The following is a 72,089-nucleotide window of genomic DNA, read 5'->3' as shown; positions in this document are numbered from 1 at the left end:
CACATTCCACAGAATCTTTTATCCTCCATCTCCTATCCATAATCTATCTAAATCCATCCTCATTTCCTATCTTTGATCTTGACTATCCTATCCATATCCTCCACCTCATATCCCTCATCTTATCCAAATAATGTTCGCTTGATGATGATTGTAATGAATGAATTCATGCATTGTCATTGATGGAACATGTACACACACATATGATCACATTGTCATTAGACAAACCGGTATTACTTCTAAAGTTACTTGTATTACAACCAGTATTGGAAGTTTAGTTTATGATGGTTTAGAGAGTGTCAATTGGTACATGTTGACAACCAATATGTTGGAATGGCTGGACACCTACTTGGAGATTCAGCAGAGACCATCAAAGACCATCGGTTTACATGTTGATAGTGGTTAACTCTAACCAGTACTAGTGTTCCAACTAATATTCATTGATTGTGTGATGAGTTATCACCAGTTGTGATAAGTTACCCCCTAACCGACAAATTTTGATGGTCATTTGTGATGAGTTATATTAGATTGTCTAGATACACTACACCTAGGAAATTGTGATATGATTTCTAAACCGACATGAAATCTAAATGTGTATATAATGACATTATGATGAACTATTTTGGAGGATATGATATATGCAAAGATAGAAGTGTTAAGTTGTTGAAGACATTGCAGAATATGTTGGTGATGCAGTTTTGATTGTGCAGAAGAGGATCTATTCAAGAAAGTTGTGCTACTTCTAGATCACACCACCTATTGTTTTCTAATCACTACAACAGTCAAATCCCCTAACCGAGTATGCTCTAACAAGATTCATTGTACAAATCCTTTAACAAGGTGATCCATTAGTTTGGATTCTAAAATCCTCTACTGAGGTTACTCCTAATAGGGTACTACCTTTAATAGGGTATAGCTCCTAACAAAGAATTGGGATCTTTAACAGGATTTGCTCCTAGCATAGCACTTTTGTAGACCTTAACTGGTCAGTTACCTATTACTGCAGATAGTTAACTTGTGAGTCCCATCTCATCGTGGTTTTTCCCATTTGGGTTTTCCACGTATAAATACTTGTGTTATGGTGGATGTTTTACTTATTGTGGATGCTTTAATATCATTTTGGATTGCATGCATAGTGTTTAGTAAACTTGTTAAGTATCTCAACCGGTCAATGTTTAAAGTGGTATTATTTTTGTTGTCACTGATTCACCCCCCCTCTCAGTTATTTATAAGTCTATCAATTGGTATTAGAGCCTAACTTCCTTAAGGCTTAATTGTTGGGAAGGAAACCCTAAAGCCACCATGGGGGATATGAGCTACTTTGAGATGGCTAGAGTGCTTGAAGCTACCAAGGAATAGCTTGAAACCCTAAGGGTCAGATTTAAAGCTTCACAAGTCAAAAGGAGAGAGCTAATTGAACAAATACTGGAAAAATCTAATAATAGTTCTTCAGATGAAGCTAGCATTGATGCATTAGCTGAAGAAGTTGAAAAAATGAACTGTCAAAAGCTAAATCTGAGAAGAGATTTAGAAGCCCTAACTATCTGCATGAGTCAATAGCTGGAAGCTAGGAGGGCAGTTGAACACCTTGTCAAAGAAAGAGATCATGAGATTTCTAAGATCAAACAAGAGAATGCAACCTTTAATGAGCATTAACATGCAAAAAAAGAAAAAAAGAGGCTTTGCAGCTAGATATTGAAATGGCATCATCCCTAAGAGAGACTCTTAAAAAACAGAATGAAGATCTTACTAGAGAACTCACTAAGGCTAATGGAAAGCTAGAAAAGTTAAATAAAAGTTCTTCTATGTTGGATGAGCATATCCAATCTCAGAGGATGAAAGGAGATACATCTATACTAGGCTTTAATACATCTGAGAAAGGAGAATCTTTTGGTACAAAGAGCAACATTCACAAGGACAAAACTGCTCCTGAGGCTAACAAGCCTACCGGTAAGAGAGTTTTTAAACCTCTTTACTTTGTCTATCATAAACTTGGACATACTACAAATGTGTGTAGAAACAGACCTGATGAGAATATAGGCTACAATGCTAGGTATGTATCTAAGAGATTTGAAGGTCATTGTTTTACATGCAAAATGAATGGACATAGATTAGTTGAATGCAAATATGGAGCAAATAATCTAGTACCTCACATGAATCCAAGACCTAATGGTAACTGGAGGAGAACCTATGACAACCGAGGTAACTTGAACTGGCATAAACCCTATGTCAACCGGTTTAGTCCATTTGAGATGGAAAAGGTAACTAATGTCACTTGCACCATTTGTAACAATTATGGTCATGTGGCTATGAATTGCAAAAGGAAAACTAGAAGAGGCAATGCAGTACCTTGGAGATCATCTAGAATGGCCTGCTATCATTGTCACAAACCACGACACATGGTGAAGTTTTGTAGAACCAAAAAGAACAAACCAGTTAATCATTTTGTAGATCAGAAAGGTAAGAAGGCAAATACAGAGAAAACTAGAGAAGAAATGAACCAAATCTAGAAAAAGAAGAGTGATGATATGCCTGCAGAAGAACCTAATCTTTCACCCAGTGTGGAGAATCCTACACCAGCAAATTGAGCCTTTCTATAGGGCTAAGGGGAGCATAGTGGTAAATCTACTTCTGGACCCCTTGAAAGATGAGTGATAAGAAAGTTTGCATTTTTGAGTTATTCTGTGAGAAATCTTGATATCTTTGTTTATCGGTTTTTCGAAAGTCTGGCAACTGGTTTTACACCTATTAATATTGAAAGTATCGTCAAGCAGTGTATTAGGGTTTGTAACCCTAGCAGACGAGCAATTAATGCAGTAGGTAAAAAGGATAAAAGCAAGTTTTACTATGTTATTTTTACCCTAAATGCATTCAAAAGAGAATTCTTGAGCACTTGTAGAGCAAAAAGAGAATTTCTAGCTAGTTGTGGACAAATTTGTGTTGTGAATTGTGTGATTGAAGTTGATTCGAAGATCAGAGAAGGTGGAACTGGTGTGCATTTGTGTAATCAATTGGAAATCAAGGCAGCGCGGGAGAATTAAGGTATTTCTTTGTAAAATCCCTTTCAAATCGAGTTTATCAAAATGGCGTCATCATCTAAGCAAGTAGAGAGACTTATGATCACATCTAAACCTATGGAGGTTATGGAATCTGAACAAATTGTGTCATACAATTCTTTATCTCAAGTACTTGACAGTGTTATCGTAAAAGGTGATTTGTCTAGTTATATTGATTGCAAAATCAAAGATTTAGGATCATTGTCAATATATTCTCAATTGAAATCCCTTTGTGATAAGAGCAGAAAGATTCAACTCGAGTATATCAGGGTTTATGAGAAGGGTTTTCATAATGTAGCTTATTTTCTTGAAGATTTTGAAGAGGAACACATAAGAATCATTCTTAGTCAAGTTCATGGTGAAAATATGTATCTGGAAAGATCACATGCTATAACTAAGGAAGCCATCCATGTTGTGACTGGTTTTTGGTCAACTGGTGAAGTTCCCAAGTTGAGGAAAATTTCTAAAGAGACTGTAATGACATTAACTCAATCTACCTCTGATGGGCATGCATTTTCTATTAATAACATTAAGGACCCAGCGGTTAGATTGGCTATCATGGTTATAGGTGACATGATATTCTATTCCAGTAGAATGAACAGTGTGCCATCTACAGCAGTGCATACAACCTATAAAATGATTGTTGAGAACGCATATTATGACCCATGTGAGGCCATAAGAAGTCAATTGATGTTGAATCTATAGTCAATTAAGAAGGACAATAGTCAGAAGTTAAAATTTGGTCAGTTATTGATTGGTTTATTCTTTTATTTTCAGAATTTCCTACCAGGAATTGGTGACATTGAATGGTCAAAAGACCTACTGGTAACTACCCAGATCAAGAACAACATCAAGGTTGTTATGAACACTTTCTCTGTTGCAATGAACAGGTACTTCAATGAACTTCAAAAGAAAATGAGTATGAGGGTAAGGCTACCTGAAGATGTGGTGAAAAAAATTTGCTAAGGACATCATTTTCATAGTGACCACTAATTTTTGTCTCATGGAAGCTATTGAACCAAGAGAGGATGAAAAGGAAGACAAAAGCTATGAAGTCAATTATGACATTGATCGGTTATGCTAATAACCTGTTGGCATCTTCAGTGGACAAGAAGAAAAACATATTGGGTACTTTTGAGGAGCAAACTGCAGAAGCTGAAACCAGTAGTGTTCAACCCAGTAGTGGCAAAGGAAAGAAGAAGAAGGTTGAGCAAACACCCTCAGTGTCAACAAGAAAAAGAGTGACACAAAGTGTCCAAGTTAAGAAGGAAACGGCACCAAAGGTATACATAAAGAAGCAAAATCTGATGATATCGACAGTGAGGAGGAGCCAAAGAAAATAAAGGCAACTGGTAAGAAAGCCAAACCAGTTGAAGCCACCTCTTAGCAGGGTATTCCCATTAGTGCTTTGTCTTACAAACGTATGTCTGATTTTGAGAGAATTGTGAAAATATTAGGGAGGAATATATTTCATAATGTTAAAGAATGTTTTGATTCATTTAATGAAGATCAAATGGAACAAATTGTTCAACAAGTAATCAGCTATTTATGTCAATACAATCAATTACCTCAGGATCTTAAAAAAGATATTTTGGATTATTTATATTCTATTCTTTCGAATAAGTGGGAGAAGGTTGTGGAGAAAGATCAAGAAATAATTGACAATACTTTTATTCAGTATTTTCCTAATTTGTCTAAAGATGAATTAGGAGCATTGCTTGAAAATTATAAAGGACAATTTTATTTTAAGATAAGAAGATTGATGCTAATGAATGGAAACGTGCAATCTATTGAAGTAGGAACTCATCATATAGTCAAAAATGTTCAACGGATGCATAAGAAGTCAAAGTCTCATAGTGATGACCAAACAGAGACTAGAGCTCAACCGGAGTTAGGTGGAGAAGAAATTGTTTCACCAGATAGTGATAAGCATAACGGTGACACTACTTCTCAACCGGTGATCTCTGTTGATGACATATAGGATACCATTGATCTATCTAGGAATATTATTGAACCAGATAAGCAACCACCAGCTAGTACTGTTTCACAGATTAATGCAGTAGATATACCGGCAACTCAACTAAGTGTGGATATTCTACCCCCACTGGTAAAAGATCAACAAGTGAAATCACAACTACCACCAATTTCACAGGCTTCTTAGGAGGAACCTACAGAAAAATTTGAAGAGAAACCCTTTGAGCAAGAAAAGGAACAAGAACAAGAGAACATTGAGGAGATGAAATTTGTTGAACTTGAAAAGGCATTAGTCAAGCATCAAAATGATGATGATGATGATGACTCATTAGGCATCAAAGGGCCTATAGATGTAGAGAATATGAGTGCATTGGAACTTATGGATATTGCAATTGTGATGCAATCCAAGGCTCAGAAGATGAGACTTAAGGAACAGAGGAAGGAAGCAGAAACTATCCAAACTGCTATGGAGATTTTGTCCAATCTTCTACCTGAAACTACTATAGGGAACTTGTCAGCTCCTATTGGCAAGCTTGGCTAGTTGGTTGTTGATGCTTCTGACCAACTCAAGTCCCTTGAGGAAGCAGCTTAGACTTTGGCTGAGAAAAATTACAGGAAGAAAAGAGGTGAGCATATAATGAAAGATATTGATATAGGGAAGATTACTTTATCCATGAATAAATATCTTTTGAGAAAATCTATTGAGACAGAAGGTAGAATACTAGCCTACACATCCAATGTTTCATTTTTCTATACTGATTTAGTTAAGAGGCGATAAGAGACAGAACTAGAACTGGAAAAGATATGTAATGCCTACATACCTTTACAAGATTTTGTCTTAGCTTTTGGCAAATTTGTGGATGATTTATAAAATCGGTTAGATCTGTATGATTTTGAATAGGCAAAGAGACTTTGATCCCTAAAGGAGTTAAAGAACTTAATAAGACCTAAAGTGGACATCTTGCAATGAGCTTATAAGAATGCAGAAGTGGTTTTAGCTACTCTAGAGATGAGTACAGTTGATGCAATGGAAAAAAATTCTGCAAAGGTCATGACAACCATAGAGACTACTGAAACCTTACTGGAAACATGGGAAAATGATTTTTCTCAAATGAAGCCTACTTTCAGTAATATTTTCTTGAAAATTGAAGTGAACACTCCTTAATACAGACTTTTAAGTTTTTGTATATATAAACTTTTGATGCAAATTTTTCTATATATATATATATATATATATATATATATATATATATATATATATATATATATATATATATATATATATATATATATATATATATATATATATATATATATATATATATATATATATATATATATATATATTGTTAGGATTCCCAAAGATACTGAGAGGGGGGGGTGAATCAGTATCTAACCGGTTAATGGATTTTCTTAACTTATTAAATGAATTGCATGCCAAAACAGTGCATCGGTAAACAAGAAATAATGCAGTAAATAAGATTAATAACCAGAACATAGAGAGCACACCATAACACAATATAATCATACAAAAGGGAAGTCTCACTGACTTACAAAAATGGATTATGTAAATCCAATATCATGTACTTCTTCGGTTCAGCATCTGCTATGCTAGGTTCAGTACTGGTTTAAGCTCATACAACTTCCATAAACCTATTCCACAATCTGCCTTAATATTCGCATCTGCCTATTACATACATCCATTGCATTCTTAAATGATCTACAAGATCTCATACTTATATGAGTCCTTTTACAATTTGCCTTGTCGGCTTTACAAAAAAGATTTTACAATTAAATACAAAATAAAATCTTGTCGGCTGGGGTGCCAGTAAACATCTTTGTCGCTACTGGTGCCTATCGGTGCCATAGGATTGCAAGGTTGCCATCAATGACAATACCTTCAATCACCTACAATTTCTCATTGGAGTGTGCATTTTATATATATATATTACTTTTCAATTTGGCATTGTTGTCAAAGGGGGAGTAGAAATATGTATGTGTGTTGTGAAAATTTTGTATAGATTGTTAAGGGGGAGTTGAAATATGTTTCTGTACAATTTTGGTAATTGCACACTTAGTTGTAAAGTTGTAAAAAAATTTAAGTGTTGCAAACAATGCCAAAGGGGGAGATTGTTGGCTTGATGATGATTGTAATGAATGACTTCATGTATTGTCATTGATAGAACATGTACACACACACATATGATCACATTGTCATTAGACAAACCGGTATTACTTTGAAAGTTACTTGTATTGCAACCAGTATTGGAAGTTTAGTTTATGATGGTTTAGAGAGTGTCGGTACATGTTGACAACCAGTATATGCTGGAATGACTTGACACCTATTTGGAGATTCAATGGAGATCATCAAAGAAGCAAACAGAGGACAATTGGTTTACATGTTGATAGTGGTTAACTCTAACTGGTACTGGTGTTCCAACCAGTATTCATTGATTGTGTGATGAGTTATCACCGATCGTGATGAGTTTGATAACTCAATAATTAGCAAATAGTACCAAACTGGTACTGAGAGGGGGGGGTGAATCAGTACAGGCAAAATACAGTTTCTAAACCGGTTCTCCAGCAATTACTCCAAATGACTGACAAACAGTGACACCGGTTTGTAGTAGAGTGAAACCGGTAAAACTCAGAACAACTAAAACAATCATAAACCGGTTCCTCACTTATCTTCCTTCTCAACTCAAAACTACACTACCATTTCACCCTTAAGTATGAACAGGTAATCTATCATCATATCTTCACAACAGCTAGTTCAACATGTTTTATTGACAGGCATAAAACACAGAACCATCATATGCTTAACAGGTAACATCAAAGCATCACAAGATAAAAGCATCACACATGACACACATATTTTTCACATGGAAACCCAACTGGGAAAAACCACGGTGGGGATAAATACCCACAATCTTGTTGTTGAACTCTTTTGAAGTTCGCTCTGTTAGGAGCCTTGTCCGGTTAAAGACATTACAATAGGTTCTGCTAGGAACCGATCCTATTAGGGATCACCCAGTTAAGGGATGGCTACAATACCCGATTAAGGGTTAAACCCGGTTAGGGTTACCTTGTTAGAGGATTTCAAGAACTCAATAGCTAAAGGATCTCCAAAGCTCTATAGCTTCCCAGAACTCAATAACTTCAAGTTACCCTATTAAAGGATTTGTATCAAGTCGATTAAGGCTACCCTATTAAGGGATTTCACAACTATTGAAGTGGTTAAAGATTAACAGGAATTACAATGATCTGGTAACAGCACTCAATGCTAATGCAAATCCATTTTGGCTCCTCTCCACCTTTTGCATATTCACTTTGTAGGTATCTCTTCTCTCCTTTGGTCTGGCAAGAATCACGTATCACTTCCCTAGGATACACACATACAACTTTTGCCAACAACTTTTGAAAGAAACACAACATCGACCTTATAGGAAATAGACAGGTTTGTAGCAAAAACCCTAAACCCTAAACCTGTTAGGTTAAGCAATTCAAACGGTTCGATCCTGACCATTGAATCATACTGCATTAAATGCAACACTCTTGAATCGATCTCAAGACATTCTCCATCATCCATTATCCACCGATTTCATGGCGGCTGATAACCCATCACGCGTTATCATCGTTTGACAAACTTCGCACGTTCCCAAGGTGGATAGGGATAGTCTTCTTCATGCAAGATCCTTCATGTGCACAAGGCTTACGTGGCAACATGATCTGTTCTCCATTATACTACTAACTCATCACACAAAGATCACCGATTGAGTCACACAAGCTTGCGGTACTCCAACCAGAAACCCTGAAGTGGAAAACTACCTACCAACCAGTAGTCATACAATGCTTCCATGTGTCGATTCCCATAACTACATGCCAGTTCACCTTGACATGCTTGTTCATCTAGAACAAATATACCACTTCACTTTGGCATATATACTGGTTCACACATATGCCGGTTCTCTCTTCACATATCACATATGCCGGTTCACTCTTCACATATCACATATGCTGGTTCACTTCACTTCACAAATTGACAACAATGACAACATATAATATCATTATTTCCTCATACCGGTTCACATAATGCCAACAGAGTTACCCCTAACCGACAAATTTTGGCAGTCATTTGTGATGAGTTATGTTAGATTGTCCAGATACACTGCACCTAGGAAATTGTGATATGATCTCTAAGCCGACATGAAATCTAAATGTCTATATAATGACATTATGATGAACTATTTTGGAGGATATGATATATGTGAAGATAGAAGTGTTAAGTTGTTGAAGGCATTGTAGAATATGTTGGTGATGCAGTTTTGATTGCGCAGAAGAGGATATATTCAAGCAAGTTGTGATACTTCTAGATCACACCACCTGTTGTTTTCTAATCACTACAACAGTCAAATCCCCTAACCGGGTAAGCTCTAACAAGCTTCATTGTACAAATTCTTTAACAAGGTGATCCATTAGTTTGGATTATGAAATCCTCTACTGAGGTTACTCCAAACAGGGTACTACCTTTAACAAGGTATAGCTCCTAACAAAGCTTTGGGATCTTTAATAGGATTCGCTCCTAATAGAGCACTTTTGTAGACCTTAACCGGTCAGTTACCTATTACTGCAGATAGTTAACTTGGGAGTCCCATCTCACCGTGGTTTTTCCCATTTGGGTTTTCCATGTATAAATACTTGTGTTATGGTGGATGTTTTACTGATTGTGGATGCTTTAATATCATTTTGGATTTCATGCATTGTGTCTAGTAAACTTGTTAAGTATCTCAACCGGTCAATGTTTAAAGTGGTATTTTTTTTGTTGTCACTGATTCACCCCCCCCCCCCTCTCTCAGTGTTTTATAAGTCTATCAAATACATCCTCCATTCCTATCTTTGATTTCGATCACACTAGAGAAAAAATAATATCCATGCATGCTTCAGAAACTACAAACCTTAATTTCTCCACCACCCATATCCCTTACACCTTATCCTTCCATATAATACATATTTATCCACCATTCTTCCATCCTTAATTTCACTACCTCCAATGTGGGGCATTGCACTCCTTTGCAACATTGTTCTTGGATCCCCATTCCACCTATCTTTCAGCCTTTATTCCTGCATATCCTATCACTATCCATCTACTTAATTTGTCCATCTCCTATCTAAGAAATATCTTCATCTATCCATCCTCTTACAAAGCCTTCATTCTCCCTTGTCAATAATCCCAATCCATTCATCCTTTATCCACCATCCAATCCCATCATACCCCCCCTCCCATCCAATCCTCTTCAATCATTAATCCCCTCCCAACTTATCCAATCCATTTATCCTCCCCATCACAATGAGCTTTTTCCATTTATTTGAGGTTATATTAACTTGTGTCACCCAAACACCCATCCATACTATGCTAATCAAATCTAAGCAGCAATATTCATGTATGCATACCTTGCACAACCATCTTGTCTTTTATCATCTATCAATATATCCATCATCTTGCCCATCGGGATGTATCCTTCCCATGTCTAGCAATTTATCTGAATCCATCACCTTCCCATCAGTATGTATCCTTCCTCTATCCAATAGTCTATCCATATCCATGTCATACTCTTAGCAAGATATATCAGTTGACCATGTGCATATTTTTTGCATGATTGAGCTTTTCGCTTTGATTTTTATCTTGTGTCTCAGGACTATACCTGTTCAGGGCTACCTTGATCATCCTATATCTTGGCATGTCTTGGGTTGGTGTATATTTTGGCATCTTTTTATTGTATAGTGTGTTTGATGGTTTCTCCTATATGGTCCAACAGTCTCGCATGTATATCATCATTGGTTTTTGTGAACATGTGTGCATCGAGATACCTATTGACTAAGAGTCCAGTCCATGCCTCAGATATTCACAACATCCTGATTCTTATAATCAGTGATGCAGATAATTTGTGGTAATATCAAAACTAGGTTTTCTCTCCACATTTTACACAACAAATACCATCCATCCATTCATCTTTGTCATCATTTCCATCCATTTTTCCTGCGACTCCAATTTATTCATTTATCCCCCCCTTCATCATCCTTGTCCTTTTCGCCTCTTTAATCATCTAGACCTCCTATGCATTTTGAGAGCACACTCTTGTTCTTAGAACTTGCATATCCTCTCGAGGTGGAATACCACTACCTCCTTGTCATCCTTCCTCACCTACTTATGATTGTGGCATCATGATACTAGTCTTAATCCCCTTTATCCACTATATTTTATTCTTCTTTGATATAACATAACTTCATGATTCTATATCAAAGAGAGGAAAAATGAAGATGTCTAAAATTAATTAAATTATTATTTAATTAATTTAATCCCTTTCCACATAATCAATAAATTTAATTGTATTGATCCCCTTCCTCTTAAGGTTAATTAAATCAAATTTCATTAATTTTATCACTATGATCTGATAATTAATTTAGCAAAATTAATTATTTTCCTATTCTTCTAAAGTCATCTCAATCATTATTTCTTCTAAATCTATATTAGTTAACTAATTTTAATAGTTAAGCCAATCATGTGACTCCTACAAATCATCCTTACTAATCATATAATCTAGCCGAATTATTTCTTCTCTAATCATGCTTATCATTATCCCACAATTTAATATTCCTCCACACATTATCTCTCCTAATGTCACATCCTCCTAAATTTTCCACTTGCACTCTAATCCCTCATCAAGCCACCTAATTTTTCCTTCTAATCACTTGCACATTCCTAATCACCTTGATTAGAAATGGGTAAACTCCTTTCCATAAATTACTTTCCCATCTCATCCTCCAACCTTAAATGTTACCCACTTTTATCCTTTCAAGGAAATTTAAGTTCTTTGAATCTCCCCATCCCCCTCTTCCAAAGGAATTTTTAATTCCTTTTCTCATTTAGTATTCCCACACAATCTTATATTTTAAAAAATTTAATTCCTCCTCCCTTCCCCCAAGGAATTTTATATTCCTATTTCTCTCCCCATTGTAATTGGGGAATTCTTCCCCATGTACTTGTGGGGTGTGCAGACAAGAAATGTCTTTATGGCATATCTCTTGGATCCCACACCTTTTCCTCTCAATCCTCTCCCACTTTCTTTCAATACTATCTCTCCATTTTGAATCAATATTGGCCCTCCATTTTGGCCTCCTCCAATCTATAAATTGGAGTCTCCTCTCCTCACAAATCATCCACTTTTCATGCAATCCTATGCTACTCATTTGAGTCTTGCAATTCATCCATCACACCCTTATAATGCTTACCATAGCCAATACATATCATCCACAATCATCCTTTGAACCCAATCCCTCTTGTTGTGTAGTGGAGAGCAATCCACAATCCATCATCTCAAGGAGAAAATCAAGTGGAGCAATAGGACGCATCCACTTCATCAATCTCAATTGGAGGAAGAGAAGAGAACTAAGGTATAATGGTTGTTTTGTATATGTGAATGTTTTTGTTTGTGTTTTATTTGATTATACACTAACCATTAGGTATTTAGGTTTTTCCCTCTTTATCCACTTCTGAATTAGAACCTTACGGTATCACATGTGCTTCCCCAAGCATAGTTGCTCATGTTTCTTCCACCAGTGCTAGTGAGTCTACCCTAGATATTCCCCATGATAACATCGAGAATTTTTTCTCTAGTTTTCCCAATTTGTTTGATGTGTTTGCCTCTATGTTAGATGAATTTGATAAGTATATGACAGAGACTACTCCTAAAACTAATGTCATCTTTTGAAATAATAACAATGTTGTTACCATTACATCACCTATTGTAACCACTACTATTTCAGACTCAATCAATCCCTATCAAGTTGTGGTGATAGGTGACGATGATGATTCAGTTTTGTCTCCATGGTTATTCTCTAATGCACCCAAGAGGAAGAAACAAGTTTTTGATTAAGGATCAAATAGGTTTGAGGGAACCCAAAACACCTTACAACTAGTTTTGAAGGGACCTAAAACCCTCGGATTTTTCATAGATCTGGAACCCAAAGAAGAATTTTGCTATAGGATACAACATAGACAACTAGCAGTCCACCATCAGCCTAACATTAAATTGAAATCATTGAAGAACTAGCTGAAAAAATAAGAAGGTTGAAGCCATTCTCCTGAAAAACTTAGTTAACCACGACTATAGGGGTTTTACAGGCCCTCTTCACCTTAATAATGGGTTTTAACAAGGCTCCCATAACCTTAAGATTGAGGAAGAACAACAGTGAGATTATCATACCCTCCAATATCTCCACCTCAATAGGAGATAAAGGAAAGAAATCAATAAGAAGACCAGTCTTGGTTCCCAGACAGCCAAGATACAACACACCATTAGCTCCCCGACAACATTTCCTAGCATCAATTGTAGCATCCACCTCCACCTAAATAGAAGATATGTCATCTCCAACACCATCCATCTTCACCTCTACAGAAGATAGGGCCACCTCTATAGGAAGAACTAGAAAAAACCAAAGATGTTGCAAAAAAAGCCAAAAAATAAAGGGGAAGCCAACAAAAGGGCCAAAAATGATAGAGACATTCATTACAGTCCACAGAGAAGGTACTTCAAACAACACCAAGGGGACCAATCCACTCGACCATCCCCATAGAGAAAACAATGAACAGGAAAGGGTGAAGACAAGAAAGAGGCAAGAACAAACAACACCCCTGGGAACAAAGAAATAACTTTAGGAACAATAACAAGATTTCCAACTTCCCAAATCTCCACCTCAAAAGTGGCCTCTGAGATAGAAATAAGGGCACCACTAAAACAAAGGACACCAACAACCCTAGAATCACAAGACATGTCTCCCCCTGAAATGAAATAGGACCACCTCCATAGTAAGACTAGAAGAAGAATCCTTAGCAAGAACCTTGTGGCTGCCCCAAAAGATAATATCATTGATATCCATAAAATCCTCCAAGACAGTGCTCCAGAAAGGGGATCCATGTGCACAACCAGCATTAGAGGATTTGGAGCACACCAAATACTCTAAGAACCCATGGGAAACAAAACCCCTAAGCAGAAAAGAGAGGTCTCTACTCAAGGAAAGAACACCAAGAAAGATCATCCCTACAAGCAAGACCACAACCCATTTGACGAAAAGAAAGACACCGCTCTCAGAAGGGCTCAATAGAGAAAATCGAATAGCCCCCATCAGAGAAGAAGTAACAAAGGTTTCTAAAATAGAAAGATAGAGGGGATAACCATCATGAAGAGCCCAGAAAACAACTGGGAAAAAGAAAAGGTTATCATCCCCCACAGAGAAATACAGACCTAGAAACCCAAAAAACATAGAACCCCATCCAAAAAATAGGGCCCCAAAAGAGCAGCCAAGGAAACCACAACCGAAGGCCAAAACCCATCCTATACAAAGCCAAGGACCCAGGCCAAAGAAAAAACTAAAATGCACCAAATTTGTCGTAGGATAGGGACAAAAGAGGGAAAACCCACATCAAGAAGCACCTTGCCAAACTCAAAAAGAAGCACAAACGAAGAGACTCCAACACTAGCACAAGCACCAAGATGAGAGCCAAAGAGTTGAATGGCCAGCAAAAGTACCTAGCAGCAAACCGCAAAAATCGATGCCCAATATTCATCCCCATCATCATCCAAGTCATTTGCATCTCCCATTCCACCCTTAGAAGCAGTGGATGAAACCCTACTCGCAGCCCTCCTACTCCACGTGCGCTCCATCATAACTAAGTTAGAGGAAGAAATAAGTTGTTTCACCTGATGATTTTTATTTTAGTCAACTTGTCCCCACTAAACCAAAAATAATCAAGAAAGCCAAAACCTTGTCAAGGGTAAAGGTGGACAAATCAAGAAATAAATATGCAGAGATTGTCATCCCTCCTCCTAATAAGTGTTATTCCTTGCATATCCATTCCCCATTAGTTTCCTTGTGTTACAATATGGGTCCCCTATTGTTGCTCACTTTTTCTTTATTCTTTTCCTTTTCGTTCTTTACCTCAAAACTCCGGAGTCTCGAGGACTCTTTTTGTTCTTTGCCTCGGAACTCCAGAGTTCCGAAGTCTTGAGGTGTGTCTTTTGTTTGCTTGTTCTTTACCTCATAACTCCGGAGTTCTGGAGTCTCGAGGTATTGTCTTTGTGTGTGTTTTAGTTCCTACCTCGAAACTCCAGACCCCCGGAGTCCCAAGGTATGTATGTCAATTCTTTAGCTTGGAACTCCAGACCCCTGGAGTCTCAAGGTATGTGTGTTTGATCCACCTCAGAACTCTAGAGTCTCAGAGTCCCAAAGTGGATCCTGGTTTGCTTGTCTTCCTACCCCACAACCCCGAACCCCCAGAGTCTTGGGGTAGGATGTTTTCTTTGATGTTTTGCTTGTTGACCTTGGAACCCTGGAGTCTCGAGGTCCGATTTAAGTCGCTTGTACGGATAGGTTTTGGGAGGGGGTATAAATAGGAATGATGAACTTTTAAATATTATTTGTGCATTCAGAGCTCCTTCTTCCTTGCCTCCTGACCACGAGCTTCTGAACCACTGAGCTTCCTTTCGCATTCTTGCACATTTTGTATCCACTAGGTAGGTGATTTTCTTACCCTTTTGGTCATTTGTACGTTAGATTTTCTTTCCTTGTCATTTTTTTTGTTGTTGTTTTTGTTTTCTCTTTTTCGTTTTTGTGTGTCCTGCATGCCCTAGTCTACCTACCCCGAAACCCCAGAGTTCCGGGTGGTTTTCTCTTACCTACCCCGGAACCCTGAAGTTCTAGGATCTTGTTGAAACTTGCTTATCATTAACCTGGAACCCCGGAGTCTCAGAGTTCCGGATTACTTCTCCAGGAAGCCCTATCACTGACCCAGGAACCTCAAAGTTCCAAGGTCTATCTTTTATGGATATTTTCCCTAAGCTCCTATTGGTTATTTGGCTTGGCACCATGGGATCTCGAGATAAGCTTTAACTACCTACCCTGGAACCCCGATGTTCTAGAATCAAGTGTTATCTATCCCGACCCGAAACCTTGAAACTCCGGAGTTCTGGACTTTGTTTTAAAATGAAAAACTCCCTACTCTGGAAGCCTGAAGTCCCAAAGTGAAGGAACTTTTTAGGTAAAGAACTGATCCTCATTTTCTTCTCACAGGTTCAGGTACTTAGATGGACTCATCTTCTAGCAAAAGAAGAAAAGATATTGATAGACTTCCTGCTACCATGAATTACCACTATCAAGGATAAGTCTACTCTTCAAAGTTGGATGATCAAATCAAATGGGTTACCAACATGGAGGTTGGCCATATTGAAATTGAAGATATCAAAACCCAGTTAAATAAGCCCAAACTAGAGGCCCTACACATGAGAATCAAAAGATCAGGTTTAGTGGAGACAACTATTTTTACACAATCAATGCAAGAACCAGAATTTATAATGACAATTGCTCAGTTCTACAACTCAGACACTAGGAAGTACACTGATGCACAAGGAAGGATTTTTATAGACTTATCTCCTGACATGCTGGGGTTCGTGTTTGGTATCCCGACTAGAGAAGAGATATTCCTGTTAACTGAAGAGGAGGCCTTGAAGGCATGGAATCACAAAGTTGCAGCAAATAAAAGGCACATGAATGAAAACTGGCTAGAAGAAGAGAGGAAAACAGGTCTCAAGGCAACAAAGATCCTTAGGGCAGACTTCAAGGAGCCCCAAAGAGACTTAAAAACTATGCTAAGCAGGGCCTTTGGCAAGCCAGACTGTAAGCATTTCCATCCATGGATGTTCCAGTTTATGACCACTATCCTAATTGGAAAACAATATTTTGATTGGCCACAGATCCTCTCTGACAACATTTACAAGCAAATGAAGGAAGTCCACCAGACTCAAAAGTTCTTTTTCACATCTTATGTCATCTGGGTGGCTACCAAAGCTAGAAATCTTCCGGGATTACAAGTAGAGGGTCAGCTAGGGGATGAGGAAGGACAGAAGAAGGTATGGGAATATTAGTCCCAACTCTCCCTAGCCAATGCAAAGGCTCATTTCAAAATAATTAATAATGCCTTCATTTTTCCAATAATAATCAAATTGATAGGAGACACAAGATATCGGATTAGCCCAGAGGCCATGGCTATTATCTGAGAGTGGGCATGTTGGTTTATCCAAAACCCATGCTCTACTTAAATTAGGGTCAGCGGATTCACAGGGAACCCAATGTTGCTTCCCAGATATTGCAATGACAGAGTAATATCGTTGGAATATGTAAGGCAACTATTGGGCGTCCAATCTCTCTTATCTTCAAAACATAAAACAGGTATTGATTTTTTAGTATCTATTGGATACTTCTCCTGTTCGAAGATACAGGATGCAAAGCTAGCAGAACCAGAGCTTCAAGATTTGAATTTTAAATAGTATGATTATTCTAGGGAATTTTTTGATCCCTACGGGAAGCTAAAACAAGCTATGCCTAAGGCATATGAGGGACACATGCCAAAACTGGAGGATTTTTGGGCCAAACTCCAGGATAGTTTTGAGGTCAGAGAGAAGAATTATAACAAGTTATATATGCCACAGATAAGAGATTTTGAAGTTGAGACCAATCTCCCTAAAGACCTCAGGGATGATGGAGACCTGCTCGATGCGGCTTATAAAGGATTAGAAATCGATAAGAAGCCCCTCTCCCTAATAAGGTGGTCCGCAAATGAGGATGTGAATATTGAAAAGGTTTCTCAAGTTGTCATCAATAAGACCAAGTAATGGCTAAGCCAAAGGGTAAGACCAAGTGCCTCAAAGGGAAAACAGAAGGAGTCTATTTCAAGGGTACCCCAATCAAGGGGTTACAAGGGGTATGCTCAGAAGATGAGGTTGAGCTCAAGACAAAATATATCCACCGATCGTAATGAGCGGGAGAAACCTCAAGAAAGAACTAAGGACTTAATGAAGAAACTCTAAGAAAAGATGAAGGAGTCTGAGTTGTTGAAAAAGGCTGCAGACCTTGGAGTGATCGATGGATTAGGAGCAGTACCACTGGCTAAAGTCCTCCCACCAAGAAAAGATATAGAGAAGACTACAAGAGAGGGTACCCAAGAGTAGGAAGAAGATATGGAAATTACTGAAGACATACCTACTAATCCACCTTCAACAAATGCCACATAGGCTCCAGGCACCAATGCCCCTGCACCATCACCAGTTAATATACCCACAGGGCAGGCTAGAGTACAAGGCTTCAGGTCTACTACTGAAGGAATAAAAGTTAGGAACATTGAATTTGATTCAGATTAGGAAGAAGAGGATCTTGAACAACATCGGCCGCTAGAAGGTGAGAAAGAAGGGGATGAGGCAGAGGACCTATTGAATGAAAGACTAGTTGTAACCCCTCAAGACCAAGAGGACCTCCTCAAGGATATAGCAGTCGGGAAAGGTGAGATGGATGAAGATGAGGAAGAGAAGACATTTAATGAAGAGGTCAGTGGAAAATTGGGAGATTTTCATAAGCAACAAGCTCTCCAAACCAATCTAGCCCACCAAGTTACCTCACCTCAAGATCCCAGGCAAACAGAGGCAGAGGAAAGAGATGAAGCAGAGGAGCAGGTGGAGGTCCATGTTATAACTATAGAGATAGTGTCACATCAAGGTGACAAGGATGAAGATATATCACCATGGCTTGAGTTCACTTTTGAGAAGAAAAAGAGAAAAGTGAAGCTTCCCAAGGTCACTTTACAACAAGTAATCACCGAGAAGCCACCAAAGGCTAAGAAACTAAAAACCGTACATCATTTATCAAAAAAAAGCTCCGGTGAAGCAATTGCAGATGTGGTTGTTGCACTTCAAGCTGAGGGACAAACCTCCCCCAAGTATCAAATATCCCAGGTAAATTTGGGTAAACAAACCAAGTGGGGAGAGCTAGATACTTTAGAGCTAGCCACAAGTGTTATCAAGGGGGGTGTTGAAAAAGAGCATAATTCAAGCATGGAGCTCAAAGCGCAACTAGGGAAATACAAGCAGCTCCTAATTGAAATGAGCAAACCTCTAGACTCTTGCAGGGTTGATGACCTACCTTCAACCTCATCACTGCCAGAGGGAGAAGTGAAGGCACTAGTGGAGGTGAGACGGGTGGTCGCTGCAGCGAAATCATGGACCCAAGTAAATGCAGCAAAGATTAGATTATTTTTGCAGGATACTATGAAGATATACCGGAGGGTGGTACAAGTAGGCAAAGCTTTAGCTTCTTGTGCTATGCAATGGGAACGGAAGCTAAGCATTTTTAATAAGCAGCTCCAAATTTTGAATAAAGTGTTGCAGTTAGGGGAGGAGACAATAATAGAGGAAGACCTTTTAGGATACCAGAGGGAAGTACAGGCAGGCAGAGCTTTAGCTTCTTGTGCTATGCAATGGGAATGGAAGCTAAGCATTTTTAATAAGCAGTTCTGAATTTTAAATAAAGTGTTGCGGTTAGGGGAGGAGACAATAATGGAGGAAGACCTTTTAGGAGGGGATAGTTGTGAAAACTTGCAGTCCTATGTGTACATTTTGGAGCTGAAGATTGAAATGCTTCAGCAGTATATGAAGGATATGGTAGAGATTTGGGTCCCTCTCCTCAAAGAAATTTTGTCATATGATAATTTTGTAAAACATATACTTGGGGCCTTTGGTTTAGGACTAACTAATACCGGAATAATGGAGAAACAACAAGTTTTGAATCAATGGGATGCATACAAGGCTCAACACTTAGGACCTTTGGCCTAGTTTGATGTCACCCTCATGGATAGGTACACGTACTTGATCACTCAATGTCAAGAGGTGGCGGAGACAATAGGGGAGCTAGAGAAAGGGAAAAAGCATGCACATGAAGTTTTGAAAAAGTATAAATTCAGAATTAAACACGTAGTTGATCCTCCTATCCAAGAACTCCCGTGCATAATGGATAATTATAGGGCTTTTATTAAAAAGTGAAGGGTGAACATACGGTTACTAAAAATAGCAGTTTTTTTGCATGACCCCCAATTTTGTATTTCTAAGCTGCAGCCCCAACTCAGGTTCCAATTTTGAGCAAAATTCTGCATGACTACGAGAACATGGCTCACCCAGCATGGTCTTCATAGTGCTCATGCAGCCCCCATTTCATACTAGTTAAGTGGAGTATCAAGGTAGAAACTTGCCAATAAACTACAACTCCTAGTTTTAGTTCTTAATTTAGATTAGATTTACTTCCTAGATAATAGGGCAAAAAACTTCTATAAATTGAGAAGTTGGACTCATTTGTAAGGGTCCCCAAATTGATGATTTGTGGCCCACTTAGAGAATTTAGAATATTTTGCAGTTTGTTAAGAAGTTGAGTTATTTTTGTTACACATTCATTGAGATTGATATGAGAAGCAACTTGTAGATTGCCTGATCTATGTCTATGTTCTACCAAAATTGTTCTGTGTAATCTAGTAACATCTATTATTTGGAGTTAGCAACGTGGTTTGATCTTTTTGTCTATTACTTTATGAATCATATTGTGCATGTTAGTGGTGTATGAGAATTACTGTGATAGGCCATATTGTTAATGATTTTATTTCCATAGGTCTGTGAAATTGATGATTTTGTAGGTTTACTGGAGGTCCATTGTTGAATGCTAACTTGGATAATATTTGATAATTTCTTGGATTGCAGGGAACTAATTGAGTGTTGCATTAAGTTGTTATTGTATTGGTTTTATTGTTATTTACTTGTTCCCTTTTTACTCTTTGCAGTTTATTTTTCAGAGAATCTTAAATCATAAAATACAAAAAAAGGAAGTTCATACATCCACAACCAGTGAGATTTAGTTTCAACCAGCAGACCCCTTAATAGGTACAACCACATCAACCATTGGGCTTCCCATCACCATCGTGACCCAACTATAGAGACCTTGGGGTAGTGATTTTTCCCAAATTCATTACTTTTCAAGAGAGGTGGTGAGTGTTTTCATTGGCTACCTGACTATTGGCAGGTGTGTCAGAAACAGTCGTCAACAATAAGGATATTGATCAGATCCAAGAATCAGACTATATAATCAAGAGGATCGAATTAGGCAAACAAACTCATGATTCTGTTTCAAGTGACATTCAATCATCTTTAGATTCTCTTGTTGCTAAGTATGATGAAGACAAGGTCAAAAAGGATAAACTCAAGGTACAGATTCAACAACCCACCACTGTGTTAATTAAGGTTACCAATTCTTTGGAAGCCATTGAGCCAGTGACTTCATCACTGGATGAACAAGTTGTGAAAAGGGTCAAGCAAGTAGCGTCACGAAGTGGAGCAGTGGGAGAATGGATGGACTACATGCTAAGTCAGGGTACATGGCTCTTGAGCTCAACTTTCACTATTGTTAGTAATCTTGATGTCATAAGGATAGAAGTGGACAACACCATAGAAATCTTCTCTCAATAATTGGAAGCAGGAGAGAAATATTTTGAGGCATGGTTGAAGCTTGAAGACTTTGATTCAAATGATCTTGTGCAGAATGATGTCATTTCTTCTTGTCAAATGTATGTTGAGCAATGAGAGGTGTTGGGTGAATATTTTGTCACCAACGTACCAATGACAAAATATGTATTTCACACATAGCTATGTTAAGACAAAGTCTCTCCTCTAATCAAAGGGAGGTTCCTAGTAGAGTTTGGGTATTTCAACAACTTTGAAAATAAACTTGGGGGTAAGCTTAGGGTGTAGAATTATCTTTTTTCATAATTCACGTACACCCCCTTGATGAAACTTTTTACAAAATAACCAACTAAAGAAACTTACATACAATGATTCTTAATATTCCACAATCATGTAAGCTCAAAGTCTTATGTGAGTGCAACTTCCTTTAATCACTAATCACAATTAGTAGCTCTAAGTCTCCAAGATGTGATTAGTTTTCCTAAAAACTAAGAGCAACTAATAGCAATAAAAATCTTACTATGTAATTACTTAACTATCAGAAGATTTCCCAAATATGCTAATAGCACAAAGTCTACTTATCACAATTAGAAAGTTCTCTTACTCACACAAACAAAAATGCCACCAATATCAAGGAATTAAAGAACATATATAAGCAATGAACATAGGAACATTAACTCATATAAACAATCTTCGACCCAACACAAAGTTTGGAATCAAATGGAATTGCTCTCTTTATTTGCTTGATTGAATCTTCACAACAAAAATCTCAAAGTCTTAGTTGAGGCAAAAATTCGGCAAAGTCTTGCTTAACATAATAAAAGATAATTATTTACAAAAGGAGGCCCTCCTTAAATAAGAAAACAAGTTGAGAAAAAGGTGGGCATAGTTGACTAATTCAACTGCACAGTCCCACTTGACTACAACTACTGCATAAAATAAAAAAGCAACTGCAAGAAAATTTGCAATAACTAGGAATGCAACTACATGAAATGATAGTGTCAATGGGGACACTTTATTCTTCTTCTCCTCATTGATTTTCTTGAATTTCTCAAACTGAGCCAAAACAGCTTCCATCTCGGCTTTGTCCGACATTGTGGTAGAGCTAGTGATAGGGTGAACCCTGGAAACTGCATCTCCAACTTTCACATACTTCTTTCTTCCATCCTTAAGCATTCAAGTGAGGACTTCAAAAATAACCTGTATCTCAAGAAATTTATTAAATCCATTCAATAAGAAGTCTTGTTCTGCCCAGTGATTAATTAGGGAAAGAAATTCTTATATGATGTTCTCACTGGATATTAGTTTCTGACCATCATCATACAAGCAACAAGGAATCTCAACTATCCTTTCCGAAATCAGGTCAATCTCACTATCACATTCTTTCTTTTCTTGATCTATTTTTATGACTACTGACGATATTATTTTACCTTTATGAGATAATAATGATAGAAGTTTGTTGGAATTTTGCATATAGATTGCATTAATGATATGTTGTCGTTGATGTCAATTGAACCGGTAATGGTATTCATGTTATTGTTGATATTGTTGTTTTTTGATATTGGCTAGTAACCGGTGTGTTGAGTTTGTGATTTGAACTGGTAAACCGATGTAAAGGGTTAAACCTTTCTATGAAATGTAATCGGTAAACCCTATCAATTGTTAAACCCTAACCGATCAAGTTTGTTGGTTTATTATTTGATGAGTGGTAATGATGGAGACACGTGTGATCATTGTATGAGGATAAGTTTAGATTGTTTTGGCATGTTTGTTTGTTTTCTAGGGAAGGAGCAAAGTGGATTGCATCTTATGCACAGCGTGTGATGAGTTACAAAGTCCAATGAAGTGGTGATCATGGAGCGGTTGGAATTTTCTTGAAGAATGTGAAGAGATTGTTATGATTTCTAACAGTCAAGATTGTACTGACTTGTTTGCAATCTCGATGATAAGAATTAGGTTTTTGTTGTGTTACCAACCTAATTGATTTGTATTTAAGTTTGATGAAGTTGTTTGTAAAAGTTGTTGGCAAGATTGGTAGAAACTTGTTGAGTGTGTAGTTGCCTAACTGGTGAATGGATCTGCACTTTGAGTAAGGTAGATTGAAGCTTAAAAGGATTTGATCAAGCAAATGTAGTGTTATTCAGACAGATCAAGAAAACCTATTGCTTTCTAACAATTACAGCAGAAGTGAAATCCCTTAAACAGGTAAGCTCTAACAAGCTTGGCTACTTATTAAATCCTCTAACAAGGTGGTCCATTAGCTTAGATTCTTAAATCCTCCAGTGAGGTTACTCCTAACAGGGTATTGTGCTTTTAATCAAGGCATATATGTAAATCAATTAATCGAGTGATTCCTAACTGGAATTAGTTCTTAACAGGACTTATTGTAAAGCTTTAACAGGATTGGCTCCTAATAGGGTGAACTTCAAAAGAGTTCAGATAGATATACTTGTGAGTCTCATCTCACCATGGTTTTTACCTATTTGGGTTTTCCACATATAAAAATTTGTGTCACGTGGTGAATGTTTTTGTGGTTATGATCTTATTAGTTTATTTGATTAACTTCTGATAAAGCGTGATAACTAGAAGCATTGAGAGATGAATATGTTGAGATATGATTAAGAATTGTTGATGTTTACAAGATTGGAGTTATTTACTGTTAAGTTTTCATAATAGTTAAACCGGTTGATGTCAAGTATTCTTATGAATATTGATCTTAACTGTGATATATTTACTTTGTGTGATTGAATTTGAGTTTGGGAACTTTGTATCAATTTTTCATTATACTGATTCACCCCCCCCCCCTCTCAGTATTCTACCGGATACTTATTCTTTCATCATACCATCAATTGGTATCAAAGCATCTCAGGTCCTCTTTAATCTAAAAGCCTAACAGCTTGAGGAAAATATCTTGTAGATCATGATGAAGAAAGAAGGTCCAAAGTTCAAAAAAGATAACTATAGAATATGGAGTGACAGAATGAAGATTTACATTAAGAGTCTTGGTAGTCAGTATTGGGATCATATAGGAACTAAGTATATGACACCTACTAGAACCCTGACTGATGATCAGAAGACAGAACAACAAGAAAATCACCAAGAATTAGAGGCTATTATCAGTTCCCTATCTAATGCTGAATATGTAGATCTTCGTGGTCTTGAAACTGCATATGAAGTGTGGAAAAAACTTGAAGAGATTTATAGCGGTGATGAACATGTTAAGATTACTAAAGAGGAGAGTCTAAGAGGAAAGTTTGATGACATGAGAATGTTTGAAGGTGAGAATATCCAGTAGTATGGTCAAAGGATAGAAGAGATACTTGGTGAAATAAAGAGTGCAGGAGGGAAAGTGGACGATGCCACAGTGATCAGTAAGGTACTAAGAACCCTGCTACCAGTCTATGCTATCCGAGTTGCAGCTATTCAGGAGCTGAAATCCATTGACAAGACAAAGGTATCTCTTGACTCTATTATTGGCAAACTTACTAATTTTGAATTAAATGGCTAATATGGCAGTGTACAAAAATTAGAATATGCATTCAGAGCTTTTGTCTCTAACCCATCTATGAGAAGAAGTAAAGATACTAGCCATAGCTATGAATCTAGATCTAGCAGAGATGCTGATGATGAAGACAACTTAGTGGAACTTGAAACATTGTTGGCAAAACGACTGCCTAGAGGCAATGGTAAATATAGAGGTAAGCTACCTTTAAAATGTTTTGCATGCAACAAGATTGGTCGTATAGCAGCTAATTTACCTAATGGTGAAAATGAATACAAGAGAGAGAAATTTAAGAAGTATACGGGTAAAGGCAAGAGAGATTGTCTTGTAGATATTGACAGTGGTATTATTGATGAAGAATCTGATGATGATGCTAGTGAAGATATTGTGTTTGTATCTATTAAATAAGAAATATCATATCAAAAGGCACTAGTATCTAGGATGGATAACTCTGATGAGTGGATCATTGATAGTGGTTGTTCACATCACATGACCGGTGATCAAAGCAAATTTCTTTCCCTGAAGGAATTTGATGGTGGTATTGTCAGATTTTGCAATGACTCATCCTGTATGGTTAAAGGTATAGGAGTTATTTCTCTTAATGGGAAAAGCAGTGCTGATGATGTCTATTGGGTTGAAGGCCTAAAGAAAAATCTTTTGAGTGTGGCACAACTTAATGACAAAGGATACCCATTGGAGTTTAGAAACGGTATGTGCAAAATCTTTGACAACAAAGGTGAATTGATTACAACCGGGAAACAGACCAGAGGTAATCTATTTCATCTTAATCCTAAAGTTAGCAACTATTTGATTGCAAAAATAGATGATAGTTGGCTTTGGCATAGGAGATTTTGTCATATAAATTTTGACAATATTGTTAAAGTGAGCAAGTCTAAGACAATAAGAAGTCTACCTCAGCTAGACAAACCGGTTAATGCTCTTTGTAAAGAATGTCAGTTAGGAAAGATGACTTCTTCAACTTTCAAGAGCAAGTCCTTCTCAGCAGAGCACTTGTTAGATTTGGTTCATACAGATCTATGTGGACCAATAAGAACAAGAAGCATTTAAGGTGACAGATATTTCATGATCTTCACTGATGATTGTTCAAGGATGATGTGGGTCACATTCTTGAAGGATAAGAATGAAGCTTTTCGAAAATTCAAGGCATTCAGGGCCTTAGCTAAGAAAGAGTGGCAAAAAGATAAAATGTCTGAGAACAGATCAAGGTGGTGAATTTACTTGTGAGGGATTCACTAAGTATTGTGATGAGAATGGTATCAAGCGGTAGCTTTCTACACGAAGGACACCACAGCAGAATGGTATAGCAGAGAGAAATAATTGGTCAGTGGTTGAAGCTGCTAGGACTATGTTGATACAAGGAGGTGTAGCGAAAAAATTTTGGAAAGAAGTTGTAAGTACAGTTGTCTACACAATGAACCGACATCTGGTGAAAAGAGGTAAGGACAAGACCCCATATGAATACTGGTATGGGAGATCACCCGATGTTAGATATTTTAAGGTATTTGGAAGCAAATGTTTTATTAAAAGAGGTGATTACATAAGAAAGTTTGAAGCTAAGAGTGATGAAGGCATATTTCCACGCTATTCCACCAAGAGTAAGGCCTATAAATGCTTCAACAACAGCACACAAAGAATTGTTGAGATTGTTGATTTTCATGTAGATGAATGTCTTGAAGTCTCGGAAGGAACCAGTTCAGAGAAAAAGGATGAAGATCGTTGCATTTTGCTTTTGGAACCTGAAACTATCAAATCAGAAACCGGTAAAGCAAATCATGATGTACTTGCTCAACCAGAATAAATAATTTTTGAAGAAGATGATAATGAAGAAGTTGAACCTGAAGAGAATGATCATGTTATTCCTAGGTATGTGAGACTGAATCATAGTCCTGAATAGATTATTAGGGATAAGGATGTTGGAGTCCTAACTAGAAGAAGAATAAGAGAGAACTCTTGCATGATCTCCACCTTTAAACCTAGAAGTGCTGAGGAATTTGGTGATGATCATTGGGTTAAAGCTATGGAGGAGGAATTGGATCAAATTGAGAAGAACAACACTTGGACCCTAGTACCTTGACCGGTAAACAAGAATGATATAGGTACTAAATGGTTGTTCAAAAACAAGTTAACTGAAGATGGTGTTGTAGTTCGCAACAAGGCAAGATTAGTTTGCAAAGGTTATGTGCAAGAAGAAGGAGAAGATTATGGAGAAGCTTTTGCACCAGTAGCAAGACCGAAAGGTGTCAGAACTTTACTTGCATTTGCAGCTCATTAAGAGTTCAAGGTATACCAGATGGATGTTAAGTCTGCATTTTTCAATGGGCTATTGGAAGAAGAGGTTTATATAGAGAAGCCTGATGGTTATGCATTGATAGATAAGAAAGACATGGTATGCGAATTGCAGAAATCTTTGTATGGATTAAAGCAGGAACCCAGAGCATGGTATGAATGGCTTCATACACATATGATGAAGATAGGCTTTGCTAGAACCAGTGATGACAACAACATTTATCTCAAGTTTGAAGGAGATGAAATGCTGGTCAGTGAAGTATTTGTTGATGGCATTATATTTGGAGGTAATGATGACATGAGTAATTTTTTTGCAGATGAAATGAAGAATGAGTTTGAGATGTCATTAGTAGGGTAAATAAAAAAATTCATAGGCTTGCAGATACAACAAATGAAGAATGGTATTTTCATTACTCAATCTAAGTATGTGAAAGAGGTTTTGAAGACTTTTGGTATGAGTGACTGTAAACTAGTTGGAACCCCAATGGTTACAGGTTGTAAGTTGTCCAAGGAAGATGCATCTAAGTCTGTAGATGAAAAGGAATACATGTCAATGATTGGAAAATTACACTATGTTGTTCGCAGTCGACCGGATATTGCCCATGCAGTTAGTATTGTTGCTAGATTTTAGAAGAATCCAAAGGAAGCACATCTGATGGCAACCAAGAGAATTTTTTGATATTTGAAAGGTGTTGTTGACTATGGGTTATGGTATCCATATGGTAGAAATTTTGATTTGAAGGCATACATGGATGCTGATTGGGTAGGAAATATTGATGACCAGAAGAGTACTACCGGTGGAGCATTTTTTCTAGGAGGAAGGCTACTTTCATGGAGTAGCAAAAAGCAGAGTTGTACTTCACAATCTACTGCTGAAGCTGAGTATGTAGAAGCTTATATGAATTGCACACAAGCTATTTGGATGAGGCACATTTTGGAAGGTTTTAAGATGAAAATCTCTGAACCAATAAATATTTTGTGTGATAATACAAGTGCAATAAACATTTCTAAAAATCATGTTTTGCATGCAAGGACTAAGCACATTGAATTGAAGTATCACTTCTTGAGGGAAAAGGTTCAAAGTAAAGATGTTATCTTGGAGCATGTTTCTACCAAGGAGCAGCTTGCAAATATCTTTACCAAACCTCTACCTAAGACCACTTTTGAGTATCTTAGAAGTCAATTGGGGGTTGTCCCTCTTCATGAAGTTAATTGAGCATGATGGTGATTGCATCAGTCCCTGAATTACTTGTAGTATCTTACATGGATTGATGAAGGAGTGGGTATATTCCACAGGGGGAGCATCAAGTTGCAGTATGTTGTTGATGCACAGTGAGAGCAGAATTACCTGTTTTTACTTTCACTTTGGCATTGTTGTCAAAGGGGGAGAAGAATTATGTGATTGAGGAGAAGAATTATGTGTCTGATTAGGTGAACCAGCAGCAGGCTGAAGACAAATAGAGAAAGGTGAATACCTGGTAATGTAAACCAAGATTCATATTCACCAATCTCAGTAGCAATCAGAGGCATTGATATTTGTATTACCATTAATGCCAAAGGGGGAGATTGTTGGCATTTTTAGTTTGTTGGCATTTTGCATATAGATTGCATTAATGATATGTTTTCATTGATGTCAATTGAACCGGTAATGGTATTCATGTTGTTGCTGATATTGTTGTTTTTTAACATTGGCTAGTAACCGATGTGTTGAGTTTGTGAGTTGAACCGGTAAACCGGTGTAAAGGGTTAAACCTTTCTATGAAATGTAATCGGTAAACCCTAACTAATCAAGTTTGTTGATTTACTATCTGATGAGCGGTAATGATGGAGACACGTGTGATCATTGTATGAGGATAAGTTCAAATTATTTTGGCGTGTTTGTTTGTTGTCTAGGGAAGGAGAAAAGTGAAATTGCATATAATGCACAGCGAGTGATGAGTTACAAAGTCCGATGAAGTGGTGATCATGGAGCAGTTGGAATTTTCTTGAAGAATGTGAAGAGATTGTTATGATTTCTAACAGTCAAGATTGTACCGACTTGTTTGTAATCTTGATGATGAGAATTAGGTTTTTGTTGTGTTACCGACCTAATTGATTTGTATTTAAGGTCGATGAAGTTGTTTGTAAAAGTTGTTGGCAAGATTGGCAGAAACTTGTTGAGTGTGTAGTTGCCTAACTGGTGAATGGATCTATGCTTTGAGTAAGGCAGATTGAAGCTTAAAAGGATCTGATCAAGCAAATGTAGTTCTATTCAGACAGATCAAGAAAACCTTTTGTTTTCTAACAATTACAGAAGAAGTGAAATCCCTTAAGCGGGTAAGCTCTAACAAGCTTGGTTACTTATTAAATCCTCTAACAAGGTGGTCCATTAGCTTGGATTCTTAAATCCTCTAGTGAGGTTACTCCTAATAGGGTATTGTGCTTTTCATCAAGACATATTTGTAAATCCCTTAACTGGGTGATTCCTAAACAGAATTAGTTCTTAACAGGACTTATTGTAAAGCTTTAATAGGCTTGGCTCCTAATAGGGCAAACTTCATATTAGTTTAGATAGCTATCCTTGTGAGTCTCATCTCACCGTGGTTTTTACCTATTTGGGTTTTCCACGTATAAACATTTTTGTCAAGTGGTGAATGTTTTTGTTGTTATGATCTTATTTGTTTATTTGATTAACTTCTGATAAGGCATGATAACTAGAAGCATTGAGAGATGAATATGTTGAGATATGATTAAGCATTGTTGATGTTTACAAGATTGGAGTTGTTTATTGTTAAGTTGTCATAACAGTCAAACCGGTTGATGTCAAGTATTCTTATGTATATTAATCTTAACTGTGATATGTTTACTTTGTGTGATTGAATTTGAGTTTGGGAACTTTGTATCACTTTTTTAGTATACCTATTCACCCCCCCCCCCCTCTCAGTATTCTATCAGATACTTATTCTTTCATCATACCATCATCCTTGTCGAAATCTGGTCAATCTCACTATCACATTCTTTCTTTTATTGATCTATTTTGATGTTTACTGACCTTATTATTTTACCTTCATGAGAAAACAACGATATAATTTGGATGTATTTCTCTCATGCTGATATTACCTTATTTTCTACAAGGACATCAATCCTGAAATCTTCCATTTTTCCCCAAAGAGTCATGCTCTTTTCAATGTCTTTCATTTCTTTTGTCAAAGCAGTTTTGATACCTTGTATTTGAATTTGAACAATTTCAAAGTCCCTCAATAACTTAACCATTGAATCCAGAAGAAGAGAGCCCTCTGATTTCAAATGATCAATCCATTCATCCACTACTCGACCCTTCATGCCCACCTATTCTACCTTTTTGAGAGCCTCAGTATCGATTGAGGAAACAATTGGCTCAACCTCTTTGGAATATTGTGTGACTTTGAGAAGCAGATTGGTCAGTTGCTCACATTTTTTCTTCCATTCATTCTTTGCATCTCTTTCTCGATCAAACCTACGCACAAGAGAATTGAAAGCAGTTTGAGAGTCTAACTTGACACTCTCATGTGTTTCCACACCAAGATCTATAGTTTACATAGTATAATCTACAAATTGAATATTGTCCTTGTCTTTATCTAAAGATGGCACCATGACCTCAACATATTTTCTTTTTGTAGCAAGATCCACCAACACCCAAGAAACAGTCTTTGGCTTTTTTGTCCCTTTTGCCTTGGATGGAACTAACTACTCGAAATCAAAGCCATCTAGTGAAATCACAAATTTCTTCCTTTTGGGTGCCATAATATCCATCCATGGTAGAAGATCTTCTTTGGTGGTTGGAGTTGTGGCCTCCTTTTGAGTAGTCACCGAAATCTGAGACACACTCTGACTTGATGATGTTGCAGTAGAAGATGGAATTACCTACACTATGGTTATGGTAACGAATGGTGGTTTTGATGAAGCAACAGTAGTCATTATTAGTGCCTCCCCTGAAACAAATGTGGTTACAATCATTGATGGTGTTTCAATAGTAACAATGGTACTTACAATAGGTGGAGCTCCAGCCATGATAGTTATAGAAGGTAGGGCCACTGACTGTTGCTCTATAGCTATTTGCTCCAAAGATTTAGTGAAATCCAAAATTGAAGATTCAATAATGGATGCAGGAACATCATCAAAGCTTGGGAGACTAGACAATATAGCATATTCGTGATCGCCCTCTCCTTGTGGTAATTCTATATTCAACCCCTCATCATCTTATTCTTCTACCTCTTGGTTTGAATCTGGTTCACTAGAATGAATGACAACATGTGAACCAGTGGGGGTAGTACTTTCTCCTTGTTGAGTCGATTCTTCTACTTCTTTCATTTCCTCTTCATGAAGAATCTCTCCTTCCTCTTGTTCTTTTTCTGGTTCATTTGCATTTGGTTGTTCAGAATCCTTAGATGTTACTTGTGGGGTTGATGAAGGTTCACCTTTCTTTGAACCTTTGACTATGAATTTGAACTTCGTCTCTTTTCCCTTAGATTTTGGTGAAGGGATTGGCAGTGGGACCTGCACATATTCTTTACTCTTGGTCCTTAATTTAGATGTTTTCCAACTAGACCATCACTATCATCATCATCACCGGAACTGGAAGGAAGTTGCTTCATTCTAATCCCCTTTTTCAACAACCATGCATTAGTATTAGCCAAAATAGGAGCAATTCTTTGGGTAATAGACTTACTTTCCTTCCTGGACCATTGGATGAGTGGCACGGGAGAATCAAGGACCTTTCATTCAAACTAGACCAGGTCCACTATGTCATCAGTATCTTCCATTGTATCTGGGATCTTATCCAAATTCAAGTTCTCAAGTTGTTCTAAAGTGAGATGATTGAAATCCATCCTCCTCACATCTTCCTCATCTTCACAATCTGCTCAGACATCTTCAAGCCAATATACATGTGTATAGATCCTTTTGATTTTGTTATTAATCCCATGAAATTCAAAATTATCACAAGCTTTGAACCTCCTCATAGTCACCCATTGCATTCCATCTTCCATATTTTTGGCCTTTCGGTTGGTCAACACTGAATATCGATCAATAGATTCTAGAAATTTGAGGCCAATTTTATGAGCCTGTGACTACCTCTCATGTGCATGAATCAATTGTCGACATAATTCCATGAGGATAATTTTATTTGAAGGATACCTTGGTAGCATGAATGGTTCACCTGTAAAACATCCTATGCGGATATATGTGAAAGTAGGAAATTGAAGAAATATACAACCAAAGAAAGAAACTTTGTTGTATGCCACTTCTGAAAGTCTTTTCTTCTCTAAGCCTTTATCAAACATACACTTCCAAACATAAAATAAGGCATCATTAACCCTTCTAAAGTGACTTCTTTGATTATCAATTGTAAGCTAATAATAGTAATCCCATACTGGCACTAGTCTTCTATCACCCTTGCTAGACAAACCTAGATATTGCCTCATGGAGGTGGGTGCATACACAAGGTATGAGGTCATATGGAATTTTAGTGTTGTTTTGACCACTTTCAGCTGTGCACATAGTGCATCACTAATTTGCTCTCCCCAATCAATTTTGGTAGTCCCTTTTCTAATTATGCTCATAAAATAACACATCCAATTTTGTAAGTAATGAGAATCTCTCAGACCTTTTACTCATGAACGCGTAGTGACCATATCATTATATTCTTCATTAAAATCACTTTTGTGAAAGTATTTAGGCCATCTTGAAGTAGCGGAAACCCAGGTTGAAGATTAAAAAAAAAAACTATATTAATCATCTTCTTACATTTTTCTTCATTCTTCTCATAATACTCTTGAGCATTGTTTTGGGTTATGTCTACTACCTCTTCTACTAGAGAACCCTTAAACATGTTGTTAAAGAAAACACTATCTAATGTCATAGCAACATTTTTATTTGCGTCCTTCACCTGTCTTGTATTAGGATCAAAATGATCCACCACTACAAGTACAAAGTCTAGATCATGAGCTTCTACCAGGAAGGGTCTAGATCATGAGCTTCTATCGAGAAGGAAGCATACTTATGTAACTCTGAATTGATCAAGCGCATCATATGATATGGAACTGTTTTAACTCAATCAATAAATTCTTGCATGTCTATGTGGCCAATCTTAGTGTCCCTGATTTCCTTGACATTTGATTCAAATGAGCTTTCTAGGAACATATTCAAATATTTATCATACTTGTACTTCATTTTCTTCGTAGGTGGCTTGCTTGGTGAAGGCTCTAACTAACTTGAAGAAGGCTTTGAATTGCCTTGAGTAGGCTTAGAATTTATGAAGTTCTACATTCAACACTAAGGATTAGTGTTTTGAAAATCATTACCATCATACGAGCAATTTTGTTGAACAGAACAAGTTTCATGAGTCAAAAATGAATTAGGAAAATTCTGGACAAAAACTTGAAGATCAAACTTTAAAGTCTGATCTGCAAATTAGAAGACCCATATTCGCACATCGGACTTTAAAGTTTGATCTGCAAATTAGAAGACCAATATTTGAACATCGGACTTTAAAGTTCGATGTACAGGGGGAAAGAATCACATGTTGCATATAAGTCCGATGTGCAAGTAGGAAAAACAAATTTGCAGGTCGGACTTTAAGGTCCAATCTGCAAGGGATAAACTTGACAACGTAGTTGCATGTCAGACTTTAAAGTCTGACTTGCAGTCAGGGAAGAACTCAAATCTACAGGTCGGACTTTAAATTCTGACATGCAACTAAGAAAAAGCACAAGTGGCATGCACATCGGACTTTAAAATCCGATGTGCATCCAAAGGAAAAGGTGTATTTCTGATATGTCGAACTTTAAAGTCCAACCTGTCAGCTAAGGGAAGAACAAAGGATTAACAAGTCGGACTTTAAATTCTGACATGTCAATCAGATAAAACTCATCTTCTTCACATCGGACTTTAAAATCTAATGTGAAGATACAGGCAAAACAACTCTTGCATGTCGAATTTTAAAATCCAACATGTGGGAAGCTGTCGATTGGGGGAAGGCAAAATTCTAAGGTATTCGGACTTTAAAATCCGACATACCCTAAAACTAAAACTAAACAAACAAAAATAAACAAAAAAAATCAAAATTAAAATTGAAAACCCTAATCAACCTGTAATGTTACCAAAATGTATTGGTGGGTGAAAAATGTGTGAACAAGAGATCAAAAGGAAAAATACCCTTTCCCTTCAAGAAGAGATGAGAGTTTCACTATGGATTTCCCTTCAAACACTTTTCACCTAATTACATTGGAAGAGGAGAGGAGAACTCACTAGATTCAACCTCCAAAGAAGAAGATGGAATTCTGAGTGAAATGGGAATGATAAGCTAATCCCCTCTTCTTATTTGAAATGAAAAGGAATTGATTAAATTGCGTATTGCAAAAGTGACAAAGAACTGATTATAACTTGAGATCCTAGTATGGGATGAATTTGTACACCTGGATCTGGCAGTAATATGTCAAGATGAAGTCACCCTGCGAATTTGAGGAAAAGTTGTCCAGATCGTGGCGGGAATGTACACGGTCCTCCGAAAAATCCGTGAAACGAAAAGGGTTTTTCCGCCTCTCCAAATGGAGCCTAAATCCGAAAGTACAACTTCGCACTTGCAACCTACACATAGAAAAGAGAGGAAAATGGGTTGGGATTGGGGGTTTGCCTTCAGGTCAAACCCCAATTTTGGAATTAACCAAGTAATGAAAGAAAGTACTTGCAAGTAGATGTAAATGAAAGATTGAAATTTAAATCACCTCTCAAGGGAGGTTGTGATAGCAATGTTGATAAAAATTCTTGTGTGGAATTGAATTTTGGAATCAATCTTCTCTTCAATGGTTTTTACCTTGACTTGAATGCAACACCTTGCCTTAAAGGGAGACTTGAGAATACTCAATGCTGGAAAAGAATGCTTGAATGCTCTTGAATGCTTGATCACAAATTTTCACCCTATTGAACTTATTCTCACTTATGCAAATGAGAGGAAAAATGCAACTTTTATACTTGTTAATTAGGGTTAATGAAACTAATTTTCATAATAGGCTAACATCGGGGAATTTTTCCCACTCACTGCACAACCTACAATGCAAGCTTAGGAAAGGTCCTGCCCCAAAATAGGGCAGGGTACCCCTGTCCTAGGAGGACAAGGGCACCACGCCCCTATCCTACCCCTTTCTCCAAGGAAGAGTTTAGATAGGGTGGTGTGGAGGCCAAGGAAGAAGCAGTATCCAGTCTCCAATCAGGCTAGGGGATTTGATCTCGCATGTGTCAGGACCCTAATGCGGTCAAAAATTGCTAGGGTCACAATTTTATGACACTACATTTATCCCCCACTTTAGTGGGAGTATGAGCGTACGCCAATACTGTTAGTAAAGTACAAGGAAACAAGATTGAAAGACTTTTACCACATCTAGGAGGCAAGATCCACCAACCCCCCAGTGGACTTAGGATTTACAACTTTGATTGACAAAGTAAAAGGGAAGATCGAGAAGGGGAGAACCATGACTGCAAGTAGCAAAGTTCCCCTCACTATGATTCATGAAAGTAAGGATACTAAAGATTACAAAGCAAAACAAAGCTCACTAAGTAATTCTAAGTATCAAGAAGGAAAATACGAGTGGAGTGTATGCCCCACGTTAAAGCGATCACACATGCCTTATTGGGAGTGATTGATTTAAGGTAGGATACACCCAAGAGAGAGATAAGAGAGGAAGCACGTTATCACAATGATTTAGCCCGCAATCGAGGATTAAACCCAAGGATAATGAACACAAACATGAGGTATGAGGTAGTTACACTTTCCTCGGGCTCAGTATACTATATGATAACTTATGTATATCATATATGTATATGTGCATATAATAATTGTCATTCCCCCAAGAAGGACACTACCTTAGAAGAAAGGGAAGAGAGGATGTCTTTTGAGTCAACATGAAAGAGACCAAGAAAAGATCTCAATGCTTTGCATCATCCCCAAGTAGACATTTAGGGAACAATAGAAGAGTAGGGATACACATAGAAGAATGGTCACAAAAGAGCAAGAAAGCAAAGAGAGAGAAGATCTACAGTGCTAATATTGCTAATCTAGCACGACATCCGCCTCTCGATCTTGTTGACCACTATTTTGGGAAGGTGAGTAACATGCCATAGGAGCGACATTGAGAATAGCAGATGGATCTATCACAAGATCCAAACAAGGACTATGCTCATGTTGTAAGTCAATGTGTTCGATTCTAGGAGCTAGGATTAGGGTTTGTGAAAATTCAGTTGATAATTTTTTGTCCACATCAACATATTCATACTCACTATCAAAAGCATTAGGAGTTGTATTGACATAATAAATAACATTTTCACCCATTTCTTCATCAAAGTTTAGAGAAAGAGGAGCAAGAACGCAAATAGGAGTAAAACCATCAAATATTTTGTGCAACTTATGATTTGGAGATGTAGGTTGAACATCTTGCTTGGGAGAAAAGGGAATCATGTCAATTGTCGGAGTCTGAGGAGATCGAGTATTTTGAAGGATAGCTTCATGAACTTGAACACGATGCCTTCATTGGCATTCTCTCACAAAACGATTATGTCGACTCTTAGTGGAAGACTGAGAATGAGGAGGAACACTTGAAAAATTAGGAATGTTTCTCTCCTTGATAGTTGAAGGTTTAGGTTGAGGTCTTTTTGCTTGAACAAGAGAGAAGCAAGCCTCATCTCTTGATAAGAGGAAGGAGGTGGAACTGCTCTATACAAAGTAGGAATATTAGGTGTAGGAAGGAGACCAAGTCCATCATGAGGAGGAGGTGCAGGTCTAACCTTAGGAGGAATATTGTTGTTCTTCTTAGGATAAGGTATAGTCACATCCATAGGAATAGGTTGACAATCTTCCTTAGGAGGGAGATTAGTTCTATCCATGAGGGAAAGAACCTCATCTTGAAGAATAATAGGAATGTCAAGTTTTGGGGATCTAGATTGACTTAAGGATAAGATCATATCTTTCTTCCATTTTTTATAAGATTGAAAAAGGGCATCACTCCTTGATGGAAGACATTGAAATTGTTTAAGCCAAAAGAAATCAATAGGAACACCGAGGCTTCTTTTGGATGGACGAAATAAGCTATGGTTCACAGTTATTATTTCTTCATTGTCAGGAAAATTCAAACACTCTTGGATTGGAGAAGCAATAGCCTTCATGGAAGATAGCCAAAGATAGCCCAGCTTCACATGGAATTTCTCGAGGGTATGATAACAAAGTCAACATGATTCAAAAGTTGAAACAAAGCAAAACTATCAAAGGTCTTCAACCTTCCTCTGCCAATGTTTTTTGCACCCATCAATAGTTTGTTGATGACACTATCCTCATGGGATATTCTTTAGTCAAGGAGGCTGATGCCTTCAAAACTGCTCTCAACTCCTATGCTTTGGCAATAGGTCAGCAAGTTAATTGGGACAAATCGGCTATGTACTTCCTCAATACTCCAGTCATAAGACAACAGAAAATTGCCAATATTATTGGATGCAAAGTGGAATTGCTGCCTTCAACCTATCTGGGTCTTCCTTTAGGGCTGGCACCCCCAAATTCCTTCTAGAATATGATCATTGATAAAATTAATAAGAAACTTGTAGGATGGAAAGGATCTATGTTATCTTAGGCTGGGAAAATGCAGCTCCTCCAAGCTACCCTTCAAAATCTCCCTGTTTATACCCTCAATCTATTTGGTATTCCAGCTAAAATTGTTAAAGCTATGGAAAGAATTCAAAAGAGATTCTTATGGTCAGGAGTGGAAGAAAAGAAGAGAATACCTTTGATTTCCTGGGACAAGGTGTGTAGACCAAAGAACAAAGGAGGGTTGGGGATTAAAATTATAAAAACTTTTAACAAAGTTGTTCTTGCCAGGCAGTTATGGAGAGCCTATGACACTAAGAAAGACTGGAACCAAATTTGGTTTGACAAATACATTAAGAATCAGACTATCTAGGGAATCCTCAATTCTGAAGATATCCTAGCTGGATACTTCATCTGGAACAATATTACCAAATCCATAAAAGTTGCAAAAGCTAGAGCTGGATGGGTCCTTGGAAAAGGTGACAGAATAAGGTTTTGGGAAGACCCCTAGATGAAGAATGAAGCCCTATATGATCAAAACAACAGTCAAATTATTGAAGAATGTAAAAGGAGGTTTGGGTTGATGGTATGTGACTATTGGAAGGAGAATAAGTGGGTTAAACTTGAGGACATCCATTCTGGACTTTCCTATCTCCAGAAAGAGTTGTTGTCCTTTTCCCCTAATAAAAACCATGATGATGTCTTCCTCTGGAAAAGTGATCCTAAAGGTGAATTCACAGTTGCTTCTGCCTATAAAAACACTTTCTTTCAAACCAGCAATCCCATCCGGAGCAAAGTCTGGAACAGCATCCTGATCCCTAAAGTCAACATTTTCTTTTGGCTTGCATCTCATAATAGCACCCTTACTCTTGATAATTTAATCCGAAGGGGCTTCAAATTCCCAAATAGATGTGAGCTCTGTCAGAAGGAGGGGGAATCAGTTGATCACCTTTTTTTTCACTGTTCCTTCACAAGGGAAATTTGGTGCAAAATGTAGGAAAAATGGAAAATTAACTGGGTCATGAACAAGAGCATTAAGGATATCATCTGGCAATGGAATTTTCCTACCAAATGTCAAAATCATCAAGAACTTGTGGTCTTTGACCCTCCCCATGATATGCTAGGGTATTTGGAAAGAAAGGAATAACAGGATATTTAGGGAAGATAAGTGTAATACTCAGGTAGTCTTTGAAAAAATATGCAGGGCTATAAAGGAGAACATCAACATCCCTCACAAGAATAATCAGCAATGGGCTATTATTGATATGAATGAAATGGAAAAAGACATCCTTATTGAATGGAACCTAATTCATAAGGTCTACAGATCGGACAACAAGAAGAAGAGAGATAACATTGTTTGGAGGTTTCCTGATTATGACTAGATAAAGGTTAATTTTGATGGGGCTGCTAAAGAGAACCCTGGAAAGGCTGGTGGAGGTGGAGTTATCAGAAATGCTCAAGGAATTTGTATTGCTGCTTTTGCTTCCCCTTTTGGAACCCAAAATAACCATGTGGCTGAAGCTATGGCCATGCTAAAGAGCCTCAAGTTAGCTCAGGAATTCAAATTTAAAAGAATCTGGCTCGAAGGGGACTCTTTAAATATAATACAAGCCCTTAAAAGTATTAGTTCTATTTCCTGGAATATTGCCAATATTATTAAAATGCTAAAGATATTCTAAATAATTATGATAGCATTATTATAACCCATACATTTAGAGAGGGCAACAAGTTAGCGAATATCCTTGCCAATGAAGGGGTCAAATTGGAGAAGGGCATCAAATACATAGGGGAAAATCACATCAAGCGGGAAATTAAGGAACAATTATACTTTGATCGCCTTAATGGATCAAGCTAATATCATGATTGATTTCTGGGGAACGAGTACCAATGACAGATTTTGGGGGCGAATGAAATGCCAGATGATGAGTGTTTCTTGGCATCATAACCAAGATCATATGTGTGCGAAAGGTAATTGTAATAATAGCCGGGTTCGTATGAACATGAGTAGCAATCTCAAAATTGTGAAAGACTCTTTACAAGGGGAAACCAGAAATTCAGAGCTTTACCCGTAGGCTGAGAATTGTAGCAGAGGATATCGTTACCCGGAAAGCAGAATGGGAGGCAACCTTAACAGGAATGAACCTTTAGGTTGTGAGCATTGGAAGAGCGAAAGAAAGGTGTGGAGAAGGCTCCACAGACATGGTTTCACTAATTATATGGAGAAGCTCCATGGTAGTAGAAACTCTGTGTCTCATAGTTTCGCTAAAAGCTAGAGCAATAACAGGGCTACCCTATTTGGGGAAATCTGGAAAATCGATGAAAATTTGATCTCGGAGGTCACAGGACTCAAGATGGAGGGGACAAAATTCTACAGGGATAGAAAGTATGCCGCTAAGGCCTTCAAAAATTTCCTGAAGACGGAGGATGAGAAGGGCAACCTGGTGAAGAAGGACAACATATCATACTACACCCCCCAACAAGTAAAACCTTTCTAGCAAAAAGTTCTTAGGGATTTAATGGAATATTTAACTGTGGATGGCAGGTTTACAAAAATTTACAACTATCATTTCGCCATCTTGAACCACTTCCGCCATGGGGCTAAAATATCTTTGCCCTTCTATTTAACCTCCTCTCTAAATGAGAGCCTAGCCAACCATGTTAAAAAGCCCAGCTCCTACCCTCTAGCACACCAGGGACTCATTATGTTGATTTATGAATATATTAAGGATAAGACTAGGGCTACCAAGGATGATCCTTTAATCATCAATGCTCAAATATCTAAGAAATGCATAGACTCTGATTCGACTGGGGAGCCCAGCACCCCTACCCATAAAAAAAGGAAGGTTGAAACCGTGCAGGATGAAAAGGATGTTCTTTTTTATGAAGAAGAGGGAAAGAATCAGGAAACTAATTCTGAAATGGAGCTTAACAAGGAGGAGAATTATGGGGAAGGAGAGGAAGGGGGAAATTCTGAGAATCGTCAACCCAATCCTAAAGGATTGAAAAGTGAGAAAGAGGCTCTGAAGCCTAAGGAAGGTGAAAACCCTAATGTGGAGGATACTGAACAGAGCAAGGACTCTGCGAATACCATTCTGGACACCACCCGCAATTGCACCCTTGAATTCTTCAATTTTCAGAAGTGGGTAGTTGAAAACATCACCAGCATGCAGGGTAAACAAAGGGAGCTAGAGGTTAAGATCAACAAGCTGATCAAGATGTTTGACTCTGGGAAACAGTACGAAGAGACGGAGAATAGTGAAGCGGAGGAGGAAATGGAAATGGAAGACTAGCTGGAGAAAGATTTGATAAAAGGCGACCTGAAACATTTGGAGGACGTCATTAAAATCATGAAGGAATGGGTGGAGGAGGATAAGGACAATGTTAATGCCCAGATGGTCTGAAATGAGAAAGCCTTGAAAAGCCTTATGAACCACAGCCTCTAGATTCTTAAAGTCTCCTCCCAGAATATGAATGCACTGGTGAATCATCTAGAAAAGAAAAACCAGGAGAAGAACATGGTTATTATTGAAGATGCTCCTACTTCCAGCCTAAGCCACTAGACCCCTAGGCGAAGAACCAGGCAGACTATGGTGGAGAAGGACATGAAGATGAAAGAAAGTCAGATTGCTCAGGAAAATACCGACTTGAGGGAAGCGGCCAGGGCAATGATGCTCTTGGTGCAGAATGTAGAAGAAACCATGAAGAATTTCTAAATTTCTTTTTATGCTGGGCTTGGGGTCAATTTCGTGTTGGCCTCTTGTTGTCCTTTTCTTTGTTGCTGGTTTTTTTGCTGGTCTTTTGCAGACATTGTGTTTTGTTTCTTTCCTGAATATCTTTCATATGTAATGGGTTTTGGGTCCCTTAAAACCTGTTTTTAATTAATCAAAAACAAAGTCAACATCCATGGATTTAGTATGAACTTCAACATGAAGGGTGATAGAGCCAATGGTAGGACAAGAGAAGCCATCAAATAGCTTCACAACCACATTAGAGGCATCATATATTCATTTATGCAATCGTAAAGTGAAAAGATACTCCTTAGTGATGACATTAACCATGTAAGAGGGATCAAAAAGGGCACCACGGCAAGGTATATCCTTAACCTTCACAAATATGTATAAAGGGCCATCAGGTGCTCTAATGGTCTCACTAGGGTCAAATGTAATACAAGGATCCTTAGGCGTATCTTATTTTTCTACCATATTTACCAAGTTTGGAGCCATAGAGGTGAGTTCCTCAGAAGAGAAAGAACTAGGCACAATCTCAATAACATTAGAGGTATGAGAAGGTAAGGGATCAGTGAAAATCTTAATATTTTGATTAGGAGGAGCTACTGATTTATTCCCTTTATCATTCACACCTGCCACATATATAGTATTATTATCAATCAAATCTTGAATCTAATTCTTCAATGCAAAACATTTCTCAGTATCATGACCAAGCTGACGATGAAATTGACAAAATGAATTGTTATCAAAATAAGGGGATGCAAGTTTAGAAGGATCAACTGGTTTTATAGGAGGAAGTTTGATAATATTTATGTGCAACAACTAAGACATAATACTATGTAAAGATTCATTCAAAGAAGTAAATTATCTTTCTCTTTGGAAAAATATAGAAATTGAAGGCACACCTATTGTAGCATTCACATTGTTGTTGTTGATTGTATCATTGAACTTGATGAAGCTTTTTGTTGGTTTGAACTTCACAAACGGTTGTTGAACACTCTCCCCCTTATCACCTGGAGCCATAGGAGTGGATTGTTTCATTTGACTCATAGCCAGTTGATAATTGTGGATTTTTGCGCACAACTGCGGAAAGGAAGTAAACTCAGACAAAAGAAGCTTTTCTTGGATATCTTTTTGTAAATTAGAAATGAAAATTATTTGAATATCATTATCAAGTACATGAAAATAAATTTGAGCACGCAAATTCTTATATCTACCAATGAAATCAGTCACTTTTTCTTTAACACCTTGTTTACAATGCATTAAATCAGTCAAAGTGATTTTAGGACCAATGTTGTTTTGAAATTGTTGGATGAAAACATTTGCTAGTTGTTGAAAGGAAGTGATACAATAAGAAGGCAAAGAGCAATACCATTGTAAAGCCTTATCTCCTAGTGTTCTTGTAAACAATTTTGCAAGCAATCTTTGATCATAAGAAAAATCAATACACAAGGTTTGAAATGTTTTGACATGCATAAGAGGATCACCTTTTCCATTATAGAGTTATAATTAAGTGATCTCAACATGTTTAGGTGGCATAGCTTTAATAATATCAAGAGAAAGTGGGCTCACAACATCAAATGTGGGCACACTAAACTTGGATTGACTCATAGAAGCAATTTGTTGTTGTAAGGAAGACACGGTTTGAGCAAGATTGTTAATTGTCACATAGGTAGAAGAATTGATGTTAGACATAGCTGATTGACAAGGTGGTGTGATGTTATTGAAGGAAGGCATGGATTAAGAATAAGGTGGTGGGACATTATGATAAGTATGAATAGGTGATGATTGGGTAGGAAAAGGGACACGTAAAGAAGGAACAAAGTTGTTGAAGTAATTTCCCCCTTGTGTCACATTGATTAGTTGAGGAATAATAGGAATACTTATGGAAGACATAGGTAAAGATGGAGGATTAAATGAAGAAGAGGGATTTCTCCCATCACAAATGGTTGTAGGAATGACATTTTGAGTTGAAGTAGCCATGATGTTGGAGGTAAAAGTAGGAATACTATTCATAAGAGTAGTCAAAGGAATTGAAGGATTGACTTGTGTTGAAGGTTGTGAATAACCTAGGGTTTCGGCACAACTCTTGATAGGCATGACATTAGAATCAACAATATGTGCAATGCCACACAATATATCAATTCCACTCTTATCACTTTGAATCATGTTCTTAAGGCCTTCAATTAATGGAAGAGCTTCACTATTAGGGTATCTTGGGACATCCATTGCTGAAAATTATCAAATTGATTGTCCAATGTGGAAAGTTGATCTATAGAGACCCTAGTAAAATATTCTTCTTCATCATGGGTTTCACCAATGGGGTAAATAATCACATGATTAAGATGGGAATAATTAGCATGATCCTCATTAACGAAGTCATGTAATGCCCGCCAAAATACCCTAAAGAAACTAAACAATAATATTCAAATGGAGATAATTTTTTTTAATTAACATCTAATAGCAACTAATGAACACATAACATCTCCATCTATTTATATTCATTAACCAATTAACCAATATGAACATACTTCATTGTTCATTCATCAAATCACACAAGCGGAAATAACACGGCATCAATAACCTTCCTCTAGGGTACTTTAACATCATTACTTAATTCATTTCCACAATAACATACTACACACTCGATATGTATATTTCACCTTCATCAATGCATCATATTCTAATTCTCTAACCACGAGATATGCAATCTACAACATTACTTATTCCTCATGATATGCATAATTTTCTTTCTACCAATGCATCTATGTGAAATTCCCATGTATTACATTCAATTAACATCTTCTAACATATTCACTTTCTAATCTATGAATATTCCTCTTTCAAGATTATTTAACATTCTAATTAGCCTCTAAACATTCCATGAAATAATATAACTAATCCACAAAGCCATTTCTATTATATTCCAACTATAATCCTCTTATCCCCATGATTCATAAATCACATCTCTACAATAGTACAATTATAATGTCTCTAAATTCCAACTACAATTCATCTTACAATACAAATACTTTAAATACATCATGAGCATAGCTCTTTGTACTTACAAGATTCCATATATGGCATACCAAAGATATTACATTACATATATTCCATCTTATCCATTACATAAATCTGCTACAAGGTACATCCATAGTACATCATGAAGAAGAATCCACATCCACGCAAGAAGAATCCAAGAGAGCATCCCAATGGCTAAAAGCACCAACCTCCCAACCATGTGGAGCCAAAGGAACCACCCCCCCATGCTAGGAGATGACACAAGGTCCCAACACACACTCTAAACCTAAGTTGGTACCTAAAACCAAGGAGACTAACCACACAAGGATTCTCAAGCAAGATCCTACATAATACAACAAGAATGACTCCCAGAGGCATAAAACTCATCAAGACATAAATGCATCCAATAAGAATAATCACAAATCATAAAGGGAGAACACATGTAGGAGTGGAGTGTCATCACATGCCATCCTCACAACATAATAACATAATAACGCGTGGCACTAGCCTGATGGACATGTGGAGCCATCTCAACCTATGAGAGACTTAAGGGAGATTAGCTTACCATCTTCATAGCCTTCTCATACTTATCCTAAAACATCCTCCCTAGGACTAAGTCATGAGGCACCAATCTATTTATCATCTTATTAATTAATCTAACTACCCAACCCATCAATTATTAGGTTATCACTTATTTACAAGTCACGGAAAACTCCAATGTGCCCTGGCGGTCTAGACTTCATGCATCCTTACAAGGAACCTCATGCAATCCTATCTCTCGTGACCCCGGTCATCACAAGGAATCCCACTCCTCCTAACATGGCCCAACAATAAATCACAAGAGGCTCTACCACATAAATACATGAAAACAATACTCAAAGCAGCCAACAACTTCCACACATATTCTTACAACACAAACAAGGCTACAACAACATCAATATAACAAAATGAGCCTCTTGGCTAACAATAAACAAAGGCATAACAAGCCATCAAATTCTGCCATCAAATAAAGAATAATATCACAACAAGGCTTACTCACTTGATGGTCCAAAATAGCATTAAAATCATCTCAATCGTCCATGGCCTATCCACATGGAAGAGAGTCTAAAATATCCACAATGGTATAGAGAGTAAATATACATAAACCATCAAAATACATCAAGACTGATAAAAGCCAAATATAGAAAGTACTAACAGACCTCAAATAAAGCCTCTAGTAAAAACTCAATTCAGAAAAATACTTCAAAAATGACCAAAACTGGGAAAATACAAAACACAGTCAGGTTAGTGCTTTTGCCCCGCAGGACAGCGTTTATGCCACACAGAACAGCGCAAATGCAACATGGGACAGTACTTATGCATTCCAAAATTGTGCATATGCATTCTGAAATAGCACTTATGTTTCTAGAATCGCGCTTATGCATCCTAAGATAGTGCTTATACAATGCAGAGCAGCGCAAATGCATCACAAAACAGGGCAAATGCATCCCAGAATAGCACTCATGCATAAAACTTACGGAAAAATCAGACAACTTTCGGGTAAAAATAAGGATTACTTGGGTATAAACACAATAAAATATCTTCAACTGTAGAACAAGATTTACTCACATAACTTCATGGTATAAAATGAGTCGAGCCACTGTGAAAACTCACAGAGCAACAATGAAGACTGACCCAAACAATCACAGCTGAAGGACTCACAAAGGAAGACCAATCTCATCTCATACAAGAGAGGATTAATCAACCAAAGGTTTCCACAGCAAATTCACAGAGCCGTGAAATGCCATACACAAGAAATACCAATAAATCTCCCAGCAACTATATAAAACTCAAACCATATAACGCTTTCCTTCCCAAATATTAAACTTCAATAGCATTAAAACTATAGAATGAAATACCATTTCAACCCAAACCCAAAACAATGCAGACACAAGCATACATGGAGAAGCCATTGAAAACAAATGCAAAGGAAAAGAACTCCAACCTGCAACTTGAAGTAATGGAAAATGAAGTTGAAGAAGAGCTCCCACAAGCCAACCAAGTCCAATCCAAGCTCCAACCAGATCCAAGAGAGAAGGAAATCCCAAGCCAAGAAAGAAGCTTGCTGAAAAAAAATTTCAGAGAAGAGCAAAAACCAACTCGAAAAACTTCACGGGAAAGAAAATAAAAAGCAACAATAATCCAAAACCCTAGCCTCAATTTCGGCCAATCAAAATATTCCATTTTGGAATATATTTTACCAACCCACCATATAATATAATTTACTCACCCATTTTGAATTTAACCAATGAGAGTGGAGGGTAGGTAAAGTAAATAAAATATTCTTATTTAGCTAAGTGGGATTGTTTTATTCCTTTATTTAATTTAATGTGTTCATACACTCCACTTAGGAATAAAAGTCAAACTATGGAATAATCATAAGCTGTAAATAAATAATCCAAAAAGAGGATTAAAATAAAATAAACCAAAAGCTAATAAAATAAATTAAAGAACCTAATAAATGTAAGATATCAATTAAATATCAAACCAAAGAAGATCAAATAACTAATTAAATAATCAAATACCATTAAAGATTAAATCACAAATATTAAATAAATATTAAACAACAATAAAGCTCATCAATTATTAAATAATCATAAAATCAATAAACATTAATAATCAAATAAATTTAAATACCCGATAATTAAATATTTAGAGCTTACAAATTAAATACTTTAGAATACACATTACCAAATATAAAACTACACATCAAGAGCCACATAATTACTCTAACATAAACAAGTAAATCAACCGGCATACACCGAACCCACCAAACCAAAAGGCCAAGCTTACTAACTGACATGGCGAATTATGCCAAGACTCTGACTACACACGGTGAACAACTTAGACCTAGAGTATGTGAGGGGAAACTCATGCCATCTCTGAACCACATAAGCCATTGGAACTAAGACACACTCAGACCTGTGAAGCCAGGTGGAGTCGATGTCTGGTACCTACAAAATCTTGCAACCACAAAACAACAATACCACATATACATATACATATATATAGAACAGGCAAGTGATAGAGAATCGCGACGACACATCCCGCTCGCAATGAGTGATGTGGAATCGTCTCTATCATGAAGATAGTCAATAATAGTCAAACACGTCTCATAAACATCTCATCATATGTGAGCATGAAGTATGGTTAGTGTAATCATAATCATCATTGAAACCATGATAAATCTAATCTATCAATAATCCATCACATAGTGAGCATATAAAATCCATCGAGTACATATATCATCAAATCACATGATCAATCATGATAGTACCAACATCCATATAGATAGTCAAAATAGCATATGTCTAATAGTGTCTAACCTCCATAATAAATCACTGAAGCACATGAGTAATCATCATCCAAATCGTCAAAATATAGTCTAGATAAGTCTATCAAGCATAATGTAAAAGTCAACCCTAACCAAAATAAGTCAAATCAAGGGTGGACACTACAAGTCACCCAAATTAGGCTCCATCTCCTCGGTAATTAAACCTTTGGAGGCCTTAATTCTAATGCTTTGTCTAACGGGGATAGTATAGGTAGGACTAATAGTGGGGAAACTCATGCACTAGAGGGAAAATTTGAATTTTAAATTTTGGAACAAAGCTTACACAATTGATTAATGCAAAATTTAAGAAAATACAGATTAAACAATTTGAACTTTGTTGGAAGAAGAGGATGACACAATTTTCAAAAATGAAAGGAAATTAGAATTTTAAAATCAGGGCCAAGGGAATACCACTTAATTTTTAAATCATAATTTTTAAAATCAGAGCAGATTATAATTAACCTCTTAATTTTAAAAAAATTCTTGAAATTTGAAATATTGAATTTTGGAGGTATTTCCGATTCTAGAGGGATCAAAAATCGACAAAATCAGCCAATCTTCTAGATTTAGGCTATTAAATACAGTCATAACAGTCTCCCAAAATTTTGGGAAAAAAGTCAAGGACCGTGGCGGGAACGCACATGGTCCGACCAACTTCTTTCAAAATTTCCAGGGATGAATATTACGATGATTTCAAAGCTAACCCCAAAAAATTGATGAATTTTACGATTTCTATATGGGGGAAATTAAGGTGCAAATGTAAAAAATAGGACCCTCTTAGGGTTTTGAAGAAAAAGAGGAATTGAATTGCAAAATTGAAAAAGGTCAAACCTAATGGATAGGGACACCTTGAAAATGTTTAGAAATCTAAATTGGAATGAAATTGATTTAAATTTGCACAAAATCCAATTAAATTTGAAAATTAGGGTTTTATGACCTAACCACTTAATTTTGAAATTTGAATTTAGGGAAAAATGAGGGAAATTGATAATTTGAATTGTAGGAATGAAAACAAGTCTGAGAACAATCAAAAATCCGAAAATTAAATGGAAATCCAATTTTTGCACAAGTTCAAAATGATTTTTGAAAATCAGGGTTTTAACAAGTAACCTCTTAATTTTGTAAATTTAATTTGCAAATTGAACAAGACAATAAGGAAATTGAATTTGACAAATAAAACAATTTTTAGATCTAAGATAACCACAAGCAATTTTTACAAATCACAACTTCAATTTTAATTTTAAAATCTAGGGTTTTTAATGATTCAACCACAAAGTTTGCAGAAATTTTAAACTTGCAAATGAAAAATATGCAATTTTGTTCAAAGGAAAGCATGCAAGAGGTCGAGTTCACCAAAATTTAATGTGACCAAAGTGTATTGGTGGGTGAAAAATGTGTGAATGAGAGATCAAGAGGAAAACTACCATTTCCCTCCAAGAAGATATGAGAGTTTCACTACGGATTTCCCTTCAAACACTTTTCACCTAATTACATTGGAAGAGGAGAGGAGAATTCATGAGATTCAACCTCCAAAGAAGAAAATAAAATTCTGAGTGAAATGGGAATGATAAGCTAATCCCCTCTTCCTATTTGAAATGGAAAGGAATTGATTGAATTACGTAGTGCAAAAGTGACAAAGGACTATTTATAACTTGAGATCGGAGTATGGGATGAAGTTGTGCACCTAGAGCCGGTAGTAATATGTCGAGATGAAGTTGCCCTACGAATTTGAGGAAAATCTGCCCAGACCGTGGTGGGAATATACATGGTCCTTCGAAAAATCAGCGAAACGAAAAGGGTTTTTTCGCCTCTCCAAATGGACCCCGAATCTGAAAGTACAATTATGCACCTGCAACCTACACACAAAAAAGAGAGGAAAATGGGTTGGGATTGGGGGTTTTCCTTCAAGTTAAACCCCATTTTTGGAATTAACCAAGTAATGAAAGAAAGTACTTGCAAGTAGATGTAAATGAAAGAATGAAATGTAAATCACCTCAAGGGAGGTTGTGATAGCAATGTTGATAGAAATGCTTGTGTGGAATTGAATGTTGGAATCAATCTCCTCTTCAATGGTTGAATCCTTGACTTGAATGCAACACCTAGCCTTGAGGGGGACTTGAGAATGCTCGATGTTGGAAAATAATGCTTGAATACTCTTAAACGCTTGATCGCAAATTTTCACCCTATTGAACTTATTCCCACTTATGCAAATGAGAGGACAAATGAAACTTTAATACTTGTCAATTAGGGTTAATGAAACTGATTTTTGTCATAAGACGACATCGGGGAAGTTTTTGTGCTCACCGCACAACCTACAATGCAAGCTTAGGAAAGGTCCTACCCCAAAATAGGGCAGGGACAGGGGTGCCACGCCCCTATCCTAGGGGGGATAGGGGCACCACGTCCCTATCCTACCCCTTTTTATAGGGCAAAGTGTAGACAAGGTGGTGCAGAAACCAAGGAAGAAGCAGATTTTGAGGGTTGAGCAGTCTTCGGTCTTCGATAAGGCTAGGGGATTCGATCTCATGTGCGTGAGGACCCTAATGCGGTCAAAAATTGCTAGGGTCGCAATTTTATGACACTACACAACCAACACACACAAACTTAAGAAAAACACGAAGCTGAACATACCTGAAATTGACCAGCTAATGAGATCAAAGGAGCACGAAGAGCGATAAAAGATTGGTAAATTTGCATAAGAGAAATGGAATACTAGAGAAAAAATAAGAGAAACTGACAAAAAATAACTTTAAATGACTTAAAACTTAATTAAAAAAATCCTAACATAAAGTTAATTAATGACTGCAATAAATGCAGTCTATGCCATGTAGGTCAGACTTTAAAGCTCGATCTGCACATAGAAACCCCTAAGGTCAAAATTTGAAATCTGATCTGCAGTAAACTAAAAACTTAACAGCCTACAGGCTAGACTTTAAAGTTCAATTTGTAGGTAACGTAAAACATGCACATTGTATTTTAAAGTCCAACGTACAACTAACTAACACCTAAACACCCTATAGGTCGGACTTTAATTTCTCACATGTAGGTAAAATAGCAAAAAACTACTTGTCGTGTATGTGAAGTGTACCTATACCTGCAAACACAAAACACTTAGTAGATCATTACAAGTATGGTTAATGAATTTAAATCAAAGAAAGATAAAACCATAACTAAGTGATCTATCGCCTCCTAGTAAATGCGAGTATGAATTTTGCTCTCAGATCTGGTTATGCAAATTCCAGTGAATTGACTACACTTAAAGGGAGGATTTAAATGATGAAGATGCATGATCTAGCAATGATAGAATGATTAAGCTACATGATTTCATGATTATTCTAGAAAATAGGCTAGAATGAAGATGCAATTAAGCTAAGATTGAACATGATAACAATGCTAAGAACGATAAAATAGAAGCTAGATGCCTATAGTAACAATGCTTGAATTCAAATGAGATGGAATGATTATTGCCCCAAAATGGGGTCTATTTATAGGATTTCCAAGGCTAGGGGTGAGGTGGCAGGAATCAACAGTCAAGATTAAGTTTGAAGATATCAATGGTGAAATTGGAGGAGGTTGGCAAAGAGGTTGGATTAAAGGGAACATTTGTCATCTCTATGGTGACAAGTGTCAAGAGTCTTCTAGAAGAGGTTGGATTAAAGGGAACATTTGTCATCTCTATGGTGACAAGTGTCACAAAGATTCTAGAAGAAGTTAGATGAAAGGGAACACTTAGTGACAAGTGTCACAAAGATTCTAGAAGAGGTTAGATGAAAGGGAACACTTAGTGACAAGTGTCACAAAGATTCTAGAAGAGGTTAGATGAAAGGGAACACTTAGTGACAAGTGTCACAAAGCTTTGCTCATGAGAGGGTAAAGTGTTCAAGGAAAGGGGACATGTGGGTAAATGGAATGGGTTAGGTTTAGGAATGGTTAGGTTAGGTGGTTAAAAGTTAGGAGAATTGAATTTTAAAAATTCAAATAATAGGAAAAGGCTAATTAATTTCAAAAACTCATAATTGATTTGTTTTAATTAATTAGAGGATTAGAAGAAATGAATTTGATGGGGAAGAATTAATTAATTTGAATTAATTAATCAAAGGGGATTATTGAAATGAACCTATTAAATAAATCCTTAGATTTATTAATAAGTAGAGGAAAGGGGGTATTTAATCAAATTGTTGATGAATTAATTAAATTGGGGGGGGAGATTAATTAAATAATTGCTTATTCAATTAATTATCTTCAGACCATTTTTAGGTGTATGCACTACTAACTTAAAAACGACAAAAAGAAAAGACAAAACGCAAAAAAATGACTAACTGACGAGGTAGGTTATCTTTTCTCGAAGCACGTGAGGTATGAAACGGACCAGTTTCGTAGGGATGCCTCATGATTTCAGCCATGCTGAAATCGACTACAACAAGAGGCACTAGAGCATCGAATGAATATTCTAGAGAACCTTATTAAGGACATGTAGAAAGCTCAAAAATAATGTGCAGACAAGAAGAAGGAGATTGTTGATAAAATCTCTAAGATCTTATATGCTTTCCTTGATGAAAATCAAAAGGTTCTTGATGTGAACGTGGTCATTAAGGAATTCATCTTGTTGGTGAATACTGAAATTGATAGAGAGGACTTCTCCTTGTCCTCTATCGATAAATTGGTTGATCTACAATTTTTTTTTAACTTTTTGGATTCTCTTATGAAGAAACACAAAAAGTGTTGTGTTGAATTATAAGACTCTATCACATGGGTTAAGATTATCACCAGCCATACCTAGGGACCTGATGGAGCTCAGATGAAGAATGTCTTAAACAAATTTGAAGAATTTTAGAAACGAGAGTCAACATGAAGAAAATGACAGTCATTTTTGTGATTTTCTAATGGCATTTTATAATGCCAGTCAACACCTTAAGTGTCTTTTTGTATATGCTTTGGTATGCATGTAGGAGTGCATGTGTTCTAAATTAAATAGGTCTCTTCTTTTGACTTGGTCACATGTTAGTTTTAATTTTCTGATTTTCATGTTGCACCTGTCTATATATATGAGGAATTTTATTGTAATAAGGATCTTTATCCATCATTATTTTATGCAACAAAACTCTACCAAAGTGAAAAGAAAAGTGAGACTTGGTGTTCATATTGTGAATTTGAAAAACTAAATCAAAGAGAAGATAAATTTGGATTTCAAACTTTGTTTGGAATCAATCTTGAGTACGGTATAAAAATTCTTATGTCATTTATGTTATATGTTCTTGGAAGATCTAAATTGTGTATTGTTATTTCTACAAAATATTGAGGAATAACTTGAGTTTATAAAGGTAGACTTTGTGTTACTTTGAGGATTCAAGAATAGGAAATTGGTGTGGTTAATATTATTATTTTTGAAGTTCATATTAAGTGGATAAGAAGGTAAAGTCTTTGTGCTATACTGAGCTATCTTGTTAGAGTAGAGAATCTTATGATATATATGAAATTCTTTGAGCTAGAAATATATTGGTGTTTGGGTTACAATGGTTGATAGGGTTTGGGTATTTGAAAGAAACTTTGAGTTCTTTGTATACACAAGGCTCATCCCTACGTCATTTTCAAAAAAAGGAAGTAACAGAAGACTTTGTTCTTTCACGGACACTTTACTTCCTAATTAGCATAGTTTTAATATTACTACAAGTTTGAGTCATTTAAATTGAAAGAAGAAATTTGTTCTAAATGGAGAATTAGATATAGCTAGTTTTGAAAAAAGAGAACAAAGTTGTTGTGGCATCCTAGATTAGTGTAAAGTTAGCAGGTGGAATAGGGAAAATAGAAATTGCAGTAGCAAGGGGGGGCCTTCCCTTATAATTAGGAGAGATTATATGTTTCCTTCTAAGAAGTATTATCTCATGTACTATCAAGAAACTCAAATTTTGTAACTCTTCACTAGTTTAAAAAAATTGCACCCAACACATGTATAAATAAATCAAAAGATAAAGTGGGAGAAAAGATTGGAGATGGATCTGCACCTACTGTGGGTGTTGACCCTTCTTTCAAAAACTAATTCAGATAGCATTGCTTGAGGGGGAGAACCTAACACAGATCTCTTGTGCCCCCTTATGATTTGGATGTTGTTTTTTTCAACATGATAGAATTTAGAAAATTGATTCTGGTGGTTTTTGAGTGATTTTTTTGGTCTAGAACTTTTTATGTGGCCTTTGATGTACAGTGTATCAACCTTTTGAGTAACTCTTTGGAAACCCTAAGTGACAAGTATATATTATTTTCTCGAAGTTATTTTGTCAAACTGTGATTGAGGAGCTAGTGAATGCGAAGAGGATAAAATGTGTTACTACATTCGATCAAAGGTATTTTTGAATTGTGATGTTTTTATGGCTAGTTATAAAGTTGTTAGTGTTCTTGATGAGCCTCTCCCTATTTTAAGGACTCGTTCGTTTATTCCTACTGTAGAAGACCTTGTCAGTACTTTTTCTATTGTTCCAAATAAAAATATTCAAAAAGAGGATGTTCATTGTTACATTCATGTTTCTATGGATGAGTACAATCATAGAAAAAATAGTGACTTTAAGAGAATCCATCTAGTTGACGGTTTGCAGAGGTTTAAACTTGATTATGCTAATCTAGGGAAAATGGGGTTGGATACTTGGAGCAATTTTCCTATGTTTTCTGGTGAAGAGGTTGTAAGCATCGTATTGAGCAGGATTCATGAAGATTACTTATGGTTGGATCAACCATACCTAATTTCCAAAGAGGCCTTAAGGGATGTGACCAACGTATGCTCTATCAGAAAGGTTCCTACTCTAAAATTAGAGAAGAATGTAGAAGTGAACAAGCTAACTAGAGTTTTATCCAACAAGTGAGCCCTCCAAACTAATAGCATTGCCAATTTTAGTGTCAGATGCGATGATAGGAATTTTGTACAAATTTTATTTCAGAAAATGGGAAGGATCTTTCTCCTCTACGAAATTCTATGTGGTATATCAAATGGTCAAGGAGAACAAGGACTATGATTTGTGTGAGCTCTTGAGGTGTCAACCATTAGACAATCATTGGATGACAAAGGATGACAATTACCCCTTTCGATATGGATCTCTTGTTGTTTGCTTGGTATTATACTTTCTAAATGCATTGTCCAGAATGAAAAATGTTGTGTGGAGAAAAGATATGACGGTTGGTGCTCAATTTAAAGAGTATTTGGATAATTTGGATAATGGTAAGTATGTTTGTGGTAAGCGCTTTAAGGATCTTCGTAAGGAAATGATTAGAAGAAATAGAATTTCTTTGAATGTTGTAGATTGGTATAAGAATGAGATTACTTTCATGGTGGATAAAGACAATTGTTTTATGGAGGTTGTAGTGTCGAGGACTTCATGGGTGTAACAGCTTCCCTATGAAGTATCTACGGATGAATGCATGGGTATTGTTGAGATTTTTCTTAAATTTTCTAAAGATATGAGTGTAGAAAGGTTCAAAACTTTTGATGAAATCATGGGAAAATTTGGTCTAGTAAGAGAGGTAATGGTGTTGGTGTGTCTTCAAAAGGAGATGTTACCAGAGTAAAAAGGACTAGGAAGTTATCTATAGAGGCCTCTTCCTTTGTTTCTCAAGTGTTAAAATATGAACATATGAGTCTGATTGTGAAGGAAAGTGCAAACACTATAGTGGTGGAAAGTGGTGAAGGTGAACCAAAAAAGGCTACTTGTGCAAGAAGGAGTTGTGAAAGAAGAATTTTTTGTTAATTCCCCTACTTTTTCTGGGGAAAGTTCTCTTGAGGTTGATAAAGTACTTAATTTATTTAGATAGCCTAATGGTTTGAAGGATATTGGTAACCTATATCTTATAGTTCCTACATATGATCAAGATGTTATTGAACTAGCATTTCTTGTTTATCTGCTCCAAAACAATCTTGCTCCTAGTTATGTTTCATCCTTACTTGTGGAAGTGTTGGTGGAAATGTTGATTAATCTTATGCCTTTGGTTGATGGTGATAGTGGCAATTCAAATGAACCATCTACTAAGATAAACCTAGCAGACAAGATGACACAAAAATGTGTAAGGGCGCATGAGAATCTTAAACTTAATTTAAAAAATTTCATAAAACTTATTGATAAGGTTGAATAATTATATCATTTTACTTGAGATGGCCTGCTGCAATGAATAAATTTAAGGATGAGATAGACTTTATTGAGTCTCAACTTAATAAGTTTTCTTAATTGTTTCATATCTATAAAGATGGTAATGGTGCTATGAGATCTAGGGTTCATGATCTTCAATATCATTTATCCCTGCAACAAAGACAAAAAGATGGCTACATGAGATAGTTCTATGATCTGAAAGATGCAATGGAGTTATGGATGTCTCCATTTACCAAGCCATTGGCAAATGTTAAAAAGGTGAAACGAAGTGTGCTAATATGATATCTTTGATGTTGTAGAAAATTTGTGTTTTGAATGTGAGTGCCATAGCAGATTTCTATTTATTACTATATGTTCATGGAAGTCCTCTCTTGTGGGGTTTAAGAAATAGTTCAAGGACATTTGGCCCAATAATGTATGATAGTTTTATGGAAATTGGTTGGTAGTCTATTATCTAAAGGTATTTGTATTTAGTTTGTCCTTTTTCTATTTTGAAGTGATTATTTTTTATAGGGAGAGTATTAGATATGAAAAAAAAATTTGGTAAGAAGAGTTTCCCTTTATCTTTGATGTCAAAGGGGGAGAAGTATTTTTTTTATCGAGAGAAGTTTTTTTTAAATGTTTCCATCAATAACAAAGGGGGCGATTGTTTGACATATGAATCTTGGTTGTTGTTGATGTTGAACTTACTAGTGATCTGATTGTTGGTGCTACTGTGATGTCAAACTTATTGGTGGTTTAGTTGTTGACTTATTAGAGGTCCAGTTATTCGTTCTATTGGTTTGACTGTTGGTTGTTGATGTCTAGTCTTGTTTGTGATCCGGCTATTTTTCTGGAAGTGTCATGATGTAAAAGTATATGGTCTAACATGTCATTACCCCCTTTCTCAACCTTGATAAAACTTGCTACTATTATTGTTATTATTCATACTGTTTTGTGAGTAATATTAGTTAGAAATGATAAGTTGAATAAGATTGGAATTATTTTAAATAAAAAGAATTAAATAGTGGAGACACACACACTTAAGGCCAAAATTTAATTAGAAATTATTTATTTACTCAAAATATCTATTGATCACATGTCGTAGGAGAAAATGAGAAGTTTCTAGAAGTGGGTTTCAAACTCCATTTCTTGCATGTAACCCCCACTATGACGACAATCAATTTTGCATGAAATTAATTTTGAAAAAGAATCTCTAATTCAATTAATTATTTTGATAGTGGGGAATGGTGCACTTTTTCTAGATAATGTATGCTAAATTTTCCAAAGAGGGAGTTCATTGTGTGATGTTATGGAATAGTCTTTGAAAAAAAATTAGTTTCAATATCATGTTAGTTCTAGGAGAAGTTTTGTAGGCATATTGCAAGTTTTTAGGAAGTTTGGAGAAGATCTCTACTAGGCTACAAAGCAAGAATCGAAGAAGGATAGCTGGGATATTGGAGGATTCAACGGCAATGTTCTTCATTCAAATCCATGTTCCCCTCTTGCTTATTCACTTGCTCACTTTTTCTTTTCAAAGGAAATCTTCTTCTCATCTCTTTTAGATTTTTGCATGTATGAAATTTTGTATTTTTCAAAAGAAATCTCTTTTATCTCTTTCATATTTTTGCATGTATGAATTTTTCAAAGGAAATCTTCTTTCAGTCTTTGTTGATAGATTAAATCAAATACATGTAATAAATTTGGTTTTCTATCCAAAAGAAATCTTCTTCTTTATTATTCTCGGTTTTTTTAGATAATGTAAATCTGCATGTAGGAAAAGAACTTGTTAGTAGATTTCTTTCAAAATATGCATATACGAATCAAAATATTATTAAATCTATTTTTTTTAAACCCTCCACAATCAACTATGTTCCTATTTTTCAAAAATCATTTTTTTAAGAATAGAATATATATTAGGATAACGTGAACAAATATTTATTTTGCCAAAGTGATTTAAAAATTAGAATAGAGAACAAAAATAAAATATATTTATCTATGTGAATATATATCCTAGCGTGTATTTATCTCTATGAAAATTTATCTCTGAAAATATATTTATCTCTATGAATATATATCTCAGTGTTTATTTATCCATGTGAAAATTTATCTCTGAAAATATATTTATATCTATGAATATATATCTCAGTGTTTATTTATCCATGTGAAAATTTATCTCTGAAAATATATTTATCTCTATGAATATATATCTCAATGTTTATTTATCTCTGAAAATATATTTAACTTTGTGAATATATATCCCAGTGTTTATTTATCTCTGTGAAGATTTATCTCTAGAAAAAATATTCATCTCTCTGTGTGTGTGTGTGTGTGTGTGTGTGTGTGTGTGTGTGTGTGTGTGTGTGTGTGTGTGTGTGTGTGTGTGTGTGTGTGTGTGTGTGTGTGTGTGTGTGTGTGTATCTCCGTATATATTTACCTCTTTGAATTTTTTTTCTCTATGTATATTTATCTTTTTGTTATATAAGTAGATAAATAAAACACAAAATTAATTATATATATATATATATATACCTCTTTGATTATTCTCTATGTATATTTATCTTTCTATTATATAAGCAGATAAATAAAACACAAAATTTTATATATATATATATATATATCATTGTTATCCGGTATAAATCTTTTAACTATATATCGACGTTAATAAAACTGCCTTTTGTTTTTAATTCTTGTATTCTAACGTAGCCGGGAAGTGGGAAGGGGTGGCAAAAACCCCCCACTCACCCCACTCTCCTGCGGCCACTGCCTGTGCAGTGGTCCGCAAGGGAGTGGGGGAGGGGCCCGCACTCCCCACTCTTGTGGTCTTGTATGCAGGCTGCAGGGGTGTGGGGCCTGCGGACCCCTTCCCCACTCACCCCCCTTTTGAGTTATACAATTTAATAAATATTAATTTATAATTTTATAAGGGTTTTAAATTATTAAAATTAAATTATATATTTTTAGTTGTTTTAAATAATTAAAATCTATTTAAATTAAATAATCAATTAGAGTTAGTTTATATTTAAGATAAAAGATTTAAAAATTTGTGTTTAATAATTTATTTATATTATTAATATTAAAATTTATATTTTGAGTTATTTAAACAATTAAAATTCCAAATAGATAAAAAAAAATATGTTGTCGATAATTAAAACATAAATTTTAATTTTAAATTCTAAGTCATATTCATTGAATAATACAAAGAATTTAGACAGGGTGGGTTAAAAAAATTGAATTGATAAGATAATACATATATGTACATACTTAAAGTTTTAATTAATGATCTCTTTTACGGAGAATTATCAAATGGAAACTTTAATTTGCAGATTTAGTTTATCTTTTCATACAATATTTGTTAAAGAGTTTACTTATCTCTTCATGATAGAAAATGAATTCTTTTGGGATTAAAAAATTGCTTTTCAATAGACAAAATTATTAATTGAAAAATATAGCTCCAAATAGATAATCAAACATTAAGCAATCTATTATCTTGAATTTACTATTCTTAGGATGTTGAAATAATAGTTAGATTCCCCTTATTAAATAAATTTAGTCCATATAAGGAAACCAAAAAGTAAGGGGAATATGATAATTACCAACTTTTGCACGAGTTAAAATAAATAAATGAACTCACCCCAAAGTAGAGGTCCATTTTCACTTCAAAGATATTGAATACTCTTTATTCATTGGACATCAAAATACCTCTTTTATATACTTCAAGTATTAAAGGTTTATTGGATCCACTTTTCAAGTAAACGTACTTAGATTCATAGTCTCCTTAACAATTTGTGTTTTTCAAGCAAATGGCTCAATGTTAGTTAAAACTAACCTCATTTAAGGAGTTGAACATTTGTTTACCTTTCATGCAAGTTACTTACTTATGGTTTAACATGCAAGCTATATATTATTGTTAGGATTCCCAAAGATACTGAGAGGGGGGGGTGAACCAATATCTAACCGGTTATATAATTTTCTTAACTTAAAACATGTAAAGCATATCAATATTCTATACCGGTAAACAAAAAGTAATGCAATAAACAGAGATAATAGCAACCACATGAAAAGCACACCATAACACAGTAGTTTAACAAGGAAACCCGGTGTGGGAAAAACCTTAGTGGGATTTGTGACCCACAATATTCGCTTACTGGCCAATAAGAGAATATTACTGCTACAATAGGGGCCTGTACATGCAGGAAGGCCAAGTGCCTAGAGCTCACTGCTCAATTACAAAATGGGAAGTCTCACTGACTTACAAAATGGATTATGCAAATCCAATGTCTTGTATTGCTTCAAAATAGCATCTACTATGCCAGATCTAGTACCGGTTTTAGCTTTGCTTCATACATAAACCCTTAACCTATAATTCGTATATTAGGTCTGCCTTATTTCACCTATCTTCTTTCTTACAAAATGTTCTATAATGATCTCATACATATATGAGTCATTTTACAACTTGCCAAGTCGGCTTACAATGATTTTACAATTAATTACAAAATATATTATAAACAAAATTCTTGTCGGTCTGGGTGTCGGTATACTTCCTTTACTGTCGATGTTATGTGTGTCGGTGTAGAGTCAGTCGTTGTTGGTGCCAGTAAATTGTCTTGTCGGGATCATATGATTGCAAGGTTGCCATCAATGACAAAACCTTCAATCACCTACAATATCTCATTGGAGTGTGCATTTGCCAACAATCTCCCCCTTTGGCATTGATGGCAACACTCATGAGAAAAATCCAAAAAGTGTCATCCAAAAAGAACCTGCCAGAATTGTCTTACCAAAAAAATTGTGTACCAAAAAATATGTGCTCCCCCTGAGCTGATGAGCCATTTGTTGATTATTTTTCTCATTACCACTACTCCCCCTTTGGCATCAATGACAAAGGTTGTCAAAGTGTCAATTGAGTGTGTTTTCTAGCTTTATCCTTGTAACCGGTTGGTTATAATCTGAAAAAGGTCTGCCAATACCAGATTCAGGCTCTTAGTGAACCGTTCACTGTCCTTTAATGCAGCCTTTGTCCTTTGAATTGTACCGGTGAGGTGTTGCATTTGTTGTTCCGGTGTTTTCTATCCTTGAACTAGAGCCTCAGATATCTCTTTTCTCAAGGAGGCGAGGTAGTCCAATCTTGGACTGTCTCCATTTTAGATATTTTGCCTTTCCTTTTATTCTTTCCTTCTCTCTTTCCATTTTTAGAAGTTCCTCCTCAAAACCTATTGTTTTCTGCTCAAAAACTGATAATGGTTCAGATGAATTAATGAAGTTGTCAACTAATTTATTTATTTATTCCTATACCTTGTTGATCTTCTTGTCTATATCTACTATCAAGAAGTTTGTTTTGCATGTATCTTTGTACAAAGTTTTAAACTCTTTTAGTGTATTACATAGTGTCGGTAAAAGAGTGTCAAATTGTCTCATGCACTTCTTTATTTCCTCTTCAAAGAATTTGTGTTTTTCCTTCTCTAGTTTCTCTTTGAATGCTTCCTCATTTATTTGTTCAACTGTCACAATGTTGTCAGTAATATACTTAGACAATGTGTCAAGTTGATTCAAAGAATCTTTATTATCCACATTACATTTGGGTGCTATCATTTTCAAAATTGGGATTGTATCATCGATAGCTTTGTATGCTTGTGAGCTACACTCTATTATTTTCTTGATATAATCCAAAAGAACTTCTGTCACATTTGTTGGTCTGATTTCTGCAATGGAAGAACCAACAATCTATATTCCATCGGTGTGAGTAATTTCTTTGCTTGTAGTGACCTCTGGTAGGTCAGTTTGTGTTTGCATTTCTCTAAACAAAGGTTTGGGTTGCTCAGCTATTGTTGGTGGCACTGTCTCTGCATGAACCTGTTCCTTTGAGGGAGCCTATTGCTCTGCCTGTTTCTCAGTGTTGTCCACTGCCGCTTTTTCTTCTGTGCTACCTATTGTCAGTGGCCCAATTGCTAGATCTATTTTCCCTGTTGATTCCTTATCTACCACAATATTGACTTTCTGAGTGTCAATGTTCATTGTATATAATACCTCAGAATTAGGATTTGTGTCCTCATGTGGTATGTTCATACTCTCACTAGCTGGTTGATTGTCAGTAGTAACTACCGGTGGAGTATCTAGAGGTGGTGGGGATAAATTGTCTATTATTTTTATGCTGGGTGGTCCACCAACCTTTCCTTTTCCCTTATCCTTTTGATATACCTTGATGGGTTTAGGGCTTCGATACTCTTCATGCTTTTCCTTCTCTACAAGGAATATGTCCCATGCATTAGTTGTTTCTTCTGTTACCTCATTCACTCTACCTATCATTAGTGCTACATGTCAGTGAGCATTTGAAAATACTAACTGGTTAGCCTCGGAGATCAATTGATCTATCTCTTCAGGTGAGTTGATAGGATGTACAGCAAGTAATTTTTCAATTTTTATTTTCTTATCAAGCTCAATAATACCTACTCTCCTAGCTTCAAGTCTATTGTAGAAATATGTTGGTATTTCATCAACAACTTGCATCAAAAATTTCTTGTAGATATCTAAGTGTAGGATTACACTACTTTCTACTTTCTCCTTGTCATCATCTGATAATGTGACATATAATTTGTTAATGTTTTTCAACTTTCCATCCTATGTTATTTCATCTAGTATTCTATCAATAGGAGCTATAGACTTCTTCTTAGGAGTCACCTTTTTCTTCTTCGGAGTTAATTTCTTTGTTGGGGGCCTTACTGCCTGTTCTTTCCGTCTTGTTCTTCTAGGAGAAGGTGAAGATACCGATGAAGATTTCCTTTTTCTCACAGCTCTTTTGAATGCAGCTGGTATGTCACTTTCTAAAGAAGTTCCAACTGGTGAAAGGTGAGTTTCCGGTTGAAATGCTTCTAACTCATCTTCAGTAATACCAGTTCGTTTAAGTACATCTTCCTTAATAGCTTTTGCTTGCCTAGATCCTTTTCTAACTATTGCCTCAACCTTTTTAACATTTTTCTTGGATTGAATTTGTTTTTCAATAGTCTCAGCACTGCCAAATACCTCTTCTTTAGGTTCCTTAGGTGCTTCTAGGAGGGATTTTGCATATGTTTCTATTATGTGATCATCAGTTTCATACCCCATTTCAGTAACCTAGATGGTTCTTGGGATAACTGCCTCCATCCAAATTTCATCCTTCTTTATTACAAAACAGATTTCATCCTTATACTTGTCCACAATTGCTTGTGACAATCTAACTCTGGTCTTCATTCGGGCATTTAATGCCTGAAAATACTCATTTATGTTCTTTTCTTTGTTCTCTCCCATGCTATTCAGTAAATCTAACAACTGTTTGCCTACCGGTATATCAAAACCAAAATTTCTAATACCAATACTGGGTACTTGTTTGGTTATGTGTAGCATTAGACAAACAAGTAGGTTTACAAATCTGAATGTTCCCTTTTTGTCTTTCTTTATCTTTCCCAAATTGTCAATCAGATCATCTTTAAGCCATACGCACACATCTATTCTTACATTATCATTAATCATATCATAGGCACTTTTAATGCATAGGCTAGAGACTGAGTTTAACCTATTTGCATGTGTAGTTTTGTAGCTTAAGATCATACTGATGAATTTGACATTGATATACATTACATCATTTACCCTTAAAGATCTCTTATCAGATGTTGCACCAGTTAGGTTTATCACTAGGTCGTTTGAGACCTTCTTTGTCTTATCAGGTTTGTTACCAGTGGAGGGTAACCCTGTCACAGCCTTACTGATTCTTTTGTGATTTTGTGAACTGAGTCCAACTAGAAGAATTCACCATGTACCCTGCTTAGTACTATCCTTATAACATCCTTGGGAAAATCTGAGATACTGAGAATTTTAGTGAAACCTAGGGTTTCAACTATCTTGTGTTCAGGTTTGATATTTCCAAATTCATTACAAATTATAGATTTATACGTATTCTTAATTTCCTCATCACCTAATTCCTCTATATGACAATGTATATACATTCTAGGGTCTCCAACAAAAACTACTCCCTTAGGAATTTTAGAAAATGCACCAATGTTATCATCTTTCTTGGCAATTTCAGGAACTAACTGGAATACGGGTCTAGGGCGTTTAATAACTTTGACAACAGTAGGGTTTGCAATGAATTCAGGAGCAGATGAAGAAGTCATGGTTATAAATACCTTTATCTGCCTTAAGGAATGATTGCTTGATGAATTGCTTCACTTCTTTGCTTGGAATGCCTTCGCTTGGGAATTTTCGTGCTCTCGAAGATTTGAATGCTCGATGAAATGAAAGTGGAGCCAAAACACTTGTTTTATAATGTTAATTTCTCCAACCACCACATTTAATGCTTGTCGGTTAAGTAATGACTTAACTTATCTGTCGGTATAGAAGTAATTTCAACTTCTCACCATCAACCAAGGGAATAATAGCATGTTTCACATTGGGTTGCTAAACCCTCAAAGGAATTTTCTTCAGTTAGATGAAGAGTCTCCTATCGGTGGAGTGTTACTTTGTTCTATCGGTGGAGGAGTATTCCTATCAACATTTAGATCTGACTTTCTGATCCATTATTTTGAGAATTCTTGCTTTACCTCTTCAACCTTTTCTTTACTTTTCAAACTAGCACCATTATTACTTGTCGGTGATGCCTTACTTCTGCAGAATTTTGCAATATGTCCAATCTTATTGCAAGCATAACAGGTCACATTGTTTTTTCTAAATAGCTTTCCCATATCCTATGACAGTTTGTGTTCTACACTGATTAGATAAGTGTCCAAATCTTCCATAAACATAACATCTTACATTCATTCTGCAATTTTCTGAATTATGACCAACTTTTTTGCATTTGGAGCATTGATCGGTGGGTGTATTAGTGCTCTGATAATTTATAGATCTACATTGATTTTCTCTATGACCATACTTGTTACAGTTAAAGCATTTACCATTAAATTTATAAGCAGTATGTTGTCTTACCGGTTTGCTATGATCATGTGTGTTTGCAGTACCAGAGCTTTCACCAGCTTCAAAGCCAAGGCCATTAGTGTCACCATTTGGTTTCTAATTTTTCAGCAAGTCACCAAGTTCTTCTGAGCTTTTCTTGAATTTTTCCTTGTGTTGATTTGTAGTAGCCAGTTCTCTTTCCAAGATACCTTTTTGCCTCATGAGTTCATTTGAGTCATTTTGTGCATGCATCACATCTGTCTTCAATATATCATATTCATAACTAAGTCTTATGTTTTCATTTGCAGCATCATTCAGTCTTCTAGTCAAGTCTTCTTCATTCTTCTTTCTATCTTCAATTTCTTTAAAAAATCTCATAGTCATATCCTGCATCTCATTCTTTGTTGTCATGTTTTCTTGTTTCAGTTTATTCATCAGATCACTAAGAGCTTCCTTTTCATCATTCTCATTTTGCATCTTTTCACAAAGTTCTCTTCTCTTGTTTCTTGCAATGGTAAGATTTTCTTGAAGTACTTGAATAATATCTTGTGCAGCCTTTAGATCATCTTCAAGTTTGATATTTTTCAACTTTTTTGTATCATAATCTGAGAGAGTTGCTTCTAATTGCTTCATCAAGTTTTCCATCTCTATCGGTGTCAAGATCTTCCTCAAGTTGTTAGGCTTTTGAAAATAGAGGACCAAGCTCTGATACCAATTGTTAGGATTCCCAAAGATACTCAGAGGGGGGGGTGAATCAGTATCTAACCGGTTATATAATTTTCTTAACTTAAAACATGTAAAGCATATCAATACTGTATACCGGTAAACAAAAAGTAATGCAATAAACAGAGATAACAGCAACCACATAAAAAGCACACCATAACATAGTAGTTTAACGAGGAAACCCGGTGTGGGAAAAACCTCGGTGGGATTTGTGACCCACAATATTTGCTTACTGGCCAATAAGAGAATATTAATGATACAATAGGGGCCTGCACATGCAGGAAGGCCAAGTGCCTAGAGCTCACTGCTCAATTACAAAATGGGAAGTCTCACTGACTTACAAAATGGATTATGCAAATCCAATGTCTTGTATTGCTTCAAAATAGCATCTACTATGCCAGATCCAGTACCGGTTTTAGCTCTGCTTCATACATAAACCCTTAACCTATAATTTGCATATTAGGTCTGCCTTATTTTACCTATCTTCTTTCTTACAAAATGTTCTATAATGATCTCATACATATATGAGTCATTTTACAACTTGTCAAGTCGTCTTACAATGATTTTACAATTAATTACAAAATATATTATAAACAAAATTCTTGTCGGCCTGGGTACCGGTATACTTCCTTTTACTGTCGGTGTTCTGTGTGTTGGTGTAGAGTCTGTCGTTGCTAGTGCCGGTAAATTGTCTTGTCAGTATCATATGATTGCAAGGTTGCCATCAATGACAAAACCTTCAATCACCTACAATATCTCATTGGAGTGTGCATTTGCCAACAATTATTGCTATCATGCAAATTACATATTTGTTGTTATCTTACAAGTTACATTTCAAGAAGATAGATATAATAGTCCTTCTCAAATTGAATATTAATCTCTTAGCAGTAGGCTGAGACTTTCAAGTAATTCTTCATTTCTCATAAATTTAGTATCATAGTTTAATTTTCAATTGTTTAATTCTTTGCGAATAATAGTCTCAATTTCAAGTTGCATTAGAATAATGTTTATTTAAGTTTTCATTAGTATAAAAGTTGAATTTCTTAGTTAGAAAACAAAGCAAGAGGAGTTAGAAATAAAAATCCTAGAAGCATTCGGTATCTATGGTGCCTCTGGGTCATGCTTACGGGTAGTGTCGTCATGTTGAACTACTCACTTAACGCCTAATAAAGATGCAACAATGACATTTGTGGCATCGTCCCTATAAACCATCAAGGAGAAATAAGGATCATTTGGAAGTAAAAATACAAGGGGCGGGTAATCCCCCTTGGATTGATAATCTAAAAAGATAAAGTTTTAAAAAAATTCTTCATTCGCTCAGTTAAACCTTAGAAAACCCCATTAGGGTTGGGTTGTGTGTGATGTTTTGGAATTTATTTCTTGATGAATTTTTGTGAATGATAATGGGTCCAGGGTGACGCATATGATAGGAAATAGGACTTAGATGTTTTAGGCCACAAGCATAGGGCCACCTTGAGCCTTTTTCCTATAAAGCTATCGTCGTGGGTAGCAACTGCAAAGAAATTGTTTGGGACATTGACCCTAGAAAGGGTTGCGTACCCACCAAATAGTTTACATTAAACCATAGTTAGAAACCAAAACTACATACTTTACGCCTTGATCTCGTGTTGAAACGGGTAATGTAGGCAGTCTAGGGACAGAGTTGTCCCTAGTACTAATGTGTTCGGGGATGGGGTCTAGGATTTTGGTTAAAGGCGAGTAGATGGTTTTTGAAGTTCCTTGGTCTCTCAATCAAAGGGTATAGAAATACTAATTGGAAGATTAAAAATATTTCAATGCATACTCGAAAGGAATCCCGTATGGATTCACTTGACTTCCCAAGGCTTTAGGCCAAATTTCGAGGTGAAATTCAAGCTTATATTATTTTTTATTTTATTTACTCCTAAGTACGGTGACCTTGGTGCACTCCTAGTAGAGGGGTGTAGTCCTTAGAGAGTGAATCAAGACCCGGATGGTCCCGATGAGTCTAAAGTCTCTGGCTAGAGCACTTCCTATTCTTATGAATAGATGCCTATCCCGAATTTGCACAGATGAAACCCCTGTCCCGTATGGACAGATGCCTGACCCGTATGGTTAGATGCCCATCCTGGGTGGATGGATTCCTATCCTATTTGGATAGATGTACCCGAGTATGCAATTGAATCAAACACAATTAAGAATAAATGATATAAAAAAATCAGTTAAAATTTTGGATTAAGTGGGTTATTACATAACATTATTCTAGTTAAATCTTTGATATTGGTTGTATCGTTATGTTGATTTAAATGTCTATCAGTGAGTAATATTATCTAGAGTTATAAAGCGATATATCACAAAATTATGTGTTGCTTTCTAGAATATGTGGATATGTTATGGAAATTAAGTGTCGGTGTTCTGGATGGTAAGTGTTGATCATATATTATGATTTTGGAGGATGGATGTCTTTTTCTCTTGGTCTATAAACTACTCTAGTGAATGGTATCTTTGTTAGGTAATGTATGGTTGTACCACACATGTATCAAATAGATTTGTGGATTGGTATGGGTGAACTCACAAAGCTGGTTCCCACTTTCGCCAACGAAGGAATTTAGCGAAAGTGGGGAGTTTATTTTTTGAGGGGTTCGAGCGAAATAGGCCTATTCGATCGAACTACCCCTCTGAATCCGAGCGAACTGGCTTGCAATCATGGGTTCACTTGAACCACGTTTGGTTCGAGTGAACCCACCAAAATATTAATACGGGCCAAAATTAAGCTCGTTGGTTCGATCGAATGGGGGTTCGAGCGAACCCAATTCAATCAAAGCACTGTTCATTCGAACCATACTGTTAGATGTTTCTCCCAAAAAAATTCAGAGTTCTGAAGAATTTATGACTTTGGAGCTCTGGTTCAAAGCACGAATGAAATAATCTTTATAACCCAAAAATATTAGATGGTAGTACTTGGAGCAAGCTTTCCAACGAGTATAATTTTGTTATATTTTGAATTTATTATGTTCTTGTTTTTTTTAATTTTATGGAGAATTGGTTTTTCACCGAACATGAACTTCTCTATTCAACACATTAGAAAAAATAAGAAACTAATTCAAAAAAATTTTGAAAAATATCTAAGCCCCAGGTATTGATGTCTTCTTTCTAACAAAATAAATAAAATTGAATTTCGATATATATAGAGCAAGTTATGTGTTCAAACTTAAACCTATGTCTGAATTATGACTGGTCGGACTTCAAAACTTTATAAAATGGAAAATATTGAACATGTCACTATCAAACCAATTGCAAGCCCTGGATATTGATGTTACAAACCAAAATTCGAAAGAATTGAGTTTTTATCATTTATAGAAAAAAGTTATGCGTTTCGGGAGGCACGTCACTCTTAAAAAATGTAGTTTGTTGTAAAAAACTACTTTTCGAGGGAGATGGAAAAAAAAATTTAAATCCTTCAAAAAAATTTGAAAAAAATGTATATAGAATCTACAAACAAAATGCTACAAATCACTAATTTACATCATCTTCAAATTTTTAATAGTTTAAAAGTTATAGTTCTTGGAAGTTGAAGATTATTTTAAAAATGTTTATCTCAGTGTCAAAAGTGGCAAAAAAGTGGGAACCATTATTGTGAGTTCACCCGTATAGGTATTCTTCCATTTCAGTTTTTTCAGTTGGACAGATGTTTTACTATGGGCACTATTTATCCATGTGATCAGAGTTTGTGCAGTTTTAGGATGTTGTAGAGGAATGTGTTGCATTCCTCATCTTACTAGTTCATTATGGGTGTTGTGGGTCATTGGATTATGTTCTTATCACGTTATGCTACTTTTGTGTTGGTCCACATATCTTATTTTTGAGTCCAGATTAAGTGTTTGGATAAAACAAATCAATATGAACTATCTTATGTGTTTTGGTCTAAGCGGTTGTGTGTAAAGGCTTTTTGGTGATATTTAGAAAGTGTGTCGACTTGGTGCGATTCTTCACACGTCTCTTTTACCTTCCACATGTAAATTTTTGGACCAATCATGCATATACATGCTACATCTTTAATCCAACCTAATAGAGGCTATATATGATCTAGTTGGCATATAATGGACAAATCAGTTAAGTTATGATATAGATATGGAAATTAGAGACTTGACATGGAATGAAGTAAATTATGATGTGAATGTGATGTGAGTTTAAGGTGATACATTGGTCTGAATGTGTTATAGTGTAGAGATGGAAGTTGGATAAGATGAGTATTAGGTTGTGAATTGTTTTCTGCATATTGATAGAAGTTATTCTCTCTTGCATTTCAATCTCTTATTATTATCATTATTATATCTAGACAAGTATTTTGTATCTTTCCCTCAAGAAGTGTTCTTCAATTGTGCAAGTCTCCCTTTTGTATCTTGCCATAGGGTTGTGCACCTTAGCCTGCAAGTTCAGAGTAGTGAGTTCCATGTATTCTAGCCTAAATCATTGTAAACACTTATTACATATATTGTGAATTTGATTCTCATTGTGGTTTTTCCCAGTTTTAGTTTTCCACGTAAAAATATTGGTGTACTTGTGTGGATGTTTTGTTGTTTTAGTTATTTATTTTTGTGTGCATGTGGTGAATGGATGTTATGGTTTTAATCTACTCAAGTTTTTGCATTTGTTGATTCACCCCCCCACCCTCTCAACAATTTGGTAGTATTCAACAATTACCCCTATGCAATGTATACAAGTGAAGGAATGCTATGATATGGGGTGTTGTATACCTTGCATAATGCTATAATATTTAATTTTATTATTTTGTTGTGCACTTAGGGGACCTAGGGATATATATACATCACAAGGGGTTAACATTCTTGGAGCCATAAAATGACGAGGAGGGAAGGAATAAACTCTCTACAAAATCAGTTACATGTTAATGGAGGAGAGATTCCAAGAAGGAGCAATGAGTCTCGAGAGACAAGCGAGAAGGAGGACTTCGAAGTAGATCTTTACAGCGATTCAGAGGAAGATAGAGCGCTAGGGTTGGAGCTCATGGTGATTAGTAGAGTGGTTGGGCCTCAGATGTCTAGGATTACCATAAAAGATTGGATATCTAAACATTGGGGTTTGAGACTGATTGTTAAATTCATTCCTAGGAATGTTTTCATTGTGGTTTTTGAAGATGGGTTGGAAAGAAATAAGATTTTATGTAAGGAAAATTGATACATCAAGGAACATCCTCTTTATTTACAGCCTTGGTTCCCGAATTTTAACCCACTCCTATTGGCAGTATATGACAGACCGGTTTGGATTAGGATGTATAATTTGCCATTTGAGTATTGGGAAGACAAGTGCTTGGAGAAAATTGGTCATTCTCTGGGAACATTGCTGGAAATTGATGAGGATATTATTGAAAAAGATAGCTATGTGTATGTCCAGATGAAGATAGCAGCGCTCAAGGAGATTCCATCACAAATTTCCCTAGTCACATCGGAGGGAATCTGGTTGCAACATGTAGAGATTGAGAAGTAAATAGTCCCATGTTCGAGATGTGGTAGTAAAATGCATCATGAGGAGGATTGCAGAATTTTTGTTTGGAAGGCTAGAAGAAGAAATTTCCCCAAACAGACAAAAAAGCACCGTTGGGTTAAAAAAATTGTTAAACCCCTGCTTTTGGAATCGAGTAATCCTCAGAAGGACTAGGAGAAGGAAGAGAAGGATACACCAATAGGAAAAAATCCTATTAAGTCGACTCTCATGGAGAATTTGGGGGAATCTAGTTTGGTATATTTTATGGATAGTAAGAATCCGGACATTGCGGAGTAGAAGGTTTTAAAAAATAACCCGTCTCCCCTGACTTCTAATTCAAAAATATGAAGAAGAATTAAGTCCAGAAGAAGATGATGTAGAAGATGGGCTGGAGAATCTGGACCCTAGATGCATTAGTCAATCGGCAAATGCACTTCTGGGTAGAGCAAAAGGAAGTAGGGGAAGAAGGAGTCACAAGCAAGTCAGAGAGGAGAGGGCCTTTGAGAAAGACATTGTCAGTGTTTTGGACTTCATGAAGAGAACCAAGGGAGGGGTTCCCTCCCTTGGAGAAAGATAAGGATCCTTTCTTGGAATATCAGGGGTCTATCGGCCTCTGACAAGAAACGCTTGGTTAAAAGAGCTTTAAAGAATGTAGAGTGTGATTTAGTTTTGATGAGGGAGACCAAGCTTAATGAAAAAAAAATGATTGATTTCATTAATTCTTGCTATAAATGGAATGGTATTGCGCAAGCGTCTAGAGGTTCTGCGGGAGGTTTAGGGGTGCTCTGGAATCCTAATTCCTTTCAGGTTTCCACTATCATTTCTAACCAATACTGGATGGCTTGTCGGGTGGTTAGACTGGAGGATCATTTTGAATTTCCACTTCTTAATGTTTACAGACCTACTAAGACAGAGGAAAAAAAATAGTGT

Source organism: Cryptomeria japonica, chromosome 7, assembly GCF_030272615.1.
Source record: "Cryptomeria japonica chromosome 7, Sugi_1.0, whole genome shotgun sequence".
NCBI lineage: Eukaryota > Viridiplantae > Streptophyta > Pinopsida > Cupressales > Cupressaceae > Cryptomeria > Cryptomeria japonica.
The sequence above is the reverse complement of the archived record's forward strand: the minus strand, read 5'-3'. Positions refer to the sequence as shown.